The sequence below is a fragment of the Lathyrus oleraceus genome, chromosome 1 (assembly GCF_024323335.1).
Source record: "Lathyrus oleraceus cultivar Zhongwan6 chromosome 1, CAAS_Psat_ZW6_1.0, whole genome shotgun sequence".
Classification (NCBI taxonomy): domain Eukaryota; kingdom Viridiplantae; phylum Streptophyta; class Magnoliopsida; order Fabales; family Fabaceae; genus Lathyrus; species Lathyrus oleraceus.
The window spans coordinates 1248755-1320843 of NC_066579.1; the positions used below are offsets into that span (position 1 = coordinate 1248755).

General features: G+C 35.7%; 2 protein-coding genes and 1 long non-coding RNA gene across 8 annotated transcripts; 1 reads left to right on the forward strand and 2 right to left on the reverse strand.

Moving 5' to 3' along the window:
* Window positions 1-30793: 30793 nt before the first annotated feature.
* LOC127102905 (kunitz type trypsin inhibitor 106) lies at window positions 30794-31750 on the forward strand. Its single transcript, XM_051040449.1, has one exon. It carries the CDS (start codon window positions 30865-30867, stop codon window positions 31453-31455), a length of 591 nt encoding a protein of 196 aa, XP_050896406.1. The 5' UTR covers window positions 30794-30864; the 3' UTR covers window positions 31456-31750.
* A 10553-nt stretch (window positions 31751-42303) lies between these two features.
* On the reverse strand, window positions 42304-46701 carry LOC127103663 (protein NEOXANTHIN-DEFICIENT 1). Of its 6 annotated transcripts, XM_051043331.1 has the most exons (11): window positions 46519-46698; window positions 46346-46413; window positions 46176-46259; window positions 46036-46099; window positions 45908-45954; window positions 44116-44170; window positions 43905-43943; window positions 43660-43807; window positions 43240-43306; window positions 43109-43165; window positions 42304-42703 (listed from the first exon to the last, which is right to left on the reverse strand). In XM_051043331.1, exons 2-11 carry the CDS (start codon window positions 46408-46410, stop codon window positions 42427-42429), a joined length of 903 nt encoding a protein of 300 aa, XP_050899288.1. In that variant the 5' UTR covers window positions 46411-46413; window positions 46519-46698; the 3' UTR covers window positions 42304-42426. The 6 variants fall into 6 exon arrangements, with proteins under 6 accessions (XP_050899288.1, XP_050897598.1, XP_050898677.1 ...); XM_051041641.1 differs by having other exon boundaries at window positions 45908-46099; window positions 46519-46701; XM_051042720.1 differs by having other exon boundaries at window positions 46346-46625.
* A 22851-nt stretch (window positions 46702-69552) lies between these two features.
* LOC127115338 (uncharacterized) lies at window positions 69553-71122 on the reverse strand. Its single transcript, XR_007800695.1, has 3 exons — window positions 70824-71122; window positions 70021-70072; window positions 69553-69897 (listed from the first exon to the last, which is right to left on the reverse strand). It is a non-coding gene; the product is annotated as an uncharacterized LOC127115338 (long non-coding RNA).
* Window positions 71123-72089: the final 967 nt, after the last annotated feature.

Consider the following 72089-nt stretch of genomic DNA (forward strand, 5'->3'; position numbering starts at 1 on the left):
TGCGTTATTTATCCCAAAGAGGGAAAGGAAACGCTCGAAGTAAACCTGGAAAGGACATGGTCTCGCGACCAAAGAGAGATGGGATCGGGAGTCGGTTATGCGAAGGGAAGGTATTAGCACCCCTACGCATCCGTCGTACTCGACGGGATCCACGCTCAAAAGGATAGAAGAAAGGTTGCTAAAACTGCTCACAAACATCATACACACACTGAAACAAACACAGGTGGAAGAAAAGGGGAACGGGCTCGCTAGAATATCGCATCCTATGCCTACGTATCTCATCTGGAATGAGAATCAGAGCTACCGTAGTTCGGCTCACGCACACCAAACAAAAACAAAACGCAAACAGAGGCAAACATGGAAACCGAATGCCAATCGCTGGACTTACATCAGACTCCGAACCAAACAAACCCACACTGGAAACCAAATGCCACTTGCTGGACTTATATCGGACTCCAAGCACACAACAAACACCGATAGGATACGGACAACCAATCGCTGGTCTTACATCCATATCCTAACACACAAGAAGGAAATCAAACAAACAGGTTACTAAGGAGTCTGGCACTCGAGCCTAGTAACTGTCAAGCAAACACACACAAAAAGAAAAAAAGGATGCCCGGAGAGATCTCGTACGACCTCCTGCCTACGTACCTCATCTGGTATGAGGATCAGGGCAACGTAGTTCCCCTTAATAGGGGAGAAACTTTCTCCTAACCAGAGTCTGGTAAATGACAAACTAGAAGGGAGACTGACTCGAGCCTAATAGTTATCATGCAATCCACAATGGTCCTAGGTTGAGTTTGCTATCTAACTTGCACAAGCAGCAAGCTATCCTAAACAGGCAAAGCAAAGCATACAAGCATAATCAAAACCAAGCAAACATACACACAATTAGCACACACTATATACAGACAAAGTGGGCTCACACAAGGGTTAAGCTGCAAAAGCAAGCCAACTGTATCAGGGTGATGTTAGCTCTTAACCCTAACATTGAGAGTTAGGGTGAAGCAGATGAAATAGGAAGCGAGGGGTGTGCCTCACAGCTCTTATCCCTGGCCTGGGAGAGCTTCAGACAAAGGAAGTGTGGGTTCAGAAAGTGGGAACGCTTCTACACTTATGACTGACTCAACAGAGATCTTGGGTTAATATCCACAATGCATCAACACCAGTTGTGTGAGCAAAGGGATGACTCAACTGAATAGCAGGAGATGGATTGCATATCTCTTGTATCTTCCAATTGCCTTATCAAAGGTCTTTTCCTGCTTGGCACAAAGATAAACATACACAAGCATTGCCTCTTAAGGAGGACTTCAGACAGGTGCCTGCCCAAGTAACAGGACAGGTCTTCCAGACTACATGAAGTCAGTGAGTTATACCTCAATTGGTTAAGCAACCAAGCAACAGCAAAAGCAAGTTCACAATGAACTATAGCAACTAGTGTACCTGAAAACAATCTAACTCAGTCAGTACACAGCTCACAAAGTCAAACAGACAAACTAAAAATCAACAGTTAACTGTACAAAGTCAAACAACAATGCAAGTCACAAGCCAATGTGCTCAACACAAATGACTTGGCATCAACCTACAAAACAAACTCAAGATTAGTTCAACATTGACCAATTAGTCAACTCAAGCAAGTGAATCAATTCCTCAATGCCATATGCTTCTTAACCTGTAAACCAAGCTCAAACATGAGAAGCAAACCACTAGGACAAGGCCTAGGGTCAAAGAGGGAGAAATAATTCAAAACAGAACATGAAAATTGACATAAATCAAGTTCAATCAAATTAGAACATCATCCAATTGGTCTCATGTCCATATCATCAACCGAATTCATTTCACAAAGCACTTAAAGCAAGGCATGCAATTTGAAAGCTCATTGAAGCAAACAGAATGAACCAATCCAAACTAACTCAAAAATAATTCAATAAATCTCAAGAAAAATCATGGCTAAACAGCACTCATCACATGATCATCATACCACAAATCAAGTCATTTGGACAAGTGGAAGCATGTCAAATAAATTCCATAAGGCAAGGCAAGGCGAAACAAGCTCAATTAGGGCACAATCTCATGCATCAACTTCACACAAGCCTAAAACAGAATCCATACATGATAAATGACTCAAACCAAAGCCATAATGAACTTCAATGTGTCTAGAATCAATGTGCAAAATTTCAAGTTCATATGATAAACATCAAGCATTTCACAAATCATCTAAGTTCATGACTCTCAAAAAGTCCACAAATGACAAGCCAGAAGAGAAAATCTCAAACAAATCCAAATTGAATCCAAAAATTCCATAAAAATTCACAAGCAATCCTAACATTCATAAGTAGCATCATGCAAAAATTCACATCATTTGGCATTGAAATTGCATGGTAAAGAAATTCCTCAAGTCAAGCAAGCAAAGATGTGACACACATTGTCACACCTACATTAATCATGTCATAACTCATCAACCAGAAATGGGAAAAATGCAAACTCTATACCAAAATGTCCATTAAGGTGTCTATTTTAAGCATGCAAAATTTCAAGAGTGTTGGATAAAATCTCATCATTTCATGATTAAAATGGCAAGGCATGTCAAGAAAACACATGTACACACATTCCCTAACCAAAATTAAAATCCATGCCTGCACAATTTCTGGAAAAATCTCCATAAAATAGGAGACATCATGAAGATCATTGTGCAAAAAACCTCATGTGATTTGGATAAGTATTCATGGACTTATGAATTTTTGAATGATTGGAAAAATTAAAAACATGTGAAGAACTACCATGAACATGGATGAAATAATGTGAACTAAAATGCAAAGGCATGTTTGAAAATGTTCAGAGCGGGGAATCGAAGTATGTGTGCATTCAAAACTAGCACGCTTTATATGAAACTCTGCGTTTCATTAAAGCTGACATGGCAATTAGAAGCGCGCTACACCAATCATCTGGACACGTTGGATTACATGCAACCAATACACGGCCATAAACAAGAAATTACATGCAAAATGGCGCTCACAAGATCAAACCAGTTCTGGAATTGGAAAACCCTAAGTTCTTCATACATTCATGCAGTTCATACACCCAAGAACAATTGCTCACAGAAATTGACAAAACCTATACCATCGTGTTCATCTTTCCAAGCACATCAAGAATCTATAATCACTTTAACCTAATTCTTACTAACATGTCTGGATCGAGCAAAAGAAAGTTCACTCATCAATCTTAAAATCACAATAACTCATTCATTTCTTGATGAAAATCAAAGATACAAAGCTCAGCATGTTCAGCATGGAAAGATCTACCATAAACACATGATAATTTCAAGAATTACAAGATTCGAATTCCAACCTTCAAAGAGATGCAGAATTGAATTTGTAGTTTTCTGGCCTTGTAATGTTGAAACAGTTGCTCTCCAATGCTTATGTGAGTGAATGGATGAAGGAATGTTGCTCAATTGTCCTTGATGTAGCTCAAATCCGCGACTGCCATGGATGATGCAACTTGATACAGTTCCAAAATGTGCACGAAAATGATGGATTCTTGCTTCAATCTTCTTCAGAAATGCTTGTGGATGGTGAATCAATGAAGAATCAATGCAAGGTTCGTGCAGAATTTTGATGAAAAGTTGAGAGAAAAAGTTTGTGAAAAAATGCAAAATGGATCTAGATCTGAGATTTGGATGTGTTAACCCTGAATTCTGTTAGGATTTGCAATATATATGGTCTGTTAAACATGTTTGCTAATCAAGATTAAGCCAAGCCAAAGTAATTAGTGAAATGCAAGTGTTATGCTAATTTGGTTAATTCACCTCATGTGCATGCATGGATTGCTACAGTACACGATTCTTGGTTTAATTCACCTTGAAATGTCATTTGGAGGCAAATGCAAATGAAATCATGTGTGGAAAATGCTTAATTTTCAAAATGAGATTTTCCCTCCAAATTCAAATGAAATTCAAGTGAAAAATCCAATATTTTTGTGATCAAAATTCATGATATGTGATGCTTGAATTGGATAGAGCATGTCAAAACAAGAATGTGGCAAAAAATCCCACTCCATTTGGCCTTTTGGTTCAAAAGTTATGCACTTTTGAAGTTCAAATTTTCTTGACCAAGATTGATCCATAACTTGCCAACCACACATGAGAAATTCATGTTCTTGGACTTTTTGGAAAGGTGAGAGCAAGATATACAACTTTCATGTTGGACATAATTTCATTTGAAGCATTTTTGGACATGTAATCTTGAGGAGAAAACCTTTCCATTTTTGGCAATTTTGAATTACAAGTCACTTTCTATTTTTGGAAAGTTTTCATCTGACTTTATTTTCTTCAATGTTGATGTTTGAAATGTCAAATGAAACTTGTTTGGACATGAATGAAGTGTCTCTAACCCTCTCCCACATCCAAATCCATCAGTTGACTTGTGGTTGACTTTTTCAGTTGATAGATGAATTTCAGCTTGACTGTTGAGCTTGAGCCTCAATCTCCTGATGAAATGGCTCCAAGATGAAACCCTAGCCTCCACAAGCTCATTAAAACCATATGATGATCCCCATCTCAATGAAAGACCTCATCTCCTTGACAAAACCCTAATTGGCACAATGCAGATGATTAGGGTTGACCAGAGGTCAAAACCCTAATCCCAAGGAACTGATCATGCCCAATGAACCTCTTGGTGATGATAAGACCATGATGATGATGATGTACCATTCCAATCCAAGATAATGATCAACCTCCTTGAGGAGCCAAGAAACCCTAATTTGAAGCACCAACCCTCAGATGATTAGTGATCAATTCATGAGACCCTTAGGCTTGAATCTCTTAACCTCTTTATCTTTTGAACAAGACCTAGGAGGATGACTTGTTCAATGTAGCCACATGATATGCAAAGATGCAATGACTAATGTCCTAAAAAATGATATGCAATATGCTAAGCTAGTCCCAAGAGAGGAGGGCAAATTTTGAGGTGTTACAATTCGTGGCCAAAAACTCACCATTTTTGAAGGTATAAGCTCAAACTGTTTGGATCTGAAACTCACGATTCAATGTAGTATTCTTGTGTTTTTGTGGTTCTCTGAAGTCCTCATACTTGAGGCAAACTTTTGGTGCATTTAATTTTCCATTTCAAGATCAATCCGTGTGGACACCATGATTTTCTCCTTCATTTTTCTCTCAATATAGGAAGAATGAGAGGAATCTAATGGTACGGTGATGATTAACATCACATAAGCTTCATTTCCATGCCCTTGTTTTTTTATTTTTGATGAGATTCATTTTCCTGCAATTTATGGCCGGATTCTGCTTGGTTGATTGGAGAAGGTGGTGGTTTCCACCACCACCACCACATGTACTGATCACAGCCATTGGATCTCTCCCTCACGATCTAATCTCGTGCATCCTTTCTAATTATTTTTTTAATTCATTGTGCTTCGCTGCTGACTTGAGTACATCATGCACCCTCAGATCTAGGCCGTGTAAAACGCCACATCATTTAATGAGACGGATCCGGTGGCTCAGCTTTTTTCGCTTTATTTCATTTTCTCTTTATTTTCTTTTAATTCATTCTATTTTCAATAATTCATAAAAAATTCATATGAGGTCAGAAAAATATGAGACCAATTTTAAAATTTTTCTTGAAAAATCTAGTTTCATCTTATGATTTTTAATTATTTTTGTGACCTCATTTGATATTTTTTCATGAATTATTTGGTTTTTAATGATTTTAATTCATTTTAAAATGCTTTCTGACTTTAGAAAAATACAGAAGTATTTTCATAGCACCTATGGATCATGATAAGTCAATGAAAAATAGTCTCAACAATTTCTTGTTTGTTTTGAGTTTATTTGAGATTGTAATCCATATTATGCTATTTTTGTTTGTTTTTAATTGATTTTAATTGCTTTCTGGCTTTAAAAATTTGTGAGAAAATTAGTCAAAGTTTGTTTGACTATGTTGAACCTATGAAAATTTAATTAGACTTATTGAAGTTATTTTGAATTGAATTTGAGGTTCAACTTTGTTTGTTTGTTTTTTATTTGTATTTTCTGTTAATTCAAAAATTACCAAAAAAATATTATTGACTTCTTGACATGTTATATTCATTCCTCTTCTGTTTGGTGTTGATCAAGGTTGAATTGATTCAACTTTGATCAAATTCATTGGATCTTGTGGTTTGAGAATCCTTAAGGATTATCACTTAGAGAGATGAATGAATTTGATCAAGGATGAGTTATCCCTTGATCAATTGGGATTGGTTGCTGTCTTCTTACCCCCTCCCTTTCATCTTCATCTTTTTCTTTCCCTCAATGGCCAATAAGTTAAAGTCTTGAGGTTGGTCTTGACAAATAGAAGTTTAATCTTCTTTGATCCAAACCAAACTCAACTTGATCCATGATCAAGTGAGTTATTTTGTGTCAAAGATAGGTTACTTCTTAGTCAAGCAAATAACCAAAAGTCAATACAAGGCCCTTCCCCTCTTGTTTGGCATGACAAGTTTATGGATCTTGGCTTACTAGTCATGACCTCTAACTTGTGTTCTTTGCCTATATTCTTATTGACCGACCTCAGATAGGTGTGACTACTATATTAGTCCACTTACGATTGCTTAACATAGCGCTACATTGTCTTATGACAAGCTAACATAACTCTACTAACTACTAAGTTTAATTTGAGCTTTTAAATTCTTGTCATTTACTTTTAATGTCATTTATTTCTTGCTCATTATTCATCTTGATTTTCATTTTGCTCACTTGAGCACATATTTTATGTTTAAGTCATTTTTCTTTTGCTCATTTGAGCCCATTATTGTATATAAATATATTGCTATTTTGTGTTGTTTTGTATTTGTTTTGATGTGAACCAAAATACAAAAGGAGAAAGGACTTAGAATTAGGATTCACCCATGCTTAAAGGAGTTCAAGAGCAACTAGGCCTCATGCCTTTAGAATGCAAAACGTGTTGAAGAGCAACTAGGCCTCATGCCTTTAGAATGCTAAAATTCAAAGTTGACCTCAAAGGACTTCTCCTTAAACTTATTCTTTGTCCATTCCCTTTATTATGTTGTGAGCTTTTTAATGTGTGCTTTTGTGTGATAGGAATCTCATCTTAAGATTGGGAAAAGAGGACCATTGCCATGAGTAGCCAAGTTAAGAGCCAAACCAAATTGAGATCCTAGGAGCTTGAATTCAAATTATTGATTGCTTGCTTTGTGTGCTAAATCCAAAGGAAAGGAGCATCTTGAGTCATCTCTATGACTCCAAGAAAAGGAACTCCAAGGGTTATCTCCCCCCTCTTATCTCTGTATGCTTTAGGAATAGCCCTTCTCTCCTCCCCCCCTCTAACCAAGCCAAAAATCATTTTTAAAACTTTGAGTTTATTTCAAATTAGAAACATAGGCCTTAGGCGTTTGACCTTTCAAAACCATTTTCATAAATACTCATTGTAAATAAACTTTAATCCAACTTTGACCTCATTTTGTAAATAAATTCAACTTGTAAATATAACCCATTTCAAGTTGTTTTGTGGTTCCAATGGCCACTTGTTAAACTCTTTTTCAAAAACATTAGTCATAGGTTTGAGTTATCATGGTGGTTGATGTAAATCTCACCTCATCCTTAGTGTTGGATTATAAGCCTTCCATGCTTATTATAGGGTCAACCCCTCACTAGCATGTTGAAGCCTTCCTCGCATGGTGGATTGTTGGTTTGGGTTGAGTTTTCTCCCTTTGATAACAAAAGACCTTAAGGCTTTTGATTAAAATCAATTCACCAATCTTTGAAATTTTTACCACGAACTACGAGGTTTTGGTCCTCCTTTGTGATGGTACGTAGGCAATGGGTTCATCCATTCAAACAATAAAATTTGTAAATATAATCTATTCTCTTCTCATCCTCCAATCTTTTGCACAAATCTTTTCACTAATACCAACCTACAACACATATTTGCAAAAAGGGTTCCCTTAGAGTACTAAGGATGTTTTGGGTGCGTAAAACCTTCCCATTTCATAACCAACCCCCTTACCTAGATCTCTGACATTTTTATTAGCTTTTGATTTGAAAAACTTCTTACTTGGCTTTTGTTCGCTTTTTAGCCTTTCCTTTGGATAAATAAAAGTGTTGTGGCGACTCGAGTTGTATGTTGACTTTTGGTTTAGTCAATAAACCTAAAGGTAACGAAAACCCCGCTACAATGAGCCTAAAACAAACCTTTACAAGCAGCCACACAAATGCAAGGTCTTGAAGCTCTTACCAAGACATACCTTGTAACAGTCCAAACTGCTGCAGTACACATAACATATTGCCAACTCAAAGCCATTTGCCCTGCTGTACCTTGCTGCAATGCCAAACCTGCACAAGTTCAAAACCAGAAGCAAGAACAAATCAGTGAATAAATGATGCAGGCCAAGTGCAAGCACATATCCTATCAGTCCACACCATGAGGTGCACATCAACATGGCTTTGATCATGATTTGAACGACAAGCAATGCCACTCTTTGTGTTGTACTGCACCAAGATGAAACAAACAAGTGCAAGGTCATGGAGATTTCACCACACAACTGACCAAGACTGTCAGACCAAGCTGAACCAGGGTGATTACCTTGCAACTCGATCACAACCAATACATGTGAAAAAGCCAACATACAACAGTCATAAACCAAGTACAAACCTGCATACTTTGCCAACACCATGTGTCACATGCCATGTTGTGGACCACTAGCCAGAAGATGCAACAAATTTGTAATCAAGGCCAATCCTATATGGCAATAAGCATCTCAGTAGCACACCATCTTCACAACAGTAGTACATGCACATCTCAAGGCTAAACATGCTCTAAGCTTGCATCAATAAGTCAACCATGGTTAAACTTTGAGTTGGGATGAAAGGCCAATTCTATTCATGCTTGCTGCAACAAAAGAAATAAAAAAGACTTGTGAAACACTTAACCAAGCCTATGTTGCCAATATCCACAATTCAAAAGGAAAAAAGTAAAGCCAATTAATCATAACCTGCAACAGGGATAACAGATCACTAAAAGCACTTTAATCTCATCCTAATTTGCATTTGCTACATCTTGCCTAAGCCAGTAACAGGTCACACACAAAGCTCAAGCTCAAGTTCATCTAAATGTGACCTGTTCAACCAGTTGCTCCAGCTCTTTTAGTTCATTTCCACTTAAACATTAACCTGCACATCCAGTCAAGAGGCTATTTAACTAACTGAGTTGATTCTAACTAACTGAGTTTCACCATGAACTCAGTGAGTTGAATCCAACTAACTCCTAACCTGAACATAACTGAATCCGATCCTAAATCCCAGCCTAATTCCACCCAAGCCTAAAGCCTATTTAATCACCTTCATCACCATCATTTAAGCACCCTTGGATTCTCTGCACACAAGCTCACTTTCACTTCTGCAACTATCTCTCTCTCACCTTACTCAAAGCTCACTTTCATAAGCCATTGAAGCTTCACATTGAAGCCTCAATTTTCTTGAGCTGAACCTCAACACTCTCCTTGCTATCGATTCCAAAAAGTTCTAGAAGAAGAAGAAGAAGAGAGGAAGAAGAAAAGAGGACGAATCGTACTCAAGAAAACTTACTGGCGAATTCTCCGATCATCTTCTCTGGTATGTCATTTTTCATTTTGCGTCCTTTTCTTGCTTTGAGCATGCCAAGGTGTAGTAACTATGATAGGAAGTAAAAGCCCCATAGTTATAGGGATAGATTGGTGCCATACATCATTTACTTTAGCTTGCAATAGGCTAGGGTTTCTCCCTTTAGATGGACGATTTAACCAGTACGAGGATTGTTTCCCAATTTCGTTGCCATGTTCATGTTTAGCATGTAGTGGCGCGTCCATTGATGGTGATTTTTAGTGGTAAACTGATACCGTCACCGGCGAAGGACGCCGGTGCGGCAAGCCATAACAACCGGAGGAAAGAATGAGCGCGCGCATGGAGGTCTTTTGAATTTGTTGACTTGTCTAAGTCAATAGAGGTAAGTTGTTTGGGCTTAAGTGGGTAAGGCCCATGGATTTTATTGGTCATACACCATTTATTACTAATACACCCCCCTGATTAGTGAAGGAAATGCATCTTGGGCCCAGCCAGGCCCGTTAGCATCTTTTACTAATTTCCCACGCAATTTCCATCTGCACCCCCTAGTTGGAATGTTGAGAGTTTGAATGGGCTCACAAGGCCCATTTTCATTTTTACTATACACAACCCCCGTTTTGGATATTGTTGCTGAATTTACAAAAAGAAACAGCGCTGGGCTTGTGTTGAAATGTATATTTCGTGTCGGGTTTTTGTTATCGTATCCACAGAGATTGTAAGATATCACTGCCGTTCGATGGTTGTTTTAATCTTAACTTAATGTGACAATAGGGTTTTGGTTTTAATCAAGTTATCTTGCATACAAAGTAATTAATTGCGGTAAAAGTTATGTTTTGATTAATATGAGAAATATTGTCAAAGTTAGGTTTCAATGATCACTTTGCATGTATTTGCTCGGTCAACAATCTTATAAACTCCTTTAGATGATAAATCATTTCACAAAGTCCTCTCAAAATGTTTCTCTCGAACACATATTGTGAGTTTTGCCATTTTGATCCATTGTTTCTCTCGAACACAATCTATCAAAATGACAACTTTTTGGTTCAACCTTATGGTGAACAAAATCATTCGTTACTATCTCTAGCTAACGAACAAGTTTGGATGAAAACCTAGGTCAAGAGTCGGTAAACATCTCTCGATCATAAACCAACACAAAGAGTTTTAAATAGAAACAAAGTTTTCATCATATATTTACCGTTAAAGAGTTTACATATGAGGATCCTTACATTTACACACAAAGCTAGTAATCACCTACATCTAACCTTGACAAATGGATGACTTAGCTACTCATTTTCATGGTAGCTTGGTCGGCAAGTAAGGAAAGAAGGTTGATCAACATCCAAGTCGGATAATCGAAGTTGGAGGGGAATCCACCTTCTTTTTGTGGAAGATGGTTGCTAGATGAAGAGAAATGGAAATTAGGGCATAAAAGCTCCCAAAACAATGCTGCAAAAATATCTAGAAAAAGTACAGAAATGGAAAAGTTGGTAAAAATGAGGTATGGTGCTCAAAAGTGGCACCTGCTACTTATAGACCTCAGCTGGTCTGTCATGTTCGCTAGGCGAGCAGAATGGCTCGCCTAGCGAGGGTCTAAAATGGGCACAAAAGGCCCCTGCGCCCAGAGAAAACAGGGCCTGCTGAACTGTGATGTTCGCCTAGCGAACATACCTTCGCCTAGCGAAGGACACGCCTCAACCTTCGCCCCAGCGAGGTTGAGAGGTTTTGCTACTGGAATGCTCGCTGGGGACTCGCTAGAGCTTCGCCTAGCGAGTGAGTGCTGGCTGCGTTTTTTCACCAAAACAGAATGAATTCGCTACCACATTCGCCTTGAGCTCGCCTAGCGAATTAATTTGCTAATTTACTGGAGCTTTTCGCCTGGAACTCGCCTAGCGAACCAAAGCTTCGCCACAGCCTCGCCTAGCGAGCAGGCAGATGAAATGCTTGTATTCTTTGGTTCCTTTGCCAATTTCTTTGTGTCTTCATTTTCAATTAGTTCATGTCTTTCCTGCACAATAACACACAAATCAAAGGCACCAAGCTTGTTTATCAATGTAATGCATTCCATGTAAAACAAATGTGGTTTTGACAATTTTAGCAAGGAAAAAGAGTGAAAGATGCCCACATATGATAGCTCAAATAAGCACTTTTGGGCATCTAACAACTCTCCCCAACTAGATTCTTGCTTGTCCTCAAGCAAAGTATGCCTCTTGAAGGACAAGAGGATTTGCTTTAAGAAACTGGTTTCTCCGAAGTTGGATAAACGGCTCAAACACAAGCGAAATCAGCAAATACAAGTTCCCAACGGTTCGAATAAAATAATACATAAGAACTAAAACTTAAATAGCAATGCAAAATATTTATCTATCTACAACAATACTATTCTGAATGAATCATCCTATCTCTCCTCTTCGAATAAGGAATGAAGATTTTGCGCGTTTGCAACCGCGGGACTAATCTCACTCTCTAACAAATAATGAAGAAATCAAATAGATTCATACAATGTCTAACAATTAAAAATGGTACTGTGGAAGCATAAAGATCACTAAGGGCTTTTCGGTTGAAGCTTGGTTAGGTTAACAAACAAGGGTCATTTCTAAGGCCATTGAAACGAAAGTGCCGATGCAAAAGAGACATTCACAGTATTATTCACACTACTCGACTTTGTTTCATTTGTTTCTTATTTGAAACCTTCACAACACATATTCCACAACTCAATTTTTATTTTTCACTATTTTTCTTCCGAACAAGCATTCGTTTTCATTCTTTCTATTTTTGTTCTTTTCTTTCACATCAAATATACAAAACAGATGTTTCTTTTCTATATTTTCTATACATATATTTTTCTATGCTTGCTCGGTTTTTCTTTTCTTTTTCAAGAGTTGTGGTACTTACCAATTCTTTTTCGTTCTCCCCAACTTATTTCTTCCACACCCTAAGTGAATGCTCTTAACTTTTTACAGCAAAAGAACAATAATCAAGATTTTCCGGGTTGTAAAAAAAAAGATTTTTGAGATCTCGCTTTATTTCAAGCCGAGATTCAACTGTTTAGGCTCAAAGGGGTTAACAAATACTCTCTCTGCTCACAGGTAAGTTGTTTTTGGATGTAGTTGTGCTCAAAAGAAAACAAGTGCCTTGATCATTTCTAATTGCTTCCACAATTTCACAATAATAAAAGACAAAGAATGAATCACATGAATCAACAAAACTTATTAGAATCCAGCATTTAAGTGAACAATGGAGGTTTCCTCACAATTTATGGTTTTAAGTTCTAAATGAAACATTCATTCAATTATGTTGCAAAAAGACAATATTCAATTTACCAAAAAGAGTAAAGTTCCTAATGCATTCTAAAATTCTAGCCGACGGTAACCATGTACCTTAGCTTCATTCACTTGTTTATTCTTATCATTGCCATCCAAGCTCGGATGCACCTTCATTGGGTACTTCTTGAGGAGCAACCAATCTAGAAGGGTTTGCCACTCAATCAACCAAAAATTTATTAAACACACAAAATTAAAAACAAAAATAAATAACATTAACTGAAAATACAAATTTGTTCGTGGGGGACAAAACACCCCAATAGTACAACACCATGGTCAAAATACAAAATCCGAAGATACAAATAGAAATAACATAAAAACTGAAAACACACAAAAACTTAACCCACAAAGGGCTCAGGACTCCTCTTCGCTACCGGCCTCAGAACCGGTAGCCTCATCATCAACATCATCATCATCAGCATCAACGTCCACCCCCTCACCATAGACTGGCATGTCCACAGGCCAATTAGCGTTAAGCATAAACTGCTCACGCGCTAACAACGCTCGAGCACCGGAGGGGTCATTACCTTGCAGTTCCAACCTCTGCATACTGTTGTGCATATCAATCATAGCTCTCTGGGATGCCGCCATCCACTCAAAACTGTAGTCACACACCGCTCGTAGGTAGGGATCAAGCCCGGGAGTAGAAGCACTAGGACCATCAGTAGCCCTAGTACTTCCTGAGGCTGCACTGCCACCGGTAGTCTTTGGCCTACAATATTTAGCCACATACCTATCATCGATAGGTGCCGGGATCCTAACCTGCCCACGAGACAGAAGTCTCACCTTAGCCTGAACACATAAGCTCATAATCAAACACGGGAAAGCCAAGGGACAATTAACACGAGCCCCTGACTTAAGCCCGCTCTCGACCACCGTCTTCAGCTCATTGGCGATTATCCTCGCCACATCAATCTCAACATTTGTGAGGATGGAATGGACCAAATGTGCCACTGGGATCGGCACAGTAGAGGTGTGTGATTTGGGCTGGATGTTGGTCAAAACCAAAAGCAGAATCAGCTGAGCCATGGGAGTCATGTCCTCCCGGTGATACCTCACTGGAACCCTAGATAGGTTCGGCTCAACCGATTTCCCAGGTAAAAGTAGGTCGGCGGTAATGGCAGGGACATCTCGGTGAAGCCTGAGGTCGGTGTGGTATTGGTCTCTCTGGTCAGCTCCCAGTTGGAGCGGTTCCCCTAGGACTCGGTTGATAGCATCCCGGTCAAATGGAATTGCACGCCCGGCAACTCTAGAGACCCAAGTAAAGGGCTCGTCGTCGTCGGGCAGTGCGTTAGCATAAAACTCCCGCACTGTCGCAATGTCGTAATGCTCTAAGAGACTTATCAACCTATCCCACTTCTTGGCGTCTATCAACCCGGCGAAAGTCCTGTAAGTGCCCTGTGGGTTGATCAGAAATCGCTTCTCTGGAAGTATTTTTCGCTTCTCCAGAGCGATGTATCTGGCGGCCTGCTTCGGGCCGACAAACTTGTCTTGGTCGAATTGAATAGGAACCGTTCGAGATGCAAATGCTCCCTTTCTTTTCTTACCAGCTCCAGATCTAGACTCCATCTGCAAAAGATATAAAGAAATAACACACACCAAACAACAGATTAGCCAACAAAGCATAATTTAAAATACTGCCTTGCTCGCTGCTGCTTCGCCTAGCGAAGTGGCAGCGAACGCTCGCCCCAGGTTCGCCTAGCGAGTGCTAGCGAACCTTACGGGTTTTGGGGTTTTCTGCATTTTCAAAGATTTTTCCCCCAATACCCATACTCTATTGGTTCCCACATCAGAACCTAATGATTTCTCATGAAAATTAATCGTTCTATGCGATTGGGGATTGCCTAATTGCATGCAAAACCTAAAGTAACACTAAATCCCCAATTTGAAAACCTAAATCTCTCTAAAATTGCAAACTCCAAAATACCACATGCAACCTCAATGTTCCCATACCACACTCATCCTATTTGTCATACACATTTGGAAATTAAGAGTTCTAACAAAAAGACAAATGTAGTAGGGCAAACCTTAGTTACACGGATTTGGAAATGTGAAGTGAGATGAGTTCGCAATCGACCGAAACGAGCGAGTGTTGGTGATAAAGACGCAAATGAGAGAGTTTGAGAAGTCTAGCACAAAATCCTCAGCAGAGTCGTTCAGAATTTTTTTTGAAGGTTTGGGCAAAATGGCCCTGCTGAGATTTAAATAGTAAACAGCACTGCAGCGCTCGCTGCTGCCTCGCCTAGCGAGCAGGTAGCGAGCTTGCTCGCTACTGCCTCGCCTAGCGAGCTGCAAGCGAGCATGACAGCAAGTGCAATGGCAAATGCAGCACTTGCAAGTCATCCAGCATGGGTTTAGCACAGTGTACTCAATACAACATAAAACATAAAACAGTAAATACTTACAATGTTGGGGTGCCTCCCAACTAGCGCTTGTTTAACGTCGGCTAAGCTCGACGGTGCGATGCTCACAGAGGAGCATCGAGCGGCTGAGCACAACTCTCGCGATCCACATGACCGCCGAGATACACTTTCAATCGTTGGCCATTGACGGTCCAACTATCTTTCTCGTCCATGTCTTCAATGACAATGGCCCCGTACTCTTTTAGTTCTTTCACCCGAAATGGCCCGGACCATTTTGATTTCAACTTCCCGGGAAACAACTTCAACCGGGAGTTGAACAATAGGACCAATTGTCCGGGCACAAATTCTTTGTTACGGATCTTCTTGTCATGATACTTCTTTGCTTTTTCCTTGTACAACCAACTTGAGTGGTATGCGGCATTGCGCATCTCCTCCAACTCAAGTAGTTGTACTTTCCTTTTTTCACCGGTCGACTCATTTTCAAAATTTAAAAACTTTAGGGCCCACAAGGCCTTGTGCTCCAATTCAACCGACAAATGGCAAGTTTTACCAAATACCAATTGAAAGGGAGTTAGGCCAATTGGAGCTTTAAAGGCCGTACGGTAGGCCCATAATGCTTCGTCCAATTTTTGGGACCACTCTTTTTTAGAATTAGACACGGTTTTTTCTAGGATTCTCTTAATCTCTCGATTAGAGACCTCCGCTTGCCCGTTAGCCTGAGGGTGGTACGGAGTTGTCACCCTATGCGATACACCATAATGCTTTAGAATTGTTTCCAAAGGTGCATTGCAAAAGTGTGACCCTCCGTCACTTATCAACACTCGGGGGGTTCCAAAATGGGAAAATATGTTTTTCTTTAAAAAATTTATCACAGTTTTGGCATCCGCCCGAGGTGAGGCAATCGCCTCAACCCACTTAGAGACATAATCAACAGCAACAAGCATGTACTCATTCCCATAAGAGGGTGGGAAAGGTCCTACGAAATCTATGCCCCAACAATCGAACACTTCCACTTCTTGGATATTTTGGAGAGACATCTCATCTCTCTTACCTATCCCACCGCTTCTTTGGCAGCTGTCACAACTTTGCGCATGGATATGTGCGTCTTTGAAAATAGTTGGCCAATAAAATCCCGATTGAAGAATTTTAGTGGCCGTTCTAACCCCATTATAATGTCCGCCATAAGGCGAGTTGTGACAATGCCAAAGGATGCTCTGGGCTTCATCACCAGTTACGCATCTTCTTAACAGGTTATCGCTACCCAACTTAAATAAGTATGGGTCATCCCAAACATAATACTTCGCATCCGAAAGGAACTTCCTCTTTTGGTTCGAAGTTAGGTCGGCAGGCACAAAACCACTAGCCTTGTGGTTTGCAAAGTCTGCAAACCACGGCCTAACTTGAACCTTAAACAGTTTTTCATCAGGAAATTCTTCCCGGATTTCCTTTTCAGATGCGGTAACCTCGACATTCACTAAGCGGGATAAATGATCCGCTACCAAGTTTTCCGACCCCTTCTTGTCTTTGATTTCGACATCGAATTCTTGTAACAAGAGGATCCAACGGATGAGCCTTTGCTTCGAATCCGGCTTGGTTAGCAGATATTTAATCGCCGCGTGGTCGGTGTACACAACGACTTTAGACCCTATAAGATAGGACCTAAACTTTTCTAGCGCATACACTATTGCGAGTAGTTCTTTTTCCGTTGTGGCATAATTTATTTGAGCCTCGTTAAGAACCTTACTCGCATAATGTATCGCATGAAAAGTTTTGTCTTTTCTTTGGCCAAGTACCGCTCCAACAGCATAGTCACTCGCGTCACACATTAGTTCAAAATTTTCATTCCAATCGGGAGCGACTATTATTGGAGCGGTAACCAATTTTCTTTTAAAACCTCAAAAGCTTGCAAACAATCTTCGGTGAAGAGAAATACCTGGTCTTTGGCGAGCAAATTGCTCAAAGGTTTAGCCACCTTTGAGAAGTCCTTGATGAAGCGCCGGTAGAACCCCGCGTGCCCCAAAAAGCTACGGATGCCCTTCACATTCACCGGAGGGGGTAATTTTTCAATTACTTCAACCTTAGCTCTATCCACTTCAAGCCCCCTTTTAGAGACTTTGTGGCCTAGCACGATCCCCTCGGTCACCATGAAGTGACACTTTTCCCAATTTAGCACCAAATTGGTCTTCACACACCTTTCCAACACCGTCTTCAAATTTGCCAAGCATAGACTAAACGTCCCACCAAATACCGAGAAGTCATCCATGAAGACTTCCATTGTTTTCTCTATTAAGTCGGCAAAAATGGCTTGGACACATCGTTGGAAGGTCGCCGGTGCATTGCACAGCCCAAAGGGCATTTTTCTGTATGCGAACACTCCAAACGGACACGTGAAAGCCGTCTTCTCATGATCAACCGGGTCAACCGCAATTTGGTTGTACCCGGAGTAGCCGTCCAAAAAATAATAGTATTGTTGGCCCGATAGTCTTTCAAGCATTTGATCCATAAATGGGAGTGGGAAATGGTCCTTACGAGTCGCGGTATTCAACCGTCTATAATCTATACACATTCTCCACCCCGTGGCAACTTTAGTCGGGATCAATTCGTCTTTGTCATTTCGAATTACGGTCATTCCACCCTTCTTCGGAACCACGTGCACGGGACTAACCCACGGACTATCCGAGATCGGGTAAATCATTCCCGCATCCAATAGCTTCACCACTTCCTTTCTTACAACCTCCTTCATCGTAGGGTTTAAGCGGCGTTGTGGTTGAGCCACCGGCTTAAAATCTTCCTCCATCAAAATCTTGTGCATACAATAGGATGGACTAATTCCTTTTAGATCGGAAAGAGTCCAACCCATAGCTTCTTGATTGGTTTTTAGCACAATGATTAGACGGGCTTCTTCTTCTTTTGTCAAGAGGTTGCTTATGATGACCGGCTTTGCCTCGGTCTCATCTAGAAACACATATTTCAAAGTCGAAGGTAACTCTTTTAATTCAATTGGCGCTTTCTCGTTAATGACCTCCTTCTTCAAGTTTTCTTCCTCTACTTCCCACGGTTGTAGGTCTTCCAAACTATCTAGTTCCTTTAAGCATTCCTCAAGAGCTAGCTCCTCTTCAACAGTGAAAACCTCCAATGAGTCGTCAAGAGCTAACTCCATAGGAGATATCTCATGAATATGCTTTGAAACCTCTATAATAGCGTCTTCGATCACATCGATGCGAAAGCTATCATTTCTATCCTTGGAATGCTTCATCGCCTCGAATAGATCAAATGTGACTTCCTCATTTTGAACCCGCACCTTCATTAAACCGTCATCAACATCTATCATCATTCTTGCGGTCTTCATGAATGGTCGGCCCAATATGAGCGGAGCATCATCATCTTCCTCCATATCAATTACAATAAAATCCACCGGGAAAAAGAATTTGTCGACCTTCACCAACACATCTTGGGCTACGCCATGAGGATGGTCGTCGACTTATCCGCCAATTGCAATGTCATTCGGATGGACTTAATCTCGATGTTGCCAAGCCTCTTGATAATTGACAAAGGTATAAGATTAATACTCGACCCCAAGTCAATAAGTCCCTTTCCGACATACACGTCACCAATTTTAACCGGCAATGTAACTCTTCCCGGATCAACCTCTTTCTTAGGAAGCGTCCTTTGAATAATGGCACTACAGCTCGCATCAAGGACGATGGTCTCCGGTTCCGTATACCTCCGCTTTTTGGTTAGTATGTCCTTCATGAATTTGGCATACTTTGGCATTTGTTCCAAGGCTTCAGCAAACGGAATGTTGATTTGCAACTGTTTAAAAATATCCATGAATCGGGCGTAATGCCGTTCATTCTCCCTTTTGGAAGGAGCATGAGGATAAGGAAGGTTTTGGACAGGAGTAGCGCTCACTACCTCCTTTCCCTTTGCAATTCTAGCACTTTTCCATCTAGGCTTCTTCACTACCTCCTTATTACCTCATCACTTTTATTTTCCTCAATCTCCACACCTTTTCTTTTTCAACTTCACCATTATTTTATTCTTTTCAACTAATTCCTCATCACTCCACACTCCTATTTCACCATCAACATTTTCCTCCACTATTTCCTCCTCAATTTCTTTCTCTTTCTCTCTTTGTTCACTCTCAACTCTTTTTTCATTCTCACTACCCAACTCCCTCCCACTTCTCGTCATAATCGCCTTACAATGCTCCTTAGGATTTGTTTGCGTATTAGCCGAAAAAGAAGGACCGGTTTGTTGTTCCGCGAGTTGCTTGGCAAGTTGCCCAACTTGAGTTTCAAGATTTTTTATGGCCGCGTCATTACTCTTTTGATTGGCCATTGACATTTGCATGAATTGCGTCAATGTCTCTTCCAATTTAGAATTGACGACCGGCGGTTGTTGAGATTGATACGGATTTTGGGGAGGGTTTTGACGGCTAGAAGAACCACCTCCATAACCTTGGTTATGATAATAGTTGCTTCTAGGTTGGAACCCTTGGTTCCCTTGGAATTGTTGTTGTTGTTGTTGTTGTTGAGGCTGCGGTTGATAAGGTTGTTGTTGTCTCGGTTGATAGTCCCGTTGATTGGCCATGTAGTTTACTTCGTCAAAACCGGGAGGTGGACAAAATCCGGTGTCATGTTCACCTTTACAAAGTTCACAACAAGCTATTTGTTTAGCTTTTGACGGTTCTCTTAACTCTTTGATTTGTTGCGTTAAGAGTTCCACTTGTTGTGAGATGAGCTTGTTTTGGGCTAGGATGGCATCATTCGTCCCTAACTCAAGCACTCCCGCCTTCTTCAAAGAATTTCCACGACTTTGACTCTGAAGATCATTCAAAGCCATTCGATTGATAATGTTGGTGGCTTCTTCGGCACTTTTTGACATCAACGAGCCACCCGAGGTGGCATCCAACAACGTCTTGCAGTTTGGTTGAAGTCCATTTCTGAAGATATGGATTTGAGTTAATTCATCAAATCCATGCCCTTTACATTTCCTAAGCATGGACTTGAATCTCTCCCACGCTTCATTCAAAGATTCACTGGTTCCTTGAGAAAACACCGAGATGGCCGTCTTTGATTCCATGAATCGGTTATGGGAGAAAAATCTTTCAATGAATTTCTCTTCTAACACGTTTCAGTCTGTCATTACGGCAGGTGTTTGATCGAGATACCAATCCTTTGCTTTACCGAGCAAAGCGTGGGGAAATAATCGTCTGAACAACGGAAGCTCCTGAGCCTGATCCACTCCGGCAGCCAATGCTATCTCATAAAATTTTGTGAGAAAAGCAAATGGGTCTTCATGGTCCATTCCGGTGAATGGACTCCCATATAATAAATTCAGAGTTCCCGTCTTCATCTCAGCTTGCCTTCCTGTTTGGTTGGCAAACTGAGCGGTGTTCCTTGGACTATTGATACATGGAGTAGAAATAGGTGGTGGTGGTTGTGGCTCCATGTTTGGTATGAATGGGTGTGGATTTGTGGTAGAAGAACTTTCTCCTTGCTCTTGGCGTTGTCTAGCCTGTTGCCTCCTACGTCTCGTTTTGCTATTGAGCCTCCTTGCGGTTCTCTCGATCTCAGGATCAAAAAGAAGTTCGTCCACAGGGATTTGCCCTCGCATAAAACGTAAGCTGCACACTAAACCAAACAAATTACAAGCACAAGTCAAAAATTCACAAGCTAAAACTTAAACAACCATTGCGATGCTCGCAATATCAATTTACAATCCCCGGCAACGGCGCCATTTTGTTGAAATGTATATTTCGTGTCGGGTTTTTGTTATCGTATCCACAGAGATTGTAAGATATCACTGCCGTTCGATGGTTGTTTTAATCTTAACTTAATGTGACAATAGGGTTTTGGTTTTAATCAAGTTATCTTGCATACAAAGTAATTAATTGCGGTAAAAGTTATGTTTTGATTAATATGAGAAATATTGTCAAAGTTAGGTTTCAATGATCACTTTGCATGTATTTGCTCGGTCAACAATCTTATAAACTCCTTTAGATGATAAATCATTTCACAAAGTCCTCTCAAAATGTTTCTCTCGAACACATATTGTGAGTTTTGCCATTTTGATCCATTGTTTCTCTCGAACACAATCTATCAAAATGACAACTTTTTGGTTCAACCTTATGGTGAACAAAATCATTCGTTACTATCTCTAGCTAACGAACAAGTTTGGATGAAAACCTAGGTCAAGAGTCGGTAAACATCTCTCGATCATAAACCAACACAAAGAGTTTTAAATAGAAACAAAGTTTTCATCATATATTTACCGTTAAAGAGTTTACATATGAGGATCCTTACATTTACACACAAAGCTAGTAATCACCTACATCTAACCTTGACAAATGGATGACTTAGCTACTCATTTTCATGGTAGCTTGGTCGGCAAGTAAGGAAAGAAGGTTGATCAACATCCAAGTCGGATAATCGAAGTTGGATGGGAATCCACCTTCTTTTTGTGGAAGATGGTTGCTAGATGAAGAGAAATGGAAATTAGGGCATAAAAGCTCCCAAAACAATGCTGCAAAAATATCTAGAAAAAGTACAGAAATGGAAAAGTTGGTAAAAATGAGGTATGGTGCTCAAAAGTGGCACCTGCTACTTATAGACCTCAGCTGGTCTGTCATGTTCGCTAGGCGAGCAGAATGGCTCGCCTAGCGAGGGTCTAAAATGGGCACAAAAGGCCCCTGCGCCCAGAGAAAACAGGGCCTGCTGAACTGTGATGTTCGCCTAGCGAACATACCTTCGCCTAGCGAACATACCTTCGCCTAGCGAAGGACACGCCTCAACCTTCGCCCCAGCGAGGTTGAGAGGTTTTGCTACTGGAATGCTCGCTGGGGACTCGCTAGAGCTTCGCCTAGCGAGTGAGTGCTGGCTGCGTTTTTTCACCAAAACAGAATGAATTCGCTACCACATTCGCCTTGAGCTCGCCTAGCGAATTAATTTGCTAATTTACTGGAGCTTTTCGCCTGGAACTCGCCTAGCGAACCAAAGCTTCGCCACAGCCTCGCCTAGCGAGCAGGCAGATGAAATGCTTGTATTCTTTGGTTCCTTTGCCAATTTCTTTGTGTCTTCATTTTCAATTAGTTCATGTCTTTCCTGCACAATAACACACAAATCAAAGGCACCAAGCTTGTTTATCAATGTAATGCATTCCATGTAAAACAAATGTGGTTTTGACAATTTTAGCAAGGAAAAAGAGTGAAAGATGCCCACATATGATAGCTCAAATAAGCACTTTTGGGCATCTAACAGCTTGCTTGGTAGCCCATCAACTTGATTTGGATTCACACCCCTTTTTTGTTTTGCCAGCAAGACAAAATTAGCTTTGGGCTCAATTCATAGCCCAGTAATCCAGTTCTGGTTTACAACTCCAGCTTCAACTCACACCTCCACTTTAATTCATTTCTTTTATTTTTCTTAATTGTTTTTGCAATTTGATTAATTAGGATAATATTAGCCTAATTAGGCTGATTTAGACAATTAGGATTAATCCACATAATTAGAATATAATTAGGATTAATTCATCCTTTTAGAATAATTAGGAGTAATTCCTTTAAGAATTTAATTAGAATTAATTCCCTTTTTTAGAATTTAATTAGGATTAATTCCCTTTTTAGAATAATTAGGATTAATTCCCATTTTTAGAATATAATTAGGCTTAATTCACACATTAGGACTTTAATTAGAATTTTAATTAGGAATTGAATTAAATTCTAATTAGACTCTTGATTGAACTACATGACCCTTTTAACATTAGGTTAGGATTAACGTTAGAATTTAATCAACCTTAGACCATAGAATTTGGACATATTTCGCAATTGACCATTTTGCCCTTTATGGGCCTATTTTGATATTTTGTGTTGAAAATTGCATGTTCCCCTTAGGATTAGAGTTCAATTATTGTAGGACTTAACATAGAATTTTAATCATGATTTTAATTAATACTTTGACATGCTCCCTTAGGATTTCTAATCTAACTTAGAATATTCAACCAATTTCTAATGCATGATCCCTTAGGATAACTTCTAACAATTACTAACTTTAATTAGATCCAAAATTAGTTCCCCACAAAACTAAAACCAAACCCCCGATTAAATTGATAAAAGGTAATTTTGATTAATTAAATCCTTTGAACTTGTATAATCCCCCAGTCTAATTGAGTGACCAAAAGAGCCTTGGTCACTTAGTAGGACTTTTCTTTCATGTTGTGGAGCTTAAGGCCTCAACTCAAGATCTTCAATCAAGGCATCCTCAGTTATACCAAGCAGCGGATTATTCAAGCACATCAAATGTGCCATATTCACAAGCTTGTCAAATCAAAGTTAGAAGTGTGTGGCACGAACCTTATGCAATAGAGAAGGAGTGGGACTGGAGTATTCCTACCCCCATTATGAGTATCTTTGGGTATGGGACGTATGATCCAATGCTCATCGTATTCACCTCTATTCATAGACTTTAGCACAATTCTAACCATATAATTGATAAGCCTATCTTCGCAAAGCAAAAACAACAAAAGCAAGGATAACGTCAACAACTTATCAATCATGAATCAAGTTGTACGATACGAGCCTTAAGTAATGGAGAATGAGTGGGACTGGAGTATTCCTACCCCCATTCTGAGTATCTTTAGGTATGGGACGTATGACCCAACGCTCATCGTATTCACCTCTATTCATAGACTTTAGTGCAGTTTGAATCGAACCATTGATAAGGTCTTCATCTTCACTACAAGAAACTACAAAGACTCTTCTCTCTTCTCTTGAGGTTTAAGGTAAGAGTTACATGCCACGAGCCTTAAGTGGTAAAGAAGGAATGAGACTGGATCTTTCCTACACTCATTTTGGATATCTTTGGGTGCGGGACATTTGGTTCGTTTGCTTATTGTATCCACCTTTACCCATAGACTTTAGTGTGATTCTCATCCAGTAACTATCAAGTCTCTCCATTATATTCAATTCTCAATCATTCCAATTCTAATCATTTCAATCTCAATCATCTATTTCCTCTTGCCTCCAATCAATTTCTTTTCAGCCCTAGTGGGCTGAACTACGAAAGCTCTGATTTCCTCATTGCACAATGAGGGTACGTAGGCAGGAGAACCCGGTTTCTTGGCGAGCTATCTTATTTATCAATCTACCTAATTTATTGCTACTCTATTCATGCAATCCATACCATCTTTTCGAGATCAATCTTACTTCTCCTTGGACTCCTGTCCATCCTTTTAGGACATCTTGATAGCAGTCCATATCTTCAATCGAGAGTTGTTTGGCTTTCATCCCAAGCACTCACTTCATCTTTGTTTGGCTCTCATCCCAAACATTCAACTCATCCTTGTTTGGCTCTCATCCCAAACGCTCACTTCATCTGTGTTTGGCTCTCATCCCAAACACTAACTTCATATTTGTTTAGCTCTCATCCCAAACACTAACTTCACCCTTGTTTGGCTCTCATCCCAAACATTCAATTCATTCTTCTTCGGCTAACACGCCACTTTGCTCTTCGATTGAGAGTCTATCCTTCTCTTGGATCCAAGCTACTATCCTGATTTGATCTCGAATTATCGATTCCCCAACAAGTGATACAACTCTCCTTGCATTCCAGTACTGCAATCCTCCCTTGTGTGTTTGTCTTGTGAGTCCCTGTTGCTTAGACAAACATCTTTCTTCCTTTATTCTCGTAGTTCCGAACTACGATTTCTTTGACTTTCTCATTGCATAATGAGAATACGTAGGCACGAAGATGCGAATCCTTGGTGAGCATACTTCTAATTATTCCTCCTCCGCCTTAGGGCATCATTCATATCTTTCATAATCCATTACCTACCTTCGATCATAAATCGTTCATCCAGTGACATACTGTCTCTTTGACATCGAAATACACCTTCTTTAGAATTACATATACATCCTTTTAGGACGCCTAACGAATAGTCCGTATTTCGTACCTAGAGTTGTTTGGCTCTCATCCCAAACATTTAATTCCTCCTTTTTAGATAAAACCCTATAATGGCGGTCCGCTAGTCCACGTATTGGTTAACGTTGTTTCCATCTATGGTAGAAATCTCACTTCTCTTATGGATTCCAATACACTTTCACCTTTCGATTTCAAACAATACTTATCCAGTCACTTGTTATCACTAGATACTCTATTATGTGACTTTGGTCACTTCACTCCATTCATCCCCATGATATCCTCATAATCTACCCTCCTTCATTCCATGTGATATACCTATTCTTTGAACCAAATGCACTATACCTTTTTGCTCCATCTTGTACCCTTTTTGTGAACCAAGAGCCGATTTGTTTGTCTTGTCAGACCCTGTAGCTTAGACAAACATCTCCTTACTTACTTTGCAGCCGTACTTAGGAAACCTTTTCTTTTTGGTTATTCCAATACAGTGATACGAGTGCTATACGCCCTCACTGGTTGGTTCACACCAGTTTTACTCTTGGGTTCACATTTTCACCCTTTTTGGAGTTCAAACAACATTATTCTTTGTTCAAACCATACTTTAATCACTTTTCTTTCCACCTCCTGCCTCTAGTTCCTTGAACTACGAAGCTCTGAATTCCTCATTGCAATATGAGGATACGTAGGCATGAGGGCCCCAATCCTCACCGAGCACTTTATCTATTTCCTTTCCTTTCCCATTCTTTTACGAGTAATCTTAGATATCACACCTATTCAAGCGAGAACAATCAAAACGGTTCCCATGGAGTACCATGGATGTTTGGGGTGCTAATACCTTCCCCTTGCATAACCGACTTCCTTACCCAATATATCTCTTTCCCCCGAGTTTTATCGATGTTTTCCCTTCCCTTTGGGGATAAATAAAGTTCGATGGCGACTCTGTTATATGTTCGAGCGTGCGATACGTTCGGGTATATTTCCACTAGCTTCAGATAGTAAGTAGGATGAATCCCTCCGAACCTTTGAACATGCCGCAATGACATGGGAGAAGGGCGTACGAAAGGCTTGGAACTTTCCGCAATTGCACCAACCTCTATCTAGTTCCACTTTGAATTGTCCCATCAAAATGCCTTCATTGTGATCCATGGACTCATCAACACTGTACCAACCTTTATTACGGTCAAACACCGTTACCACGCGTGTGTTTTCTTTGGTAGCTCTGTGTCTAATGAATTTCATTGAAGCATCACTGAGCAACTACCTAGATTGCAACACTGAACTCCATTTGGAACATCTGGTCTCAAACAGCGCCCCTAGCCCGAAATATGTTGACTGCACTAAAGCGGTTATAGGTAGGTTTCATATGCCTTTGAAGATAGAGTTCATTGATTCCACAAGATTTATTGTCATGTGGCCCCAATGTTGACCGTTGTCGTATGCCCTAATCCACTTCTCCAATGGAATACTGTTGATCCACCGTACTGCATTTGCGTTTGACAATCTGATGTCTTCGCGATAGTGTTTGAAAGAAGGTTCTGATAATGCGAAACCTGTGTTGACAACCTTCTTCTGCAATATTTTGTCTTTGATCTCCCGCATAAAATTATGAGCGATATGTATAATGCAGAAGACATGCATCGATGGAGGATCCTGCCAGTCATTATCAATGTTTTTGTATGCACTGACTATTGAAGGGTGTCAGCCAGAGATCAAACATAAGTTAGGTTAATGAGCAACGTGCATTCGGAGATTTCTTAGGAAAAAAATCCATCCTTCAGCAGTCTCCCTTTCAACTAGGGAAAAGACAATTGGAAAAATATTGTTGGTGCTATCTTATACCACTGTCATCAATAACATTCCTTTATATTTCCCGTATAACCATGTACCATAAATTTGTATAATAGGTTTACAAAAAGAAAAACATTTGATGCATGGTTGATACGCCCAGAAGAGATGGTGGAATATTCCATTTTCAATAGCACAAGTCCCGTCTGGGGTATACGGCGGCAACGTTTCCAACTTGACAATAGTCCTTAGAGCATACTATTTAAGAGTCACCAAGTATTTTGGAAGTTGTTTGTAAGACTCTTCCCAATTTCCATACACTTTTTCAACCGTCTTTGTCCTAGCTATCCAAGCCTTCCTGTATGATGGAGTATAGTTGTATTATGCTAAATTTTATCGCATATTAACTGATAGCTAAGTTTTTGATGGTCTTGCATTGGGTTCGTGAGCATGCATGTGTGGATTAGACCCATGGATCCAATCTCCCAAGAATCACTCCTCTTCCGGTACAAAGCTGACAACTTGAAAAGCCAGTGCTCATTTCGATAATAAATCTTGTACCTCATTGCATTAGTTCTATCAACTTTGTAATCAACTAATAGTTCCATGTGAAATTTCTTAATAACTTTTACACAATCTTCTTTTTTGCGAAATGTGTCTCCTTCTTTCAATGATCCTTGAATTTGCACATAAGGATTGTAAAATATATCTGATGAAGGTTCTTCGACACCCAAATTCAAGCTTGTCATGTGTTGAGATGGACAATATACATGACTAGCTGGTAATGTCTTTTCTTCTTCTTCATCGTTCACCATTGAATCAACCAATAACTCGACTTCTTCTTCTTCCTCATCTACCACATTGACCTCAACTTGTTCGTCATCATCAGTTTCATAAAACAGTTGTGATTGATCAATGAACTGAGACACTTGTTGTCGTTGTGGTATTATATACAAGTCTATATGGTTGTACCCATATTGTTCATAACTGACAAACATATGATGAACACCGTCATCATCTCGAATGTTCAACTGATAAAACTTTACCTGGTTGTCTGCAAACTACACCGGATTTTTATTGATGATTTGGCCCATAGGACTACACTACAATTTCTTTTATATTCTTTGTTTCACATGTGAAAAATTTGATCGTCGATTTATTGTAAACCGAGTTACTTTTGTGTTGTGAAAACAAAAACCGAATAATTGATGCTCAAAAATTTCACCTTCGGTATGGGAACTGATCATGTAATGTGGCGCGAAAGACATTTTTTTAGATGTAACTTTAGTGTTTCTACTAATCTGTATGGGTACTGATGGTGAATGCATTAATCTGTTATTCACATGCAGTTAAATAGGGTAGACGATGTATGCGCTGATCACATAATTCATCTACAAAGACAAGACATTGCAATGCAAAGAATCTATGCAGAGACAAGATAATATAATGCGTGAGCCTGCAAGGAATCTCCGCACCCAAAGAATCTCTGCCCTAACACTATAAGCATGTGCCCGCACACAAGGAATCTCTTCCCTAATAATCCAAGGCAGACGCACATTCCAATGGCGTCATAAAGCAAGGCATGCACCCTAGCCTTAGGCGCCTCTTCCTTGCATGCATAAAAAGACATGCATGCGCCACTAGCCTTGACGCAAGTGACCATGCATGTCATAAAGCAAGGTATGAGCCCTAGCCTTAGGCGCCTACACCTATCTCACATGTATGCACCCCATCCAATGCTTCACATGTAGCGTACCTATTCAACCTATGCAACACTTACTCATCTATAAATAGTGCATCAACTCATAACACTCAACATCTGTAACACAAATAATTAACCTCTACAACATTCCACCTTTACCACACGCAACCTCTACAACACTCAACCTCTGCAACATTATGTCTCTATTGACTATAGGGGATGAACATCGAGGAAGAATCAATAATATCTCGACATTTGTATGTTATTACTTCTTTTTACTTATTTCGTATTTATTCTTTGATAGAACCATATATTCGAGGATGCGGTTTTGGTAATCTCCTCAGCATAGTCTCGTACTCGGTTGACTATAAATTTATTCTTGATTTGTTGGAGAGATGGAGACCCGAGATCTACATATTTCACCTTCCTTTCGGTGAGTGTACCGTCACACTTGAGGATGTCTACATGTTGTTGGGTCTACGTATCGATGGTAAGGCTGTAAATGATAGAGTTAACCATGATAACTCTATTTGCAATGAATTATTGGGTGTCCCTTTGTGTGACAACCAAGCTGCGGGAGAGACATCTAATCAAGCTAGGGGGCAAGGTATTAATTTAAGATATCTCAAACAATATTATGCAAGTATAACATTGACCGAAGAATCTACCGAGTATGAAAAAATAATTAAAGCTCAAAAGAGATGTGTCGTTATTGGAGGAATCAACGACAACACATCTTAAATGAAGCATTCATACAGGGTGCTAGACCAACTCAACAGTATATGACATGGTTTAGGCTGGTTACAACGCAACAATTTGTGTCTGAGCCAAGGTATTTGATTGATCCACACCAACTAGCTTCGTCATCATACGCCCAACAACAAGTCCCCGTCCAAGAACAATGTCAAACCACCCAAACCCAACGACCAACCTCACACCGTCGCCCTACCACATACACCTAACAACCAAACACCCAACCTCAAAACCAAGAATCAAACCTTACCCACCAACAACCATACGCAGTCACCATAACAGTCTATAATCTAGATGATTCATACAATTCAGGCAATCGCAGACCCCCATCAATGACCACCTAAACATCCCATCACCACAACACCCAACCATTGTTTAACTATAGTACACCCCAGGAACCATTGATTCGTTTCCAAAACGATTCAACGTCCCAATTCGGACAACTATACCGTCCACAATTAACTCAATCACATCGACCCAACTACGACAATATGAGCACCAAACTCAATTACGGAAGCACCGTTGGCGAGAACTCCCCCAGCTATTGGGAACAAATGATGACACATCTATCAAATACCGTTGGACCTTCCACCAGACCTTCACACCAGCCACCATTGGATCATGTCAGCACTCAAAGACCCCAAACAACTCATGAAAATCGTGGGAGACATCGAAGACAGACTAACGCACCTGGATGTGGAACAAGGGGACGTTTCAATCGGGCCGATCATTAAATTTCTTGTCAATTCTATGTAATTTTTATTATAACATAAATATAATTTTTATTTTTAATATTTTTTTATTTAATTATAAAATTAACATTTAAAAAAAATTAAAGGTGCATGTGACAGATGCATTGGCGCATACACTATGTAGTGCATGCATGCGCCAATGCATGTGGTACCATACATGCATGCGCCAATGCATGTGGTACCATACATGCATGCGCCAAGAGACATGACACCTACGTACATGACCATTGGAGCATGTGTCAGCTCCAATGGCACCTCCTCTTAAACTTCAATGGATGAGCCAGTTCAACTGACGCATCAGTTAATAAATATGATTATTTTCATATGTCTATTCTATTAATATATAATTTAAAACTTATTCGATATTCTATTCTATTAATTTATTTGAATATATAATAAGTAATTTGTAATATATACAGACTTGACTATTTTAACAAATTACCGACCCTAAAATTCAAAGCTTCGTTCCACAATAAACCAATTTGCTGGTACAAGTAACATGGTTGAAAAATATGGCAAGTAGTGTTTGACTTTAATTCATCAACCTAACACATATTTAATATCTCCACCGTTCTCATATCCTATAAATAGTATCAATCCATTGCTACAACATTAACACACACTCCAAATTCCCTTTCAAATTTATACACACAACCATGTCAACAACATTGATCAAAATCACAAGCCTTAGTCTTCTGCTATGGCTTTTCATGGCCACAACAATTTTAGCACAATCTGAAAATGAACAAGTTCTTGACACAAAAGGAAACCCTCTTGAGAGTGGCAAAGAGTATTACATAAAACCAGCTATAACAGACAGTGGAGGCCGTTTCACTTTGATTAGCAGAAACACTTCATGCCCTTTATATGTAGGTCAAGAAAACACAGATCTTGGAAAAGGGTTACCTGTTATTTTCACACCTTTTGCAAAAGAAGATAAAGTTGTTAAGGTTGGAAGGGATTTTAAGGTGATATTTTCAGCTTCTTCAATTTGTGTACAATCCACTGAATGGAAAGTGGGTGATAGGGACAGTAAGAGTGGAAGGAGGCTTATTATAACGGGAACTGATCGTTATAACTATTTTAGAATCGGCAAGACTCAAGGTATATATAATATTGAGTTTTGTCCTTCTGTGTGTAACACTTGTAGGTTTGCTTGTGGTACTTTGGGTGGTTTGCATGAGAATGGCAAGATTCTACTAGCTTTGGATGGTAATAAGCTCCCAGTTGAGTTTATAAAGGCATAATGTGTTTGTAGGGGAGGGTTTATCAATATCAGTTACTTGTGTTTGTGGTTGTAATGTATACTTGTATCTTTGTTCTTGTAACAAATTGTTAAATAATTGGAGGGTAGAAAGATGCATGCGTCTTTTCTTTCTCTTAAGTATAGAATTTACCTCCAAAATGTTATGTGTAAGTCATTACTTGTATTATTTTGTAAGCAAATATACCATGTATAGACTAGGCTATGAGTAAACTATTCTTGTATGTATGGTTTGTAATGGTATTTACAATCAACAAATATTACTAAATCTTACATTATATATTCTTATATTTACGTTTTTTTTTAAAATTTATTTATTTATAAATGATAAAATATATATTTTTGGTTTCTTTTATGTTTAGGTTAATGTTCATATTATCCTCCTAATTAAATAAAGATTCATGTTCCATGCCGACAATAATGGATCTAGCCAACCAGTGGCGGAGTCAGATAAAACATTAAAGTTAAAATAAATACAAAGTTAATTACTAAAAATTTAAATTACATGACTTAAAACTACCTTAAAGTAATGCTTTACGCGTTCTGAGTGACTTGAAATCGTCAATAATTGACTCCGAACTAATCCTTGCACTAATCTCCCTTTCAATATATACTGTCATACTATCTCCAAGAAACCCATCATCCATCTTGTTTCTCAACTTAGTCTTAATAATTTTCATTGCTGAAAAAGACCTCTCAGTTGTGGCCGTAGAAACGGGAAGAGTCATGATAAGACGAAGTAGTCTATCAATCAAGAAGTAAGTTTCAGCCTGTCCAGATGCAACCAAACATGAACATAATTCTTGAATAGTTGATAAATTATTCAAGTTTGATGCTTGACGAGCAACAAATAGAAAATGTTGGAGTTGAAATTGCAAATTATTCTTCTCTTGATCACTAAAACCCATAGGATAATATTTTTCAACTAAAGAACAAATAGTATCAATGCTAAAAGCTTTATATCCATCCTTAGGAGATAAAGAGCAAGAAAGAGTTAACAAATCCATTGCCTGCTAACTGAATCTGCTATTCAACTCTTGTAACTGTTTGTCAATGGTAGTGAAAAAGATTTCAACTTTAAAGTAATGTTGAATTGTGACTTGATTCTCTTCAAGACGGGAGCGTCCAAATCTTGTTGTTGAATGAACATCATTAAGATCAGGAATCTCAATACCATGCTTTTCACAAAAAGATACCACTTTAGTAAACAATATATCCCAACCATTTTCTCTCAAACCTTGAATAAGATGTTTTGTTGAACGAACCAAGTTCATAACATTAACTACATCTTGAGTTTTTTTTGTAAGGCTTGACAAAGCATATCTGTTATTCCCATGATTTCTTTCATCAAGTGCAAAATAAATATAAAATCAAATGCCTTCAAGTAATTGTAACAATTATCTGCATCCCCACGTGTAGCATAACTCCCTCTATCTTTTGCAATTTTTTTTAAAACTAAACAAGTTGCTTCATACATGTTTATCAAGCTAGAAATTGAATCGTAATGTGATCCCAACGAGTATCTTCAGCTCGTTTCAATGTACCAACTTGATTTGCACCTTTACTAGTTACAATCTCATCAATCTCTAACAAATAAGCAATTTCTTCTAATTGGGCAGCTTGTAACTCATCATGACGCTTTGTAGAAGAACAAACAACATTCGCAACAAAGATCAACTTCTCAAAAAATTTATGAACAGGTTTGACTTCTCTTGATGATGTAACTAATGCAAGTTGCAATCGATGAGCAAAACAATGAACATAGTATGTATAAGGACAATCCTTTATAAAGAGGGCTTGTAAACCATTCCATTCTCCTCTCATATTGCTAGCACCATCATACCCTTGGCCACGAATGTTAGAAACATCAAGGTTATGTCGAGAAAGTATATCACATATTGCTTCCTTAAGAGTTAAAGATGTGGTGTCTTTAACATGTGCCACATCAAAAAATCTCTCTTGTATTAAACCAACTTTATCAACAAATCTTAATACAAGAGCCATTTGTTCCTTTTTTTGACTCATCACGAGCTTCATCAACAACGATACAAAATTTGGAATCACCAATTTCTTCACGAATACTCTTTTTCACCCTACTAGAAAGAATTTGCAAGAGCTCTTTTTGAATTTGATGTGAAGTATACTTGCAATTTTGTGGAGCATTTTCCAATACAACTTTTGCAACTTCATCATTGTAGGATGCTAAAAGTTTCAATAACTCAAGAAAGTTACCTTGATTTCTTGATTTGCTACTTTCGTCGTGACCCCTAAAAGCACAAGCTTGTAGTGTTAACCAACGAACAATGTCAATTGAAGTCTTGAGTCGTAACCGATTATTCATTCTTTGACTTGAACTTTGCACTTGAATAACATTTCTAATATGACCATCTTGATTCAACAAGTCTTGACAAGCTTTCATTGCATTGTTGTGTGGTGAGTAAGGATCCTTCTCTATGTGTTTAAGAAAGGAACAATATTTTTCATTCCTAACTTTCTTCTAATTTCTAAAACCCATAGAAATAAAGACAAGTGATCCGGGACGTCCACTTAGTTTTTTGCTAAAAAGGTAAAATGGTAAGCAATATGCGGCATCTTCAGATGGTGAATATTATAACCATGATGGAAATATGCAAAACCAAGTATGTTGAAACCTTCTCAGATGATCCTCGTTACCGGACAAAGGATAGTTTTCTAAATGAATTTGATATGGACCCCATTTTAGATAAACTCTTCGTATTGCATCCACTTGATTTGGTGGATATTGCCAAATCGAAGGACGCTTTCTAGGATCACGTTCCAAAGAATTTTTAAAACCATGATGCTCTTCAATTGTTGGATTCTCAAGAACTGTTTCAGATTCGGATGTCAGGATTATAATTTCTTCATCTTTCTTCTCTTTCAATTTCACATGCTTTCCTTTTGAAAAAAGAATCAATTTTCCTATTATTCATCTCTACTCTTCCTATAATATCATATCAGATCCAAAAATCAATTTAGAGAACATAAAAATTAAAAGAGAAAAAAATTAATAAACTTAATTAATCAACTTTAATCCGTTTTCAAATACCGGTAACTTCACTATTAGAAATTAGCAGCAACAATGATTAAATAAACCTTATTACAATGTATAACTATATTTGTAAATTACAGTGTTATGAATTGGCTTAATAAACCTCATATAGATTATTTTAACACATAAAGAAAGAAGAACCCTAAAAATCTCAAAAACACAAATCAAGCAATCATTTTAATTTGTTACTTTTTATAAAAGAAGAATGAATAATTTTTTTTACCTGTTAGATGCCGATCACTTTAATCTGTTCCGATTCCGGTGCCGGTAGCAAACCCATATAAGAAAGAAAGGAAAAGTAGGAGTTTTTTACCTTATCTGTATTTTAACCTAACTTTGAATGAAAATGAAAAAATAAAAATTAATTTTAATTTAAAATAAGAATGTTTTAGTAATTTAATATATATGAATTAAAAAAAAAAAGTTGAGGGGTGGCCGTGGCCTTCCCAGGTCCCCCTCAGTTCCGCCACTACAGCCAACCACTCAGAAAGAATTCTAGTTTGTCTAGAACTTTCTCTGAAAGCTATAGTATGGACGAATATAAATCATCCGAATCTCAGATACATCGAACGACTTCCCGTATTGTCCGCATAACAAATAGAAGGTTGCTATAATCTCTCCATTACAAATTGAAAGGGCACGAGTTTAAGGTATATAGTTTCAAATTTAATTTTAATTTAGTCTTCTTCCTCACATACTGACTTGAGTGTTGGAGTATTGACCTTATAGATCATCCCCCTCTCCACCACATCGGAATCTTGGATCACCAATTCTCGCCATATTTCTAGTTCCACAACAGAACAATGACACCATTTGTGGGAATCGACTTTTGATATCCCTATTTTTCTACAAATTGCACGTTCACTCCTTGATTCATTGATTCAAACCTCTTCAGTGTATCAGATTCATAATTCTTTGAATCGAAACGAAGATCTACCAAATTCAACTTAATCAAACAACCTATCAATGTTGATTTACCAAATTTCCTAATTCCTAACCTCCAAAATTCTCGGTAATGATTGGACCCAAAACTATTAGTTCTGCCGTAACACACAAAGCTAATGTTAAATGAGGTAATAATTAATACCCCTCCGTCCCATAATTAGTGATTTAGTTAATCATTTCACACATATTAAAAAATAAAAAAAATAAAAAAAGAGATAATGCTATTTTTATTAAAATACTCTTATAACTTATTGAGAATGATGAAATTAATATTAATTAAATAATAAAATTAAAAAAATGTATTAAAAATTAAAATAAATCATTTATTTTATAAAACTCTTTTATTTCAAATGAGTTATTTATTGTGAGACAAAGAGAATAATAATAATAAGATATTTTCTTTACTTCTGTTTTAGTCGGTAACTAAAATAAAGAATCATGGTTATTATTATTATACATATGCAGTTAAAAAATATCCATTTATAATAAAAAATCATACTATGATTACATCATAATTGGTGGAGGAACTGCAGGGTGTCCTTTAGCTGCGACACTGTCCCCAAATCACACTGTTTGGGTGCTTGAACGTGGTGGATCACCTTATGGAAACCCTAATATAACAAACTTAAGTGCTATAGAAAGATGCATTAGTGTTTTTTCTTTCTCTTAAGCTCCAAAATGTTATTACTAATACTATTTTGTAAGAAAAAACTTATTGTGCACTATACTATATTATTAAAACTTGATTAGAAAGGATATTATTAAAAGTATTTGTTTCATAGATAAATATATTATTAACATGAATAGATGATTGAAATTTTCATTTTTTCGTATTTGTTTTACGTTTTCACAAATTGATGTGTGAATATTTTTTATTCTTATGAATATAAATTTTTTATGAATTTCTTTTTTTTATTTTCATTTTCAAAAGATGCCATTTTACATTCTTATGAGAATATAAAATAACAAATCATAGTTTCTCATTCTTGTATTATTTTAACACATTTACTTTTTTATTTTAAAATTTAATTTCATAATTTTTAAAAATAAATCTTAAAAATAATTTTGAGAATTTATTATTTATAAAAGATATTGATAAAAATAAAATTTCTTAACAATATATTTCTAAAAATAATATTCTCAATATTATAATTTTAGTTGATCAAACATACATACAGAAATTTAATTTGATATAAATTTCATTTTGAATAATTATTCTGATAAGAATTAATTTAATATAATTTTCATTTTAAATCCTGTATTGATATGAGTTAAATTAATATAATTTCATTATAATATTTTGACTATACAGCAACACTTAATTTGTAGAAGGTAAAACCATCGTTTTCGTACACTCTAAGAAAATTGACTTCTCGTGATATTTAAAATATATTACTAAAAGTTAATAATCTAAAGATGGATGTTTAAATTACTTTGAATGACACTGATCTTTGACGACAACTATAGATTAGTATGGTGTGATGTCACAATAACTTTTAACTACGGTTACATTTTTTTCTATAGATACAATAAAACGAATGTCTTATATATCATATGAGTATCATAAATAATAGAAACTACACCTATAAAACTTCAATAAATAGGATTTTTATTATATCAATATATAATAAATTTATCATTTTATTTTTTAATTTAATTGAGAAATATTACTAATATTATAATCAAATTACTTATTATAAATATTTTAAAATGCTTAATGACAAAGTTAAATAACTAAATTCAAACAATTATCCCATTTTCTATTAAATTCAAATATTTCAACATATATGAAGTCTCATTTCATATACTTAGAATCTTAAACAAAAGAAATCAAATCTATCAATCTTAGAAAAGAAATAGCATATATTTGTATTTTAATATTCTTATATCTTCACTTTCATATATCTATCATTTTGAATGATCTTGTATTTTCAATTTTATATATTTGAATCTAAAATTGTACATAAAATAATAAATAAATATTTATTAAAATATATACTTTAAAATAACTCCATTTACATGAAACCTTAAAAGGGAAAACATCACTAAAATATTTTCTAACTAATATTAAATCTGACAATAATTTTATAGTGCAAGCTAAACATACGAATTTGTGTCAAAAGGTAGACCAAATTCATAAGGATCGACCTTATTGAAGGATCACAAGACAAATGCATTACCAAATACCAATCAAGGACAAGAGATAGGTTTTCCACATTAACACATACATTAAACTGATTCTATATAAGAAAAGATAGATCAAATTCATAAGGGATCAACCTTATTGAAGGATCACAAGACAAATGCATTACCAAATACCAATCAATGATAAGAGATAGGTTTTGCACATTAACACATATATTAAACTCGTTATATGTAATAAGAGATATTAGTCCTCAATCAATTTCAACCAGTTACAATCATTACATAAAAGCAAAAGTAAGAAACTACAACTCAAGACAACATAATCCACACAATGGGCCATGATGGGCATAACACACACTACATAGACACCATATGCAAGAATAAAAATTAAACATAACTCAATATTATAATTATAAAGAAAGCATACATAATCAAACCTGTCACATAAGTACTTGTTTAAATGTTTGGATTAGCTTATGAAAATAGTTTTTGGAAGAAACCCTATTTAGCAAAATAAGAAAAACCCATTTGTCATGACAATTAAAATGATTCAACTAGGAAAAACCATTTGTTAAAGAAGGTGCATGGTGTAATAAGGAAAAAAAGGTTTGAACTAAAAAATAGCTCAAACCACAATTGAACATTATCACATTACTTATTTTAAATCCAGGTATTATATTGGTCATGAAAACCTATATGTTCCCAACAAGTGTAGTTGCTTTTGGAAACAACTTAAATTGCATGAAACTCAAATTCAAAGATTCGTACGACAATAAACCAGTTGTTAGTACAAGAAAAATGGTTGAATAATAGGGAAAATGGTTTTATACTTTAATTCATCAAACTAATATGTAATTAATATCTCCTCTAACTCGAATTCGCGAAAAATGATTAAGCTTTGTATATGGAGACTTTTCTACCACTCTTGCTCTCTTAGGGGTTCCTCTCAACTCTGTTCACATCTTATTTCACCAAAACACTCTCATTTTCTATTCTTCCTCTCTACTTGAGTAAAATCTTTTTTTTTTATGAATTCCTTCAACTTCTAATAGTTAAATCCGTTTCCCTTAATTTAAATTAAATTTTCTCCCTGATCTCAATTTCTCACTTTATACACTATTTTAAATTAATAAAACTATAGATAATTTTTATTAAAATCCAATAGTAGGAATACTACTAATTAAATAAAATTGAAGCATTCTAAAATTCAAATAAAATAACAAAATAAATATTGGGATGTTACATAATCTCTTATCCTGTAGAGCAGAAATAAGCCCAAAAAAGACACAGGCCCAAAACAAGACTAACACAAAATGACGAAGGAAAGAAGGAGATAAAAGCCTTTTACCGAACTATTCAACTGAAAGTAGCCCTGAAGTCCATCATGACAGTCAAAATCCATCGAACCGTTGACTGTGTTCCTTGCTCACCCATGCATTCAATTGCTAACTAATTAATTCTTCTATTTAAACAAGACTAATTTCGTGTAAAATAATTTAATTTGATTATCATTAAAAAATTATGAAAAACATAACAGTGTCAACCGACTCATTTTCATTAACAAAAGTAAAGACTTGTATCCTATTTTCACAAGCCGTTATACAAGGATACAACTACTTGTGGAATTCCATTTCTGCTCTCAAACATATATTTCTATTGCCTATATAAAGGAGTCTTGCAAAAATGGAAAAGTGACCAACAACTTTTACATGAACAATGCAATACTATGAAATTTTTTAGAGAAAGAAAAACATACACGCAAGAAATTTTTATTCATACACTTTCATAGAAAACATTTTTGTATGGAAATCTTTGTAATACATTTGTGTAATCTACTTTCATAGAAGCATCTTTGTAACACATTTTGATTCTTAATTTTTTATTTGTATTTCCTTAAGAGACTAGGGTAAAGTCAGAATTTCTGAAGAAGACATTGATAACATGTCTTTGTGGTTGTAATCAAGTTTGATTATAGTGTATTAAGTCCTTGTGATAAGTCGAAATCACCTTGGCGGGTGGACTGGAGGTAGCTTAGTTAATAAAGAACTAGGATAAAAATATTTGTGGTCATTATTTTTATTCTAAGTTCTTTCCTTGTTGTTTTTTTAGTACGAAAATATTTTCATTCAAGAAACCCAATTTAAACCCCCCCTTTCATGCGTTTCCGTAACCATCAGTTTTTAAATAAATGAGTTCAATACAACGAAAGTGCTTGGATAAGTTTGAGAAAATTCCAATTTTTATAGCTAAGCATAAGTAATGAATCATTGAAAAATAATACGATCGAACGAAAGCCAACAGATTATTCATCATCGATAGGCCAACATGCTGGCGAAAACAGGTGTTGTCCACATTTATATATTTTCTATAAATTGTGTCGAAACTCTCATAATAGAAGTGACTCAGATTGTATGGATGTGTTAGAGTGAGAACATGACCCTAAGTCAGGTTTATCTCCATTGTGATTTAAGTGATTTTCAATTAAGCTATTTTTCTATAAGTGATTTTTATTTAAGCTGTTTTTACTAAATCTCAAATTATTGATTCCTCTAGATATGAGTGAAGTTCAGTACTTAAACCATTGGTACTTATGGTTCAACAATCTTTTACTATTTGCACAGTCGTGCACTTACGGTGTGTCACAGAGCAACCCGAAGGATTTGCAAAACCAGGCAAAGAACACCTCGTGTGTCGCTTGAAGAAAAGTCGGTATGGGTTGAAGCAAGCTCCAAGGCAATGGTATAAGAAGTTTGAACTCTTCATGACCCAACATAAATTTGAAAAGATATCCATATATTATCGTGTGTTTATGATGAAATATGATAATGGTGAACCCGTCTTACTTTTGTTGTATGTTGATGACATGCTTATTATCAAAAAGACAAGACAAAGATAGTTGCTCTAAAGAAGGCATTGAGCAAATCCTTTTCCCCAAAAGAATGTTATGGATGTCACAAGAAGAATAATATAAAAAAAAATCTTTAAGAGGTTCAACATGCATAAAGCTAAATTTGTGCATGTCCCACTACCTGGTTATCTGAAACCCAGTAAGAAACAATATCCAAGCAATGAAGAAGAAAAATAAGAAATGAACAAGGTTCCCTATTCTTCAGCTTTTGGTAGCCTTATGTACGCAATGGTTTGCACAAGACCAAATATTGCTTATGCTGTAGGAGTTATGATTAAATTTCTGTCGAATCCAGGAAATGAGCAATGGAATGATGTGAAATGGATATTGATGTATCTAAGAGGAACTGTCAATGTTTGTGCTTTGGCAATGAAAATCAATTACTCATTAGGTATGTAGATGCAGATATGACACGAGATGTAAATTCAAGAAAATCTACTTTCGGATATTTGATTATTTTTGTAGGGGAGGTTATCTCATGTCAATCACGATTACAAAAGTGAATTGTTTTGAGTACCACAAAAGTTGAATACATCGCAATCACTGAGGGTTGTAAGGAGATCCTGTGGGTGAAGAATTTCCTGGAAGAGTTAGGCCAAAATCAAGAACGTTATGTTCTCTATTGCAATAGTCAAAGCGCAATTCATCTCAGTAAGAACTCGACATATCATTCAAGTTCAAAACACATTGGCGTAAGGTATCACTAAATTTGTGATGTGTTGGAGAGTAAGCTATTGAAAATAGAGAAAGTTCACACCAATAAGAATGGGGCAGACATGATGAAAAAATATCTACCTAAGGAGAAGATAGAGTTTTGCAAACAAGTTGCTGGAATGGCAGTAACCCCAAACTAATCAAGGTCATTCCTGTATGGCTAGAGGGGGAGAAACATGGGTCCACCCATTGCCGCATGGCCAACATATATTTTATAAAATGGAAGGTTGCGTGTGATGACAAGTAGTAAGGTGAATGGTGTAGACATGGTGTAGTTCACGAGTAACACTTGAATGGTGCATGCTTTGTAAGGGACACTTGGTACTTTGCATGGAAGGCAAAGGACATGTGTCTTCATGCATGTAAGAAGACATCTTTGACTTATTTTTCCTATAAATACGATCATGAGCAAGCATTCATAACACAACACACAAGAGAAGAACAATAAGAAGTAAGAGAAAAAGAGAGCCTTACTCAAGAGAGAAAAATGATCCTCATAGAAAGATTTCATGTGAGAGAAATAGTGAGTCAATTTATGAGACTGTTTCTTGTTTCTTACAAACTGAGAGATACATTGTAGTAAGATTGTAGTAACACCAAAGATTGAAGTTGTTGTATTCTCGTTATCATTATAGTAGAAGTTCAATAGGCCTAAGGGTCCGTGATTTTTTTTCTTGCTCACATTGAAAAGGTTTTCCACATTGAGTGCTCGGAAAAGAAAAATTATGGAGATTTTTTCTCGATAAAATTAACTTGACTTTGACTATAAGAAATATAGTTATGAGATCAAAATTATTTATATGACAAATATTAAATTAATAATTAAGTTAAGAGATAAAAAGTCAAACATATTTATTTTATATTAGAAAATTGACCGTCTATATTATCTTTCGTTTTTATAAAAAAAGCTTTAAGACGAAAGAATGGTAGTCTAGTCCAAAGTAAGTAAGGCTCTAAAACTTAAAAGTTTTTATTTTTTATTTTGTTAGGAATTTAAAATGAACTTAAATTTAAAAAATGAAAACTAAAACTGTGTTATGAGAGTAGAGTGGTCTTAAACTGAACACATCTTATTTAAATTCTTTTATTCAAAATTAATACAAGAAGAATTACACTCATAAGCAAGAAGAATTACCACATCAAAACTTAAACAAATGTTGTAAAACTAGAGTTTATGGAAGAGAGCTAACAGTATTAGTTTCTAAAGAATTTGAGCATTGGTAAAGTACAATAGGAGCTTCTACCTGCATTTTCATTTGATTAAACCTAAGTGCTAATATAGGTTTTGATAACATCACATAGGTGCTTAAATTCTGTATTTCATTTTTATTATCTTTACTCAAATGGCTACTTCCTCCTCCATAGTCTTGTAAAGATTGTTGCTCTTTCTCATCAAAATTTGTTAAAGAAAATTCTCTTGAAACCTTCAAAGGCTTCACTGGTTGCACCCTATTTTAATTTGTCAAATAACACATTATGTTAATAGTTTCCCATGCAAGAAATAGTTTTAAATTGCGGTAGCAAAGCATCTCCATCGCGATCTTTGATATGGCATAAAATCAAAGTTCTAAATTTCTTTAACAAAATATAAGTAAAAAAGATACATGCATTGGTCTAAATTTGAATCAGATACATGCATTTTTTTTCTTATATATTTTTAAGGAGTATCTCGCAACACATATTGCGATCGCAAACATATATTTTTAAGGAGTATCTCGCAACACATATTGCGATCGCAAACATATATTAATTTTTTTGCAATGTCAACGATCACATGTAATTGCGACTGCAATGCAATCTAAAACTATGCACTTTAATTGAATTATTTGAGAATTTTAAATAGAGGGACTAAACCTGCATTCAATCTGGCAAGAATATTTAAGGAGGTTAGGATTAAACTCAGTCCCACCACTGCAATTTTGAAACAAAATGATTATTACTTTGGTGTTTAAAATTGAAGATGATGAGTGAATGAAATGATTTACCTAAAACTTGGAAGTGACATTCTAATTGTTGGTCCCATCCAACGGTTAAATTTCGAAGAAGACACTGCTGTCAACATGCTTGTAATCAGTAAAACCTTAGGTTAATTATAATTACAAGAGAAACAATATGAACAAATCACAATGAAACCATACGAAGTATAAGATCAGGACCAATTTTGAAGACAGACTACCACACAAGTCTCAAATTTGTCAGAGTTATACTATACTAGTTAAGTAGAATCTCATAAAATATTTATCAGATTAAATCGTAAATAAATAGGACTTCTGTTTTTTCTTGGTTAAACTGCGGCCAATCTATACAGAATCTAAAAAAATTGAGGCTTTGTATAAAATGCAATGTCATAAAAAGTATAACAAGAGATTATGCATAATGTACCATCCAAATCAAAATTTACTCACCAGGACTTGTGAGACTTGTATTACAAGTATCTTCTGCATCAAGAGATTTGATTTTGGTTATTTGAACATTTTGTTGATCATTAGAATTGCGCAACGCAGAACCAAATCCACTCCTGCTCTTGGATTGTCTTGAGACTGCTGTAATTGTCTGCTCAACAATGAACATGTTTAACTCCTCAAACAACTTATAAAAGATATCAACTATTTTTTAGATATATGATAAGAATAACATCTATAAGAAATACCTTAGAAAATGTAGCCACTTGACTTGGAAGTCCCACATCCTATAGAAAAATTGCAAGTGATAAAGCATTTTGAAATAGTTCTATGCACACATGTTGAATTAACATCATCAAATCAATTATTTTAAAAATAAAAAATTTGTTCCTTTAGAATATTATAAAATTCAACAAAAAAAAATGACAATAGTATGCATGGAGGATTTTTTTCACCTACCTTTCTTCCGTGAGAACAAGCCTCACTGCTGTTGACGTACACTTTTGTGGCCCATCTTTTTAAAAAATAAATAAAAACAGATATAAGATCTCTAATTAATTAATTCTTCACAAATTGCAATGCTTAATCTTAAGCAATGATTAGGATTGAAAGTTTATAAATAAATAAAATTCCTAAAGAGCAAAGAAAAATGAAGAAGAAGACAAAATAGCAACTTTAGTATATCTAAATAAAAGTTTATGGCCACTGTGATTTTCCAATGCACTTTTAGAAAAGAACAACTGGGCTTAAATATTCCCCTTATATTTAAATATTTAAATCTAATTTTTTTTAACTAAAAAAATTTTAGATTTAAATATTTATATTTTAAGATTACAAAACTAAATTTTTACTATTGAAACTAGCATTTTATATGTGATGAGAAAATTATGTAAATATTGCATAGATGAGTATGTACTTATGCTAACATTAATCTATGAATCCAATCAATTTATGAAAATTCTTTCAATTCAAGACATGCATGAATCTGTTTCACCCACGTTATCATCAATGCAAGAATTTGATTGGTGTTTGAATGTGGTAGATGAACAATATAAAGTTATAACACTGATAAAGCATTGGAACTTGAAAGGGATAGGATTTGTTATCCACTCAACGTGCAGTATTTTTTAGAGCTTATCCAATTCATTAATAGAATCCAATTTTGATTGGACAACTAGTGGGCAACAATATCAACTCATGTACAAACTAAATGCAATTCGGATATTCTACTACCTTCCTTTTTTTTTAAAACTAGGTAGAATGTATTTTGTTTTTTAATAGAAAATACAGCTAAAATAAGTTACTTGATTAACTTTCTTTATACTAATAGATAGCTTCTCTTTTTATAAATCATTTTTTACATTTTTATAGATATTAAAAAATATATATGGTCTTGTTTGTTGCAAGACGTCTTTGGATTCATTTGGAGACTACGTCATTCATTATAAAGAGATTCAAGAATTCAAATATCGACTAAGGATATCCTATTAGATATATTTCAACGTATTGGAATATCTGTGTCAAGAAAGAGATTCCTGTTAATTTTAATTTTTTTTACTGATCCATAGAAGAGAAGATCGACACTTAGGTTAGAAGATATTGTGGTGTACGGGTGGATATTAGGGAAACATGCAAGTGTGGGGATTGGAACTTTTAATGTGGATCTGACATCTCTCAAAATCGTTTTAAGTAAAGAGATTCGAGAATACAAATCTCCGACAATCAATATGTTTTCATACTATATATCTGACACTTTTGATTTTCAAACATCTTAATTAGTGAATCTTTTTATAGAAGTGCAGAGACTCATACATAGAAGTGGGTCTCCTAAGACAATTAATATAAGTTTTAAAATGAATGATTTTATGATAAAAAAAAGAGTAAGTGTTACCCGTTATTTCTATATAATTTTTAGTTAATTTTGAATAATTTTTCCATGAATTTGAATATATATATATATATATATATATATATATATATATATATATAAAGATAATTTTAAAGATAATTTTTCATTTAAATAACATGAAAAAGGTTGTTTTAAATTAGTTAGTTTAGTATATGATCAATCCAGAAAGAGTAGTAACGTATATTGAGTTTTGAAATATGTTTTTTAATGATTTAGAAACTAGTACCATCTTCCATCACAATGCAGTTATGCCCATTCTTCTCTATCATTCTAATTAAAAATAATAAAAGAAAATGAAGCCACAATAATAAATAAATAAATAACAGATAAAGTAGAACATACGCGCAAGATGTTGGACGGTTCCAAACAAGTCCTGCAATCACAACAAGCTGCAACCCATCACAAAATCTTTTAGAATATATTTTATCTGAAAACTGTTTCAAAAAATCTATAGACTGAAAAAACATAACCTCATCAAAGACACCGACAGGACTATCCTCGTAACTTGCTAGAAAAAATCCACCAAGAGTGTATCTGTAAATAATGGTTACAAAATCAAACATTGAGACTAAAAAACTAAAATAAAATTTAATTAAAGTTACATGCATACCCAAAAGCTTCAACCAATTTGAATTCTTTTGGTATACATGCTCTTGCTTTCTCAGCTTTCACAAGATGGAGTTGATACAAAGCACTGATAATAAACTCATAAACAAAACCAGTTACTCAAATATACACAAAGTGTAGCTATAAAAAGATAGTTTCACATTTCACACTTACCTTCCTCTAAATATCCATGGAGGCTTACCATAACCAGATGAAGATTTTTTCTCTAAAGCTTCCATCGACTAAGAAGTTGAAGAAAAAAAAAATAGTGCTACTAACTTAGTGTGATGAGGATATAATAATCACATTTTATGAAATGAAATGCAATCTTGGAGGTTATGGATTACCTTAAGTTTAGAAAATTGTTGAAATGATGGGAGTTTGGTGAGTGAAGGAGAAGAAAAGAAGAAGTGTGTGGAAATGATATGAATGGATAAACCAAAACTTTTGATCCACAACACATGTCGTTTTGTATGGACATAAATAATTGTAGTCGATCATATTTTGCTCCCGCCAATAAGTGATTGAATAAACAAAAACTCTTGTATAAATGAAGTTTAACATCACACTTAGAATTAAAATTATTGGTAATGTTTTTTTTTGTAAGCAAGGTTTGATAACTAGAATTTTCAATTATGCGGTGAAAAAAGAGAATAGCAAGAAAAAAAAGATTTATTGATGAAAATTATAAATTAGTTGCTTTCTTAATAAATGCGTGACAAGATAGTAAATTGGCCAAGAGGGTATAAATACTATTTGGGAAAAAAATAGAATCATTTTTATCAATATCCGATAGTCAATTTCTTATTTGAAACTCTCCTCACACTCATCAAATTCTTATGTGATCATGAAGCCAAGAAGGCGAGTTCCTTATTTATGTTATGATTTTTGGATGTGCATAAATCAGTTTTACGTAGGCATAAATCAGACCATTTACTTAAAGTCAATGTTAGAAGTGTTTGTGATAGATTTTGATGTTAAAAATTATTTGAATCGCAAGAGAAATAAATGTGTTATTCGGTTTGGTTTGGTTTGGTTTTATTGAGTCATATATACACATATATAGGACAATATAACTAACTTTGTGTTTAATCGTTCGTATATTACCAAATAACAACAAAATTAATCATATTTGAACAATAACTTTCCATTTAATATAAAAAACTCATATTAGACAAAAATGGAATAAAAAACATAAAATAGTAACATAAAACAATATCAAAAATATTATAATGAAATAGAAAAAACAAAGAAGATGAGAGAATAGAGAAGATGAAAAAGAAATAACAGAAGAGGGGAGAGATGATTAGAGAATAAGAGGTGTGATAAAAACGAAATTGGAAGAGAGAACATTAGCATAAAGCTGAGAAGATGAAAAAGAAAGAACATAAGAGAGGATAAATTAGAGAAGAAAGGGAAATATGTACCTGGAAAAAGTGATGAAAGGAATACACAATTCTGCTATAAGAGATCTGAGAAGGCTGAAATTGTAACTCTAGGTGTGAGGAAGAGAAAATTGTTTGTAATCGTGAAAATAAATCACAATTGGTTAGGATTTGGGTTGAATGTGGGATAACTGAAGTTTGAGTTGTAACATAACGCGGTTTGGTTTGGTTTGTAAAATACAAACCACAAATTGAACTGAATCGTGCGGTTTTGTTAAAAAATGACTTAAACACATCCGAACCAAATGCATTTTTTGCGATTTTAAGTTTTGTTTGGTTTAGTTCGATTAACGGTTTTTTATTGGGTTGACTCAGTTTTGAACATCCATAATCAACGCAATATGTTTCTAGTCGATTAGTTGGAGATTTGTATTAAGAAACACATGAAATCATTATTCAAATCGTGTCAAGTCTCGATTCAAAATAACACTTCATTTTTGTTAAAATTTGAATTATTGAAGTGTGATTCGAATCAGAGAATTTCCTAATTCGAATCAAATTGAGTGTAGAAAATCAGAAATTGATTTAGTTCACTTGATTCGAATCATGAAAAAGGGTGACTCGAATTAAATATGGATACTAAAAAATAGGATTTTAGCATATGTGCATTTGACTCGAATCAAATCTTGGTTGCAAATTTTGGATTTTGGTAATTTTATTTTGATCCGAATAACAGCATTTGTCTAACTTGAACCACATAGTTGAATCATAAAAAGCTTGATTCGAATAATATAAGCCATTTTTGTTTTTCGTTTTTGATTCAAATCATTCACTCTCTTGACTCGACTCATACCATTTGCTCTTGACTTAAATCAAATGAGTATTTTCTTTCATTTTTGTGTTTTATCTTTAGCACACATATAAAATCATTTTTCAAAATCCCTCTCATAACAATTTATGATTTAGAACATACAAAGCATTTTTCTCTCAAACTTTCAAAAAGTATTTTTAGTTTTGTTTTGATTTAGCAACTGAAATCTCTCTTCATCTTAACCCTCTAACTTCTATCAGTGTTATTTCGACTAGCTTCTCAAAATAGGGTGTGAGATCTTTATGAGAAGGTTTGCTTGTGATTAACGTTTTGCAAAGGTTTGAAGATTTTAGGTTGGCATCTTTCTATTGTTGTGCATGGGATTGGCAATTCAGCTATGAAAAAGGTATTTATTTTCTCCAAGATTGCTTCGGTAGAACGGTGTGGAAGTTGCTACAGACGAAATTGGAGTTTCTATTGCCTTTAGACATATCAAGGCTCAAAGGAACGAGTGAGACTTAGGTGAATTTGTCGTAGAACAGAAGCTTGGAGCAGAACTCTTTAATCTAGAAGGTGAAAGTCGAGATCGAGTGAAGATCTTGTAATGATCAGTTTCAGACGTTGTATACAATCGAAGAGAAGATTCATGTCAAATATTGTTTAATTTTTAGAATTATCTTGAATCTTGTGATTGTATCAAAAGAATCTATAAAAATTATCAAAATTATAGTGAAAGACTACGAAATTTTAATGGGAAACCATTAGACATTGGAGTAGTCACAAAGCAAGGACGAACATGTTAAACCACTATAAATCTGCCATACTCTCTCTTTTCATGTATCTCTTTTATATTTCATTTAGAATCTTATGATGTTAGGTTTTACAGTTTTCTTATAAATTGCATGTTGCTATGTTTTACCGTATTATAGAGATTTTGTGTATACAAATTAGGTTTGTGTTAGATCAAAATTTGAATGATCTTACTTTTTAATTAAATCTGAAAAATATAGTAATAGATTTCTTAATCAATTGCAAGGATTAAATTAACACACCTAATGTAAAATTAATGTAGATCAATTTAAGCATTGATTTAGTCTCTTCATCATTCTCTCATTTTGTTTCAGATTTAAGTGTACATGACAATCATTCCTATAACATACATATTGTAGAACAAATTCTGATACCCCAAGAGATTTCATTAAACACTAATGAAATTCTGGCAAGCAGATCCCTGATTCCGTACACGATGTCACGACCTTAGAGTCAACACATTATCACACCACAAACAATAACAGGATTTAAATAACAGTATGACAGTAAATAACATAATCAATTGTTAACCTAGTTCGGTGCAACGTCACCTACATCTGAGGGCTACCAAGCCAGGAAGGAAATCCACTACCAAAATTAGTTTGAAGTGCTGAACAACCTCGGGTTTTACTGACTTCTCACCTAACCTCTACCCGTGGAAGTTTGAAGCGACTACTTGTAAACACAACAGAGGAAGTTACTCTTATTCATAGTATCAGAGGTTGTGATACTTTAGAGGCTATTTTTTCATCGAAACTTATTAAGGATCTTTTGATCAATATAGCTTTTGATCATCATCAGATTCTGATGTAGAAAATATTATTTACCAAGCTTTCTTTGTAGTAACAACTATTGAGATTATTAAAAAGGAATGATATAGTTCCAACAATGCTCTTCTTCAATCCATCATAATTCTCTTCAGACTTCTCAGAACAACTGGATAAACTTCATAGACATAACCAAAAATATGAAGCACCAGTCACTTGTGGGAAACTTTCAGTCTTCCAAGTACCAATAATATCGTCTTACTGGTTTCTTCCAGATTCCACATCTCCATCCTCCTTCAGAGTTAGGATTTGGTATGTAGGCATTCTTCTTATCGAAGGTTGTAAGCAACCACTGTCTTGGAGCAACTTTTGCTTTGTTATTTCCTTTTGAGCATATATGCAGCAAAAACAAACTCATTCTTTGGTACCCATACTTTTATGGGTCATCTGAGGTTAGTTTTATAGGTATTTTTCTTGCATTGTGCCTTAGACTTATAGCAAGGTTTAGACTTCTTCCAGATTGTTTGTCTAGGATAAGTCTTAACCTTAACTTATGAACCTCTAGGAACGTTAGATATAATAACTTTAGGTTATGATTTTTTCAAGATCTTTGAATTGAGAGTTTTAGGTTCTAATTTTATTAGAACTTTTGATCCTTGAGTATGAGTTTTTGAGTCCTTCAGAATTTGTGAGTTATTTATCACAGGTTCTGATTGGTTCAGAATTCTACCATTTTCAGCAACAAGCATAAAGTAAGAATTCAACCCCTTTTGAGTAGTGCTTGAAGAAGAAGGACCTGATGGTTTCATCAAGATATCAATCCTTGGATTGTAAGGTTTTTGATGATAACTAAGACCTTCCTCTTTGTTGTTACTCACTCCATAAATCATGGAATAAAGTTTGGTTCTTTCATAACCAGATATAGTGAAATCTTGAAGAGCTAATTCATTTTTACCCAGGGATTTGTCGGACATACTTTTCATTGAATCAATTTTTTATTTCTCAAGATTTTCAGTTTTTTCTTTAGAAATATTTAGCTCATCTTTTAAAAGATCACATTTCTTCTTTAATTTTTTTTTATATGTCTGGCTTTCTGCTGGCATCTTCCCATAAGATCATGACACATAGTATTTAAATCAGATTTAGAGAGATTAGAAAATACCTATTATGTGTCTTCCGAATCAGAGTCAGAGTCAGCTTCAGATTTCGAGTCTAAGAAGGTTGAGGCTATCAAAGCAAGATTGCCTTCTTCATCCTCTTCTTCATTGTCAAGTTCTTCCCATGTTGCCTTGGGACTTTTCTTGAACTTGCTTCTGAAGTTGTTCTTCTGGAAGCTCTCATTTTTTCTTTTGTATTTTTGAAGACCATGACATTCAACAATGAAGTGACCAAGCTTCTTACAGTTGTAACAGCCATCCTAAAATTTACTCCCAGAACTTGATCCTTTGAAGCTATCTCTCTTACCATAGAATATGTTATTCTTCCTAGCCAAGTATTAAATATTTTGATGATAAAGGCTAATTCATCATCATCAGATTCTTCATCAGAAGCTTCATCATGAGTGACTTCTTTGAGCTTTTGAGTGGATTTCTCAGATCCCCTCAAATATTTTAAAACCATAGTTTTAACCTGCTTTTTAGGCTCATTTCCATTTAACTCTATTTCATGACTTTGGAGATTGCTAATAATACCTTCAAGACTTAAAAAGTTTAAATCTTTAGCCTCTTGAATAACAGTCACTTTGGGTATGTATTTAACAAGAAGACTCATAAAAATATTCTTGATATGATTCACAGTGGTATAGCTCTTGTTCAAGAGCTGAAGTCCAGACACAAGAACTCGAAATCTTGAGAACACAAGATCTTTTATGTACCACGGTTAAGTGTTTAGTACAGACCCTGCTCCGATGCCAAGGGAAGGTGAGAAAAATACACAAGAAAGGGGGTTGAATTATGTATGGTCAAAAATTCGTTTCACTTCTGAACCAACAAGTTTAGATTCTGAGCAAGGTTCAGAGTCTGATATCAGAAATATATATGACAGCAGAAATAAAATGTTCATAAGAAAATGCAAGCAACACATAAATATTTTTCTGGTTTCTCTCCTCAACTGAGAGTAATCCAATTCCCTTGCCTCAACAAGATCTTTTCACTATAATGAAACAAGTTACAAATTTCTCAAACACACTTACAAGAGACTTCAATGCTCAATCAACTTAGAAAGAGACTCCTGCTCAAGCAACCTTGTAAGAGAATTATGCTCAATCAGCCTAGAAAAAGACTTCCTTACTCAAGTCCTTAGACACGAGACTTCCTTGCTCAAGCACGCTGACAAGAGACTTCCTCTCCTTTAAACAAATAGTTTAATAGAAATGGTAACCACTATACTTTAGATACACAGTCAGAAGTATAATAGTTGTGCTACAATAAAAAAGGTTTTACAACCTCTTAAGATTTCTAAGATAAACAAAGATAAGACATCTTAAGATCTTAGGCAATAACAGTTACAAGAAATAACAACTCAGAGTTATGCACAAGATCTTTCAATGTGTTGTGATGTTATAACCTTCCGTTGATCTTCAACTTACTTTTATAGAGGTAGAGAAAGAGTCTTTGGAGGGTTTGAACATAACAAGCAAACTTAGTGAAGAAGCATGCCAAGAGATATGTTGGAGAGTGTAAACGGTTTGATGCTTTGTCCACTGAATAATGGTATTGTTCACATCACCTTTCTAAGTCTTAGGTATCTAGAAAAAGATAGAACAAACTGAAGATGTCACAACACTATTCCTTGAGTCTTGCAAAACGAAACCCTAGTTGACTTTGTCCCAAATTCTAGGGCTTTGATAAGACAAGTTTGCTTTAGTATAGTGTACGGATCAGATGCTCTCCAAACCTTCAGAGTCTGAGTTGTCATCAGAAGCTTGGTCATGAGACTAGAGCCTGAACCTTTAGAGTCTGAACGCCTTCAGACGCATATGAACTAACTCAGATTCTGATAAATCAGAATTAGACTAATATTGCTTCTTCACATATGTTTTCAATCAAGATTAATTCTATACTTGTGATTCTGCACAATTAAACATAAGTTAGCATACCCATTTATTTTTTAAATACTTTGTTATCATCAAAATCTAAGAGATATGAACAATCTTATTCTAAAAATAATGACTAAAAACGTCTCATTAGTATGACGTGTGCATGCTATCTTTAAATACTTTTTTCCATTTTTGTACATGATCAAAAGTGACATTTTTGGGGGGCAACTGTTAGCTTGGAATTTTTAGCTAAAGGAATTTGACAAAGAATGGTAATAACCACATTTGAAAATTCTAAGTATCAAGAGCCTCAAACATAGCTTCGACATATTAACCATGTCGACTGAAGATGGGTTGACTACTTTGTCAGATGATTTGGAACGTAGTTTGTCAAGAAGAATGCATGGATTCTAGTTTTCTCAAACAAAAGCTTTATATAATTGGGAGGAAAACAACCGTTATCCCCTACATCGACTTAGAGTTCTGAAATGCCATTTTCCTATGAAACATTGGCTCGAAGTTTTAATCACTTCCTTAAACCATCTTAGCTTGAGTTGAAGTACCATGTAATATTTTTGAACAATTACTAAAATATCCTTTATAATAAAATTCCTATTTTACCCTTATTCTTTTGATTCTATTAATTTATGGATGAAAGGATTTTTGATCAATAAACGTAGGCCAAGATATTAAAAAAATAATCATAGAAATGTGGTGAATGAAAATCTATAATATATAATGCAATTTAAATTTTTTGATACACCTTCATGAAATAAAAGAAGATGATACAATACGTTAGAGATGTGCATAAATATGTTTTCATTCCATTGGTGAATTACTTCAACATATAAATTTGTCGTAGTTTAACAAATTTCCCACATTCCCTAGCATGTAAAGTTATAAAAGCAATTAAATTTTGATAAGAACAATGAACAATTATGATTTGAATATTTTACTTGACCTCTTAACTAATTGTGTTTAAGGAACGAACGACATAACACATTAATTTACTTAAGAGACAACAAATATTGATTCTTATTTTCGAAAGGTTTCTTACAACTTCTTCAATGTAGTTTCTTTTAAATTTTTATTAGAAATGCATGAACCCTACACATTATAAAATGACCATATCTTGTTCAATTCAATACATCAAAAAAAGGGAAAAAAATATGGTTGCTACTCTCAAGATTATTTATGTTGTGTTTCTATTTCTTTTCATATTTCTTGTTGCAATGAACATCCACGGTAAACAATTTTTTTACTCTCAATTTTTTTTCTTTACTTCTTTTGTTTGTAAACAATCTTTTGTCACATTAACAACACTAACTTATAATATTTTTCATTATAGCAATGGAGGAATGTATTCGTGATTCCGATTGTCCAAGGTGTGGTCCTCACTGTGCTAAGAGGTGTTTTAATTTTAAGTGTAGATGTCTCGTGACACATCTAAATTGAGTACTAAATCTAAGAGAGGACAATATGTCTTGAATAAATGTGAATTTGTACTTCAAAAAAAATCTATGTAATATTTGCAATTATGAGTTTTGTTTCCAAGACAATGAAAATGAAAAAGATTATTATTATTATTATTATTATTATTATTATTATTATTATTATTATTATTATTATTATTATTATTATTATTATTATTATTATTATTATTATTATTATTATTATTAGCGTCCAAATACTCTTGTTTAAATACACACACGTCATAATATAAATATATATTTTTTACTTAATTTTAATTTTAATATAAAAAAAATTTGTGATAAACTTTGTAATATGCACTCTCTCATATTTGTTTGTCAATTTTTTTAAAATCGCACACATAAGATATTATGAAATACAATTTTTTCTTAATTTTTATTTTGATTTAAATTATTAGTCAATTTAAATTAGTATAAAGTTATCTCTCTCTAACATTATAGAAGTATTAGAAATTAGTTTGTACGAGTTAATCTAGAAACCCCAATAAATTAACTCTATAGCTCTTCAAGAATAGTGTGCACTTTTTTTTAGTATGCATTTAAATTTAAGAGAAAATGCATGATACAACAATAATATAAATAAATTTTATTCTCTCAATCAATAAAGATCATGTATTCTATAAAGTTTAACTGAAAATTTTAAATTATTTATATGACATAACAAGAATAATATATTTTTAGTGAATGACCGTATACAACTTTTTACATTGTCAGTGTATCTTGGTTAAACTATAAATTTAAATTGATTTGTGTGATAAATTTTGTATATACACGTTATCTCTTTCAAAAATAACCCCGCACATCAATCCAAAAATCATATAAATAGAGCTATTAGATTATTATGCCGATTAAAAACTTATGCAAATTGATAACATTTGGTCATTTATTGTTCCTAGTTTATTTAATTCACGTCTTCTAGGTTACTCACGTCGACTTCAAAGCCTAGTTGACTTCTCCAAGCAATAAACTCAACTAAAATTTAGATTATGCGACTTTTTTAATGCCGCCAATATCTCAATTTTACTCTTTTTTTTGTTTTTGACTCTATCAATTTTATTTCCTGTTTGAATGCTTGTAAACTTGTACATGTATTAGAAAGAAGTGAAGGAGATAGAAATTGTGAAAGAGAGAAGTTAAGGAATTTTACTTTATTAAAATCGTATGATTGCAGTTACACAAAAAGAGTGTAATGATTAACTTGCAATAATAATTCCTTGTTAATTTAGATTTTATTAGTTCCTAAACAGAATTAAACTTGAATAAACATAAAAGGTATATTTTTACCGTGAAAATTGATAAACAACCGCCGATCTTTCAAATTAAGGACACTTTGGTTATTCACATGATCGATCAGATTGATTCTAGGACATATGTTATTATTTTAAAATTGTATATAAAAGAAGATGAACACTTCGACAATATTCTTGAATAAGGAATGTTTGCTTAAAGCGTTTTCAAAAGGATAAATTGCAGAAATGTAAAGAAAGTGTAAAACGATGCTCGATCAATGACTTGAATAAAGGATAATCTCTGCACAAAAAGTATAAATAAACTTTGATTGATATAAAGATAGTGGTGTTATCAAACATACGTTCTCAATTATACTCGTTTCTCAACACGCTGGATACTTTGAGTAAATATGATTGATTGTACAGCAATTTGAACACACCTAATCTTAACACTAAGACACCTATATATACTAAATCGAAATAACCGTCACCAACGGCTCTTCTTATAGGCATTAACACGTTACACTCGACATGTCTGCGATTCAGGACAACACTCCACGCGTCTTTTCTTCAAAATTGGATAAGAATGAAACGATTATCCTTCTTTCATTCAAATTCAAATATATGTCGAACAAACTCTTTTGTCGAAGTAATATTCTGAACTTGGGAATATTCCTAAGTCTAACATCAGTCCTCCCTTACAAAAGGCAGACTTCGACAATCCCTCAAAGCATATTTTCTTTATGTCGAAATCATTGATATCTTCAAAAAGCATTCTCGCTTCTTAGTTTATCATCTCCAGCCTGATGTCGAAATTCCCACCTAACAATTGCCCCCCAAAAAATGTCTCACTACGCAAAAAACTGGAATAGACAGCGCACCTTAGAGGGCGCTTTATTACAAAAGCGCACTCTAAAGTGAAGAGAAAAAATAAGGAGCGAACAACTGGAATAGACAGCGCACTTTAGAGGGCGCTTTTGTAACAAAGCGCCCTCTAAAGTGAAGCGAAAAAATAATGAGGAAATGGAGGGACACCAATAGAGGGCGCGTTTATGAAAGCGCCCTTTAAGGGTATCCTTAGAGGGCGCTTTTAAAAAAGCGCTCTCTAAGTCCATGTACATTTCCAGTTTATAAGGCGCTTTTGGAAAGCCTTAGAGAGCGCTTTTAGAAGCGCCCTCTTAGGCCCCCTTTAGAGGGCGCTTTTTTTACACAAGCGCCCTCTAAGGTCCCCTTTAGTAAACATTAAAATTATAACATATACTGCATGTCTCTTTATTTTCCCTCGCTATATGCTATTTCGTTTACGTAACTGGGTTTTCTCTCTACTGCGATTACTCTCTACTGTGATTACTCTCGTCCTCCGTTCGTTCTCCCTCCCTCACCGTCGTCGTAGCCGTCGCCTTTTTCTGCTGCTGCGTTCACGTTCACTGAGTTATCTGCGTCCACCGTCGCTGTTCACTTTCTTCTCCATCGTTACCGTCACCTTGAAGGTATTTCTCTCAATAGTTTGTATTTTCAGGTGTTTAATTAAGGCATTTTCTAAACTGAGTTTTACATTTTGTGCATTATGTTGATTAATGTTGTTTAGGGCAAACGAGCACTATATGGTGTTCATGAGCACCTTGTTGAAAATCATTTTTTGTTATTTTTTTGTGTATGGTTTTGATCACTGAATGTTGTATGTTGTATGGTTATGTAAGGTTTTTTATTTCTGATTGAAAACTGATGTCATTTGGAGTGTGTTTGAGCTTGTGCTTGGAAGTTTGATGATTATGGATGCAAGTTTGTTCATGTTCCAAACACCATAAGTTTGCATTGGTCTTTTGTATGCAGTAGGTGTGTGTGAGTTTGTATTCAATAATGATGAAAAAAAGAGAGAGTTTAGATTGTTGTAACATGAGAGAAATGGAAGGTATATGAATGTGTTTTTTGTGTAGCTTCACGAATATGGTCATTGTCTTACTTGGGTCTTATTGAATCATTTCTATATTACAGATAAAATGGCTAGTAACCAAGACGATACCCATGACGCGAGTGGATCACGTAACAATGTTGAAAATGAAATCAAACGAGAATTGACTGTTATGAAGTCAATCATTCGTGCAAGAGACAAGGGTGAAAAATTTGAAGTACATTGGAGTGCTGAAGACCAACTAATTGAGCCTAACGGTTCAATGTTGGCAAGTTACATTGGTTTCCTTGTTCGACAACATATTCCGATTACATGTGATAATTGGAGAAGTCCGGAATTGAAGGTTGGCAAAGAAAAAATATGGTCCGAGATACAGGTACTTACCATATATTGTTATATGTTTTTTTGTTGACTATTTGTTGACCATATATTGTTATAATATTACTTATAATAACACACTCCATGTGTACGTCTTTTAGAGATCCTTTCACATCGATGAAAGCCGGCAAAAATATAGTATTCAATTGGCCGGAAAAAGACTCCGAGGATTTTAATCCTTTTTGTCCAACAAATTTCTCAAGGATGAGGAAGGAAAATTTGTTGAAGCAGAACGGCCAATGAAGTATGCGGAGATTATTTCAGCCGAAGAATGGGATAACTTTGTCGCCAAACGAAGAAACGAAAAATTCCATGTAATGTCTATTAACTATGGTATTATACAATTGTTAAGTTACTTGGTTCTGATATGCCTTAAACTTTTTTATCCAGGAAGTAAGCGACAAAAATCGGAAAAGGGCATCAAAACCCGCGTATCCGTACAAAAAAGGGCGTACGGGATATGCACGGTTACAACAAAGAATTGTGAGTATATTCAAATGCTATGAGCTTATACATTGTCACAATATGTTATAATTGATGATCTTATAATCTGATTCAATGTGTAGCTAGCCGAGGAGAAAAGTGACGCAACATCTCTTCCGGAGCACGTATTGTGGAAGGCTGCTCGGGTTGGGAAGGATGGGGCTGTCGTTGAAGCGGTTCAAAATGTTTATGACGAATGTGTAAGTATATATAACATTATTTCTTTAATTATATCGAAAATTTTGTTAGACATATAATTCATTTTTAATCTCCTCTAATAATATTTCAGGAGACTTTATCCCAAACCTTACCTTCAACCGAGGTCCAGGATTGCAGGAGCCTACTTAGTCGAGTACTAAATGTTCCTGAGTATTCCGGTCGTGTGAGGGGTAAGGGTTTTGGTGTGACTCCGTCGTCATTTTATAAAAAACCAAAAACAAAAAATCCTACCAACAAAGAGGTGATGGAGACCTTGACGGAGTTAAGGGCACAAGTACTCGAACTGCAAAAGGAGAATGCAAGGTATAGAGAGGAAAGACGCGGTTCCGAGGCAAAAGATACTAGTGACCGAGCTAGTATCAATTGTCAACCGAAATTTCCCGAGGTAATTATATATGTTATTATGAAATTAAAATAGCACTTTTTTACTTGACACATATACACGTTAACAATAACATATTTATTATTAGTTTAGGGCATTACACCTTGTCAGCTGTATCTATCGTCACCAACTTATCGCATAGTTGGCAAGGGAAAAATGCACAACACTTCGGGTGAATTACTTCACCATAATCCCCTCCCGGTGGGATATATGAAAGTTGCGGTTGACCTTGTATTAGATACGCACGCGCTTCTACCATTACATGACATTGTTTCAGAGACAACGTTGATGCGAGATGCAGTCGGATCCTTTGTTGGATGACCGTCAGATCTAATTTTCCCAGATGCCGAGGTATATATGTTCTAAATGATTATGAATATTTAGTATTCACATTTCAATTCAGCTACAATTATGATATTTAATCAATCCTTATTACATGGTAATGTTAGACTCCTACAAGACCCACACATAAAGTTGGTAAAGGGATTTCAAGACGCATCGAGTCGGTTGCATCTCAAAAAGAGGTACAAATATATATACCCATTGAATTATATACGCAACGATTCTGTTGCATCACAAAAAGTCATGATTTAATTTATATGAATTTTTAGGTTCCCGGTCGAATGTTGAAAAAAGCTGGTAAGGATATTCAAACGAAGTCCGGAACAAAAACAAATCCTAAATCTCAAAAAGAGGTACAAATATATATACCCATTGAATTATATACACAACGATTCTGTTGCATGACAAAAAGTCATGATTTAATTTATATGAATTTTTAGGTTCCCGGTCGAATGTTGAAAAAAGATGGTAAGGATATTCCAACGAAGGCCGGGACAAAAACAAATCCTAAATCTCAAAAAGAGGTACAAATATATATACCCATTGAATTATATACACAACGATTCTGTTGCATCACAAAAAGTCATGATTTAATTTATATTTTTAGGTTCCCGGTCAAATGTTGGACAAAGCTAGTAAGGAAATTCCAACGACGTCCGGGACAAAATCTCAAATTATGATGCGTCTTGAGAAAATGGTGGAAGAGTCAGATATTATGCACGGCGCCATCCGTAGTGTAGATATGGATGAAGGTGTTTTCGGAATTGCTCATTCCGAATTAATTGCAAAGGAGGACATGCAACAACTTTTTGAACACAAAGAATTGGGCATCGCTGTCATTCATACATACATATGGTACTCCGATCAATCTATTATTTACTTAGTTGAACAATTTATTTACACATTTCAATGAGTAGTCTAATGTTTATTATGTTTCTATTTAAGGTATATGTATGACACATTGATGCGGGGAACTGAATTGTGTAACCGATTCAATTTTATTGTTGCTTCCCGTATCAACACAACGTTTATAACGAAAAATCCAACATCCGTAATGAATGAACTAGTCGATAGATTCATGGTGGCCGGCGATAATACTACACCCAGTTTATATTTTTTACCGTTTAATTCTGGCAACGGGTTAGATTTTCTTTCTAATAATTTCATTCTAATCTATGTATATCTTTTACGTAGAAAATTTTCATGCATCTAAATTTTTGTTTTATTTTACAGTGGTCACTGGGTGTTGGTTGCTATGGATCTTTCGAGACTAATGGTGTATTATCTCGATTCGTTACCGGGTGATTGGAGTAAATATCCGAGTATGAAGAAGACGGTTGACGCGTAAGTGAAATTCCCCTAAATATTCGTGTGTATTTGTATATTTTATTATGTCTGTCAGATTGATCTCAATATACGTTTTTATTTTGTTAGGGCAATACTAAAATTTAGATCGAAAAAGAATTATCGTAATAGGAAGGACATTACCTGGGTCAGAGTTCAGGTATATATTAAGTTTCTTATTTTTGCTTATAATAGTGTTTGTAAGAAATTAACTATATATATATATATATATATATATATATATATATATATATATATATATATATATATATATATATATATATATATATAATATATATATATATATATTGTTTGTTTGTTTGTTTGTTTTTCTGTGTAGTGTCCTCAGCAAAACAATTCGATCGATTGCGGATTTTTTGTATTGAGATTTATGAGAGATATCATTGCGTTGAATCGTATAGACATCCCAAAAATGGTATGGAATAATAACTTAGGGTTTATTTTAATATTATCGGATATTTCATCTAATTTGTTACTAAATCATGAATATGTTTTATTCTCTTAATTGTAGTACTTTGACGAATACAAATCTTACTCAAGAGCTCATTTGGATGAAATGAAGGATGAATTGTGTCAATTCATTATTGATCATAGAATCATATAGGTTGTAGTTGTTGTACATATATGTATGGAATGTTGTTGTACATGCATGAATATCAATATATTAATGTTGTATATATGGAGGATTAATGTTGTATATATCAATGGATTAATGGTGTATAACATTGGATTAAAGGATGAAATCAATATGAATTTTACACTTTTGCAGCATGCGAACAGGTTCCCAATTAAATACCCACTGTTTTTCAAACAAATTTTTTTAAAATAACTAACACTTTAGAGGGCGCTTTCTGTAGGAAGCGCCCTCTAAACACTTTACATTGACAACTTTAGAGGGCGCTTTGTCCAGAAAGCGCCCTCTAAGGTGGCCCTTTATGGACCACTTCAGAGGGCGCTTTTTTCTGAAAACGCACTATAATGTGGCCCTTAAAGGGCCACTTTAGAGAGCGCTTTCTCCAGGAAAACAAAGCGCTGTCTTTACCTATGCCAGCGCCACTTTAGAGGGCGCTTAAAAGCGCTGTTATAGGCCAAAATAAGCGCCCTCTTTTCCCTTATTTGGCGTAGTGCCTTTTTTGACATACCGAAGAAAAAAGGTATTTTTTGTTTTGACAATCTAATTCGACAACACAAAACTATTCATCTTCTATGATGTCACAATCATGATGACAACTTTAGCAAAACGTCTCCTCAAAACTCACGTGAGGATTTTTAGGTAACCATCACGTTTTCTAGCCCCTACGAAATCTTGTTTAACATTTAACTGCTACCGCTTATCATGGACATTTCTACTGACACATGCCCCACTTTCTTTTTCCCATTAATGCTTAACCAAAACCGCTTCCATTTCCGCATCTTAAAAATAGACATACTTAACACTTTTTTTTTAACTTTTCACATTCCAAGCTTTCTCAAATAACTATTTGTTCCACTCTTTAAAGCTTTCTCAAATAGACTACAAAAAAATCGTGTAAATTGTGGCGGTTAATTCTAGACCATTATGGCGGTTCCAACCACCAGAATGAACAAATACGACGGTTTTGAAAACGTCGTATATTTTGCTGCCGCAAGGAAAATATTGGCGGTTTACATTTAAACGTCGTGCAAAACGCCGTATTAAACTCGAATTAAAGTGGCGGTCTTTGTTTGAAAATATTGATGGTTCCAAACGCCATATGTTTCACATAATAAACACATATCTTCAAATTACGTCATTTTAAACCGTCCTAATTTACTTATGATATTAGTCAAAATAGCATTGTATAAACCGCCATAATTTTCAAATTTATTTCAAAAAGATTTTATTGAAATATGCTAAAATATATTTAAATATTTTTTAAGAATTTAACACCAGCACTAAAAATAAATTAAAAATATATAATAAGTTTATATTTATACATTCTAGAAAAAAAATAAGGCCAAAATTATATATATCACGAACTATTCCCAAAAACATGAAATATCGCAAACTATTCACAAAACATGAAAACATAAAAATGACCAACAAATTTTGTATCCATTATCTTAACTTGTTCTCAAACTAAACAAGTTTTACAACATAATAGTGTCATAACATAATAGTGCCAAAATTATATATATCGCGAACTATTCCCAAAATCCTACGAAAATAAAACAATTATTATATTACAACTAATATTACTCAAAATAGAATGCAAACTAGTTTTGAATGTTATTTGGTATAATATAATTCCAACACAACAAGTCTATAATTACTCCAAACAAAATTGTATCAATTGAACATAATTATTCCAATACATCATTATTTCAACACATTGATTATGTAATTGTATCAATGTGACATAATTTCATAACACAAATTCACAATCTTGTTGAGTGAGAATACGAACCCATATTAAAAACATACTATATACCTGCAGATAGATAAATAGACATACAACTTTTTTCACAAGACATGTATTTACACGTAGGTGAGATATATACAAAAGGTTGGTTAGATGTATTATTAAAAGAGATCAGAGTTAGATGTTTTCCAATCACTATATCCATATATATCATGTTTGACTTGAAATGTTTTCTAAAAAAAATAACAGAAACACATCATCAACAAAGGCATAAGTTTCTTTTACAAAATGAAATACTTTATTAAATTATAACTCTATTAACCCTTTCTTTGATTTCTCTCTGTGTGTAGTATTGAGCTATTCTCCATATAATCCACGTTCTTTACAAAGGATTCAACATGTATGTCTATTCCACTAGCCACTAAAAAGGAGATTGTCATGTTTTCTACAATGAGAGGAACTACCCCAATTTTTCTTGAAGAATTTCATTTGTAATCTTACTATATCTTATATGAATGATCATCTTACTCTTTAAGCTTTAATGATACTATCACCTTCTCATCTGTTCTAATAATGTTGAGAGTATTTTCTAATGATTTATAAATGATTATTCAACAACATCAACCAACAATAAACAAATAACGGTAGAGTACAATCAGAATAAGCACGTGAACTATGTATTAATATGTTATGAGCCCAGTTCCTATTGATACTAATGTTGGAATTGGGCCTGTTGCCACTACAGAAGATGGGTCTGTGAATGATACTGTGAGAAGGCCCATGCGTACCAAGAAGTTGCCTTCTAAATATAAGGATCATATAGTCTACAAATAAAATATCCTAATTGCTTCTAGAATGTATGACTCACTACTAGTTTGTTATATTTTGCATTGATGTCAAATCTGTTAGTGGATTCTGTTTGCATTCCTTTATATTTGGTTGTATTCACCATTTCAAGGATATCAATGAAATATATTCCAACTTCATTCTCTCTCTAGCTTTTCTTGAGGAGGTACTCAGGCCTTATAATACTGAGAGTATAACATTGGTGCTTTCATTGTGTGTCCTCTCCTCCAATGACCAACAATCGCCCTCCTCCTCCTCCACCTGACTGTGTGGATGAACTAGCCTGTCAAATCTCCTTCCTCACCACCCAATTTGAAGCTCTGAGCAAACGGTTAACGGAGCCGTCATCGTCCCCGGCTTCGGGTCGCTCCTCCTCAGAATCTTCCAACCGTCCTCGCCTGAAACTTGACGTTCCTCGCTTCGACGACACCGACACCCATGGGCGGATCTTCAAAATCTCCCAATTCTTCACTTATCACCAGACTCCCGATGAAGAGCGCATTACCATCGCCTCGTTCTACCTCGACGGGGCTGCCCTCGCATGGTATCAATGGATGTATCGTAACCACCAGATTGTGTCATGGCCACAGTTTCTCACCGCCTTGGAAACTCGATTTACTCCCACCGCATTCGACGATCCTCGGGGAAATTTATTCAAGTTGACTCAATCAACCATCGTCGCCGCTTACCTTACAGAGTTTGAAGCCATTGCCAATCGCTTAGAAGGTCTCTCTGTCGCCGATCTTCTGAGTTGTTTTGTCTCCGACCTAAAAACAGAAATTCGTCGTGAAACTTTGGCTCTTCAACCAACCACCATTGCTCAAGCTGTCGGGTTGGCTCGTTTACAAGAGGATAAACTTCACGATATTGCGCGTGCCTCGCGTCAACGACAGAGCACTCAGTTGCAGCCACCGTCAAATTTGCGCCCTACGGTTAAAATAGCCACCGATGTGACCCCGACGGTCAAATCCTCTCCTGGGATTCTCCCTACTCCTCCGGTGAAGCCGCGTTTCCGCCATCTCTCTAGTGTTGAGATGGATGAGCGACGAGAGAAGGGACTATGTTTCAACTGTGACCAACGATGGTCCCGTTCCCATAAATGCGGTGCTCGCGTTTTTCTATTATTAGCTAACAGCGACGAACCTCCAGTTAATGCCGGTGACCTTGAACAGGCAACTACACAGTTGGATTCGGACGATGATCCACGGATTGAATCAACTACCACCGCAACACAGTTGAGCTTGCATGCTCTCTCTGGTGACCACGCTGCTGACACCTTTCGGGTAGTGGGCCGAATCGGGCCACAAACAGTCCATGTGCTTGTGGATGGAGGAAGCACGCACAATTTTGTGCAAGAGACTATTGCTAAGACTTTGGGCTTGACTCTTGACCCAATTGATCCATTTAGAGTATTAGTGGGTAGTGGCCAAGAATTGCATTGCACTCATGTGTGTCCTGGGGTGTCTATTGTAATTCAGGATCACACTTTCTCAGTGGACTTGTACGTATTGGGGCTACGAGGTGCTGATCTGGTTTTAGGGGCACAGTGGCTTAAACAACTTGGGTCGGTGCTGATGAATTACAATAATCTCACCATGTGTTTCTTTCATAACAACTCCTGTGTTGAACTACAAGGCCTCGCACCTACCCCCACCATGGGCTTGCATTCATTTCACAAATTAACCCGTCACAATCCTGAGGCCCAACTATTCTCCTTACGCATTTCTGGACTTTCAACCACAGATAATCCACCCAATCAAACTGACTCACCTAACACATCCTTATCTCTCCTTCCTCCCCAATTCCAAACCCTAATCACTCATCATGCCAAGCTATTTGCAGAACCATCTTCTCTCCCACCCCCACGCACCACTGACCATACAATTCCCCTCATTCCACAATCAACTCCTGTCAATGTGTGTCCTTATCGTTACCCCCATTCCCAGAAGTTGGAAATCGAAGCTCAGGTTTCTAAATTTCTCAGTACCGGTTGGATTCAACCAAGCACCAGCCCTTTCTCCTCGCCTGTACTGTTGCTTAAGAAGAAGGATGAGACCTGGCGAATGTGTGTAGATTACAGAGCATTGAACACTATCACAGTGCGTGACAGGTTCCCTCTTCCCACCATAGATGAGTTGCTTGATGAGTTAGGCAGCGCCCAGGTATTCTCTAAGTTGGATTTAACTTCTGGGTTTCACAAAATACGGGTTGCTCCGCAAGATATCCACAAGACCGCCTTTCGCACGCATGATGGTCACTATGAATATCGCATCATGCCTTTTGGACTCTGCAAAACGCCGTCTACGTTCCAAGCAACAATGAACGACATTTTCAGGCCTTTACTGCGAAAATCAGTAATTGTATTTTTTGATGATATATTGGTTTTCAGTGAAACAATGGATAGCCATTTGGAACATTTGACTCAAGTTTTCTCTATACTTGAGAAGCATGAATTCCACTTGAAACCATCAAAATGCACTCTGCCAATCCCAAATTGCCTACCTTGGTCACATTGTCACTGCAGGCACCGTTGCTCCTGATCCCCTCAAAATCCAAGGAGTTTTGGATTGGCCCACTCCTAAAATAGTTAAGAGTTTACGTGGTTTCGTTGGCTTGTCTGGGTTTTATCGCCGTTTTGTGCGCTCCTACGCTAGTTTAGCATACCCCCTCACTTCCCTGTTGAAGACAAATGCATTTGAGTGGTCGACTATAACACAAAGCGCTTTTGACACCTTGAAACAGGCATTTGCTTCTGCTCCAGTCTTGTCTCTGCCAGATTTTGGGAAGCCCTTCATAGTTCAAACCGATGCTTCGGGGTATGCCATGGGAGCTGTTTTGTTGCAAGATGACCATCCCATCGCCTACTTCAGTAAGCTGTTCTGTCCTAGAGTCTCTAAGGCTTCTACTTATATACGTGAATTACATGCTATCACGTGTGCTGTTAAGCGTTGGCGTCAATATTTGTTGGCTCACTACTTTGTCATCCAAACGGATCATCGTAGTCTTAAGGAGCTACTCATACAAGTTATTCAAACCCCTGAGCAGCAATTTTATTTGTCCAAACTATTAGGTTATCATTACGACATTCAGTATAAAGCGGGGAAAACCAATGTGGTGGCCGATGCTTTGTCGCGTTGTTTTGAGTCAAGGAGTGCGGAGTTACAAATGTTATCCACCCCACAATTCATCTTTATTCAGGAGCTTAAACAAGATCTTCATCAATCTGTTGTGTACCAGGAAATGTACCAAAAATACGCAGTTGATCCTGCTAGTATGCCCGACTTTACCGTTGCTAATGGCTTATTGCTGCAGAAGGGCAGAATTTGGATTCCCTCCAATTCTCGTTTCAAAATGTTGCTTATGAAGGAATTCCATGAGACTCCAATTGGAGGACATGCTGGCATAGTCAAAACTTTGAAGAGACTTTCTGCCAACTTCACTTGGGACTCCATGCGCAAAGATATCACTTCCTTCATTTTTGCCTGCTTAGTTTGCCAGCAAACTAAGTACTCTACTCAAAAACCAGGGGGTCTCTTGCAACCATTGCCCATCCCTGCTCATGTTTGGGAGGATATATCACTTGATTTTGTTACCGGTCTGCCCGTTTCTGGAGGTTATTCTGTCCTATTGGTTGTAATTGACAGGTTTTCTAAGTATGTTCACTTAGGCGCTCTTCCATCACACTACACAACTTATAAAGTGGCTGAGCTTTTTGTTAATATGGTGTGTAAATTGCATGGCTTACCAAAAAGTATCGTCTCAGACCGTGATCCTATTTTCATTAGCAAGTTTTGGTCAGACCTCTTCAAATTCAGTGGCACACTTTTGAGGATGAGCTCGGCTTATCATCCCCAAACTGATGGCCAAACAGAAGTCACTAATCGAACAATAAAACAGTACTTAAGGGCCTTTGTTCATCACAAACCATCACTTTGGCACAAATACTTACCTTGGGCAGAATATCACTATAATACCTCCTATCACACCGCAACAGGAATCACTCCTTATCAGGTTGTCTATTGTAAACCTCCTCCTACTATTCCTAGCTATGTTGCTGGTTCCTCCACTGTTGATGCTAGTAATGATTTATTATTGACTAGAGAAGAAATACTGGAGATGTTGAAAAAGAATCTGGAAAAAACTCAACTTAGAATGAAATCTATAGCCGATGGGAAGCATAGAGAGTTGCACTTTGACGTTGAAAATTGGGTTCATGTTAAGCTTCAACCTTATCGACAAGGGTCGCTGTCTGCAGCCAAGTTCAATAAGCTTAACAAGCGTTTTTATGGTCCATTTCGCATCTCAGCCCGTGTCGGACCTGTTGCTTATAAGTTGGAGCTCCCTTCACATGCCAAAATTCATGATGTGTTTCATTGTTCTTTGCTGAAGCTGTATCAAGGCCCTATCCCTCCTCATATTTTGCAGTTACCCCCAGATTCAATTGATAACAATCCTGTTGTTTCCCCCCTTGTTATTTTGGACACACGTATCGTTGACACTGCTGGTGTGCCTTGTAAACAGGTGTTAGTGCAGTGGAATGGCTTGCCACCAGAGGATACGTCTTGGGAACTGTGGGATGACTTGAAACAACATTACAACCTTGAGGACAAGGTTGTTTCGGATGGGGTGGGTAATGTTATGAGCCCGGTTCCTATTGATACTAATGTTGGAATTGGGTCTGTTGCCACTACAGAAGATGGGTCTGTGAATGATACTGTGAGAAGGCCCATGCGTACGAAGAAGCTGCCTTCTAAATATAAGGATCATATAGTATACAAATAAAATATCCTAATTGCTTCTAGAATGGATGACTCACTACTAGTTTGTTATATTTTGCATTGCTGTCAAATCTGTTAGTGGATTCTGTTTGCATTCCTTTATATTTGGTTGTATTCACCATTTCAAGGATATCAATGAAATATATTCCAACTTCATTCTCTCTCTAGCTTTTCTTGAGGAGGTACTCAGGCCTTATAATACTGAGAGTATAACATAATATACATTGTACAATTTAATTTTAATTGATAAAAATAACAACTAAGCTTTGAACAAATCTAATTACACAAGTTAAAACACTTTTAATATCATACAAGGTAGTTTGTCTAATTAATATTTTGTTTTAGAAACAAACTATAAGTGTGAGAGGCCGGAAGTTAAGTCCAAAGGGAGAGTGCCTTATAAATAAACATTGCCCTCATGGTAAAGGCCGGCCTTATAAAAATAGGATAATTTGGTTTAAAATAAGTGTGAGAGGCGCGACTAATCAAGTGTTTAACAAAGAAATTACTAGTAGAAGCAAATTGTATCCAACATGTAGCAATAATAATGATTTTGTATGAAAAAATAACTTTCTTATAGAGTGAAGAGCTCCAATTGTGTGTAGTGTGTGAGAATCTACTAAGGAGATAATACAAAGGCATTACATATTGGTTGGAATTCTAATTAACTAAATGCATATCTTACAAAGAGTAATTTATGAAACACAAAAAACACCATAATCTCTAACGATTGCATAAAATTTATTTGTAGCATACTCATAATTTAGCTGGATGAAAATTAAATGAACTTTATTAATTACTTGGAATACCTCACATCCTTTCCGATCCTGGGATGAATAGGAAGAGTTTGACAATTACAAATTTTGGTTATTTCTTTACTATTTTATGGCCTCGAATGAAGTCATCACTTCTTTAAACTTGGCTTCAACAATGTCTGTCATTTTCCTCGTACATCTCTTTGCTGAAGAAGCATCTATATCTTTAAAAGAATCTATGAAATGAAGGCAGCTGAAAAATTCAAAGTAGCTGATATGCACCTCTTCTTTTAGACCGAATGAAAACATTGAAACACCCACAAGAAAATTGCACCAGCATACTATCTCCTAATCGACTGGCGAGAAAAAAATATATAATTTCCAATAGTCATAATACCCTAAAATAATGCAGATACTGAAGCAAAATCAAATTGTAAAAGCTAGAGCAAAACCTATAACATTAGCATAATAAAACTTACAGATGATAGAACTGAAGCTTTTGACTTAGAAAGATCAAGTCTCTGTACAACCCTGAGAATTTAGAAACATTGAAAGGTTATACTTCAAAGAGGTTTAATCATGATTTTACTTTGTACTATTTTTACCACACTAGTACAGAGCAACAATGGCAGGAATAGGGAGAAAAATAAATAAATTGTCTTATTCTATTCTTCAATTATATTGTTGACTTTACAACTCTTAAAATTAATCTCATACCTACAAACTTTTTAACAATCATAACCCTTACTTCTTTCCTTTCTCCCGACTGGAATGAAAATGACAATCAACAAAACAGAAAATCACAGATCACAAAAAGCATAACAAAGCCATACATTTCTTTTATAGTGATGGCTTCAAATGTTTTCAAGGGAAAATAACAGAAATGCATCATCAACAAAGCCATAAATTTCTTCTACATAATGAAAGACTTTATTAAATTATAACTTTATTAACCCTTTCTTCCTACCATTACACCATGTACCATCATTAACACTTGGGTTTGAAGCTACGTAGCTCTATATTCTATATTTTCATGAACAAAATTCAGTCTTCGCAACTCGTTGAGGAACACGAATAACGTTAGAATTGGAATAACCTACTTCTAAATAATATCAACATGATCACAGTTACTGCAACAAAATCAAACGGTGTCACCGCGACAATATTTTTTGAAAATTGATCTACAAAAAGCAAGATATTTGAAAACCTAACTCTTCTAAATCCTTACATGTTTGTCCTGAAATTTCCATATTAGCATAGAAAAGAGAAAGTGTTACTTTACCCTGAAATGTCGACTACAAAACTGCAGATTTCCAAGCAGCAGAATGAGCGATTGCAAAATTATAAATTGCGTAGTAGCGGAACAGATCAATAGAACAACCAATTTCAGATTCACGATTAGGGATTTGCGACAAAAAAAATGAAAGTGAGGGTTTAAGTGCTAGGGTTGATTATGGTTAGATATTGAATTGATGTCGAATAGTTATGATTCAAAAATCAAATCATTATTAGGGTTTGAACTTTGAATGATTTTAAAAGGAAAATGGAAAGCTAAAATTGAAATCAAAAGGGAGTGAAGAAAGTTAAACGTTGAAAAGGAAGAAGAGGATTCAGTTTTTGGCGACGGAAGATATGAAGCAAACTTTAGTTTTTATTTGTTTCTATTTAATTTATAAAGAATAAAATTAAGATTCTTATTATATAATTAATTAAGAAAATGTGAATATTTAGGAAGAGAAAAAAAACACGCAATTTTTTTACTATATAGAGAAGAGAGAGAAAATGTTCCATTTTATTTACTATAAATAAGGAAACATGAATAGTAAAATGTGGATACTAAAAACAATTAAGAAAAAAACTGCGGTTTGAATGTACATTAGGTCGGTTAAACAAACCGTCATAATCAACCGTAAATTGTGGCGGTTTGTAATAAACGTCATAACTAAACCGCTACAATTTACACGTTTTTTGTAGTGAATTTATCTTCCTCAAACCCAAAAAAACTAGTTCATTTCTTCCTTTCAACAATGGCATCATCTACAAAAACCACCAAGGAATCCAACAAAAACACCAAAGATTCCAGAAAATCTCAAGGTCTTCCTCTTGCTGATAGGATTTTGGGCCCAAATACCGTGGGTAACCAACAATATGTTCCAGAACCTTTTACTAAAGAACAAAGGAGGATTTTTCAATCACATGTATTAATTTTTATTTCTATTTCTGGGAAAACTCATGCAATGCTAGGACCCTTATACAATCCAAATGTCGATCCTGATAGGCTCAAAGAATTTTTTCCAACTTACCATAGGTATAAACCCATAGGTTGCGTCAAAAAACTTAAGGTTAGCGAGGAAACCCATACTAAGAAAAACCCTAACCCAGATAATCAGGGTATCCTTTCGACCGATGAACTCATTGACTTAACATATATGAACAATGGTTTCAGGGTCGTTAGATCATGTCCTTTATTTCGAGACCCTTCTGATTATTTGGGTTGGTTGGAAAAAATAGAGAAAAAGAAATCCCATGTCTGGAAAGAAACGAGTAT

Coding starts and splice junctions, on each gene's coding strand:
- LOC127102905 (XM_051040449.1), top strand. CDS start 30,865: ATGTCAACAACATTGATCAAAATCACAAGCCTTAGTCTTCTGCTATGG.
- LOC127103663 (XM_051041641.1), bottom strand. CDS start 46,410: ATGGAAGCTTTAGAGAAAAAATCTTCATCTGGTTATGGTAAGCCTCCA. Junction 46,260..46,345: donor CCATGGATATTTAGAGGAAG/GTAAGTGTGAAA, acceptor GTTTATTATCAG/TGCTTTGTATCAACTCCATC. Junction 46,100..46,175: donor AAATTGGTTGAAGCTTTTGG/GTATGCATGTAA, acceptor CATTATTTACAG/ATACACTCTTGGTGGATTTT.